General features: G+C 39.6%; 1 protein-coding gene and 1 long non-coding RNA gene across 3 annotated transcripts; one reads left to right on the top strand and one right to left on the bottom strand.

Annotated features, from left to right (window-relative positions):
* Positions 1 to 11349: 11349 nt before the first annotated feature.
* LOC146680493 (uncharacterized) lies at positions 11350 to 22187 on the bottom strand. The gene is made up of 4 exons (XR_014918084.1): positions 21826 to 22187; positions 21524 to 21739; positions 12612 to 12704; positions 11350 to 11567 (listed from the first exon to the last, which is right to left on the bottom strand). It is a non-coding gene; the product is annotated as an uncharacterized LOC146680493 (long non-coding RNA).
* znf644b (zinc finger protein 644b) lies at positions 21607 to 47947 on the top strand. Of its 2 annotated transcripts, XM_085448899.1 has the most exons (7): positions 21607 to 21657; positions 38887 to 41550; positions 42142 to 42270; positions 42370 to 42708; positions 44133 to 44255; positions 44402 to 44498; positions 45410 to 47947. In XM_085448899.1, the coding sequence occupies exons 2-7, from the start codon at positions 38901 to 38903 to the stop codon at positions 45585 to 45587; spliced, it is 3516 nt and encodes a 1171-aa protein (XP_085305025.1). In that variant the 5' UTR covers positions 21607 to 21657; positions 38887 to 38900; the 3' UTR covers positions 45588 to 47947. The 2 variants fall into 2 exon arrangements, with proteins under 2 accessions (XP_085305025.1, XP_085305024.1); XM_085448898.1 differs by having other exon boundaries at positions 42142 to 42708.
* The last annotated feature ends 22736 nt before the right edge of the window (positions 47948 to 70683 follow it).

Here is a 70683-nt window from a genome sequence, read left to right as displayed (position 1 = left end):
TTTAGATGAACTTTAGAATTATCTGTTGGCCACCGTACCCAAGGTTGTTCATTTTCAAGTTTTGAGGCAGTTAACTGAGAGTGGAAAATGCTTAGGTGCTGAAAAAAGATCAAACTTATGAAACTACTAAAAAAAATGTGAAGTCACAACAAAATGAGATAAAATTACTTCAACAAAACAACTCATGACCCAAAAAAAGACTCAAAATAAACACAAGAAGATGTTAAACCAGCCTCGGAGAGACCAAAATGACCGCAAGGAGAATCAAAATGACAACACAAACAACGCCCTGCTTTCAGTTTGGGTGTCTCACTAACATGAGTGAGTCAGTAGGGGGCTTTGACACATCTCTGCCCTGGGACCCATTGTCACACAGTTCTTCCATGAGGTTAACATTACTCACTAACATCAGCCAAAGGGTTCCCACTGCACTTCATGTACACACACGGTGATATTTTCAAAATCTCCTTGCAGGTCTCTGCTGAGATATCCCTCAAATCTGCGTTTCAACAAGTTCAACATATTGAGCAATAAAAGTGTTTATTTGGTCCAGTTAGCATACCATTCCTATTGGAGGTAATCTTTTCTCAGCCATGCTAAAACTATAGCCCCTGTCTGAGGTCCACTAACTTTAACCTCACATCACAGCTGGTTCTTATACTGCGCAAAAATATGACTAGGCTACATTTCATTTTGCTGCCAGAATCCATAAAACAGGACTCATTTTGCTGAATTGCAAGTTCTGCTTTGATTGTGGCACATGGGTACTGCATGTGCTTTTTTTTCTTTTTTTTTCTTTGTAGAGATTGGAGGCCCTCGTGCTTATTGCTGGAAAATGGAAAAGAGTGATTCCAGTTGGAAGACAAGTAAAAAGTTCTGTAGCTTGAAATTACACTCCTCCTCATAATGACAAACCTCAATTATAACTAGTTTTATACCACAAACATCTCCCAGTCAATTAATGTTAACATCTTTTCTTTTTTCTCTCTCTCTGCGCTCATTTCTTCATCTCCAAGCTGGACCTCTGCATGCATGTGTGCAATGTGTGTATTCATGCATGATACGCACGCACGAGCCAAACAGGGTCCTTCCTCCCTGCGTTTAATTTCACCAAGCGGTTTGCTGCCCAAGCCGCAATCCAAGCTGAAAACAAAAACAAACTGGAAAAACTGAGCCAGCACTCGTCGATTCTTCCAGTTCATAAGTCTGTACTGTTTGGACAAACTTTCCTGTTTGAAAAAGCTGTTCTCTCTATCCACATGCTTCTCTAATGAAGGAGTCTGGGGACCACAAAAAACCTGCTAGACTCATCATATTCGCCTCATCTAGTGTTCACTTCATCGTGATCTACATGTGTCTGCATTATACTCGCACCTGGCAGCACCTTCCCTTGCACAGGAGAAGTCAGATTGCATAAACCCAACAGTTTCCTGTGAAAATAACTCTATTTTCATTTGAGGCAGGCGGCAGTTTATGTTTCTGCTAGTGTGGTCGAAGTCGTAATTTCTTAGGAGGAGCCTAGGGGCGCACGTGGCTCGTGCAGACACATCATTCATTTACACTTGACCAAATTGTGGCCTCAGCCCCAAAGCAACTTTAACCGCTCTGGGAGGTGGTTTTGAGTGGATGACACATAAACAGATTAGAATCCCGAACCACAATCTGTTGGTTGTTTTATGCGTTACTTGTCGTTTTTGATAGATCCAAAAAGCGGCTCTCTAAATGAGCAAACAGATATGTTTATGTTTTTGTGACACTAAGTCATAGACTGAATTGGAGGTTTTTAACCTTTGCGAGTGACTGTTATTGCTCTAAAACTCACAGAGCGCAGGACCATCACTGATTATTTTCAACAGAAGGAACTTTTGTTGAGCTCGTTTGGATTTGTGCCACATCAATCATATCATCTGCGGTGCAGATGCCATTAATGCAACAGATGGTGCCTGCTTTTATGTTTGCAGATGTGTGTTTAGAATACCATTTTCTGCCTGTTGCTTTTTATTCAGTTTACCGAAAATACCTTGTTAAATAAATCTTTAACAAACTACCACAACGCCAATGTCACATGACTTGCACGGAGTAGAGAAAAGAATCACAAGTCGGTAAATATTTTTAACAATTTACTCTTATTTTGTCAAGTATGATCAATCATCTTTGGTTAGTCGAAGTCAAATTAAGGACGTAGGCATTTTTTTTCCCTCTTGTTTTCCTCTGGCCATAAAATTTGGTAAAACCAAAATCAAATCTAGATGAAGTGGAAAAGTAATGCTTTGTTATACTGAACATACTATAGTACATAAGACAGATTTTATATAAGATTTCATATCTTTACAAGAAAGCCAAATGTATCCTGATCCAAAAGAGAATATTGGCTTTGACTCATTGAGTCATTGGTGTTAAACTGATATTTGTTAGTTTGGGATTTACTGTGTTAGTTTTGGTTTTTACGTGTCATTGGTTCTAACCATTTTTTTTGTTGTTGTTGTTGTTGTTGTTGTTGTTGTTTTAACTGTAGCACTGACTTGAAAATTAATGTCTTGGGAGATGTAGATTTTGAACTTGGTATGCTAAAGCCGAATGTGACAGGAACAGATTCCGATGAGCGCCAGTTACCTTTTGAGACAATAATTAGCAGCTTTTCCTGTTCCTGTTAACACATTAAAGTTTTAACTCTCACACACAGTCTCACCTGCAGATGCCTTACTGTATGTGTGTTCATTGGTGTAAGACAACACTGCTTGTCTGCGAGTAGGGCAGAGTGTATTGTTGAGGAGAAAGGTGCCAGAAGGAATGGCACCTTGTTATATTAGTGTTTGTATATTAAAAGCTTTAAAAACAATCTTCTGAAACCCCTAGAACTGAATCACAAAACTTGGGACGTGTCAAACTTAGGAACTTACTAGGAACTTCATCACCTGGCCTTGATGCTTAATGCGAAGTTCCAGTTATCTCTGAAATAAAATAATTTGAGCTTAGTTAGGTTTATTAGGTTTATTTTTGACACACAAACACACACACAAAAAAAACCTGGCTTATGGGACATTAATCTTCTTTTCAGTTTAACTACACAGAATCTGATTCCTGAAAACACAGCTTTTACTTACTGCCCGGGCCCACAAGTGACACGCAGCAAAAGTTGCACGAGGAAAGGCCAGACTTCATTAAGATCTGTTTTTCCATCCAGGATCCGGCAAAATGCCTCGCCATCCCTCAAGAGTTCAAATCTATGCTGTAACCAAACCAAATACACCAGGTCCAAGTACCCTCTACTAAGCACAACCAGATGCCTGCCCCCTTCTGAAAGAGAAAGAGAAAATACACACCTTTCCTGTGATTGGTCCAGTGGAAGCCCCAGCTGATCAGTGAAATCTGTCATCCAGAAAACAGATGTGCAGAAATTATGTTTGCTGCCCGAGGCAGCACTGAAAGGTGAACGAGGCAGAGGTGTAATTTAAGAATAGTAAAATAGTGCATGGAAAGGGAAAGCTGCTGCAGCTGACACTGACACACCGAGAGGCCAATGCCAAATTTTCAGTGGGTTTAGTGGTGAAAACCGCTGGAATCAGAAAACTGATTGCCTTCATTTTAGGCATGAGTAACTACGTTCATGCATAATTTTATCATTTGATTAATTCAGTTTTTCTGGTCAATAACAAATGCTTTGTGGATAAGGGCTCCTACTATATTAAATTATAATATAATAACCAGAAATACAGTTTTCTGTTTACTGCAGAAACGAAAGTGAGATGAAATCCACCTGAAGATCACAAATAGCCTGAGGCACTGACCCAACCTTCAAACTCCCCAGATTCTTATTCAATTGAGCATCCATGGGATGCCCCAGAGCAAGTTTGATCCAAGGAGACCCTCCAATTCAACCCACGGGATCTAAGATAACCCACTCCCAATGTTCTGTGTCAATGCCTCTCTGGTCAGAGTTGTTTTACTTGTTTAGGTGGCTATAATGTGTTGTTGAACAGTGTATGCTGACTGTACTTTAAATGGCCTCAATAACATCATCAAATTCATTGATAACCGATCACATATCCGGCCAGCATGACAGAACAGAAAAACAATAGCAGTGTGGCTCAGGTGGGAGTCTGTTTCACAAACTAGTCCTCAAAGCCTGGAGCAGCCCTGAGGCTGAGAGACATGTTCTCAAATAAAGGCCATGATGCAGGCTCTCAATTTAGTTTCTGGCATTTGTCACTATAGATGATGAAGAAACGTCATACCACTCATCTTTTTTTTTTTTAATTGGACAAATCATTAAAAATCAGCCTTTGACCCCTTGCCTTTGAGTCATTTTCCATGAAAATAACAAAAAAGAACATATGACATGAAAAAATGAATGTGTACATATGTCAGAGTTAAATTGTGGTGATGACTGTGAGAACGGCAAAGGCGTTGATTCCAAAAGGTTTTAACTGAAAAAACAGAAAATGCAATTCGACCGTCATTATAAAACCAGTATGTCACGACATAACTATTGCCCATTAAGTTCATAGCACCCACACTAAACATTATAACTGCAAAAGTGTGCAGTAAATCATCTCCTGTCTTATCCTAACAGTGTGATCCAGTGCAGCAATAGCTAACCAGCAGAGCGGGCAGATAGGAAAGGTGTGTTTATATTAAAAACCAGCAGACAGATAACAACTGCTATTTTGGATTTTCATGTGCGGATTTAACACCTGCAACACGAAGGAACAATTATGACTCCGAAATAAATTAAATAATTAGAAACAATCGAATCATGACTGTTTAGTCTGATAACATCTTGAATCTGTTGGTCTTGGAATTAGGCTCGGCTCTTAACGTCATATCCAGACTTACTTGAAAACATGAGGTAATTGCTGATGGCTCTGTTTTGTAATATTTCACAAAAAAGGAGGAAAAAGGATCTCATGTATCTTGTTGGCATTAGAGTAAGCTAGGAGTCTAATAAGCTTGCAGCAAGTGGTACCGATCAGCCTTAAATTGTCATGGTTCTGGCAGGCACTGCTGCTTTTTTCACCCTGTTTTTCTCCTGCTTTCAGGTGGAGTGTGGGCAGTGCCCTGACTTGCTTGTTCCACCCATGGGCAGGTCCACATTAAGTTGTAATTCTGCCCTTGAAAGAGACCTAAGTAAGAATTTAATCAAAATACTGTGTGTACAATTCACTCCTCAAATTCCATTAAACACCACTAACCAGTTTTCTCCTCTCTGGTAAACTGAAAACCTGACTGCAATAAAAGCTGCATTGGGCTCTTTGGGTCTCCCTCCTCACTTCCACTCGTTCCTGTTAATATGACACAAAGAGGAAAACTGGCATCTGTTTTAAGGTACCTCAAGGACAAATATGGAATATTTTCTCCTAATTGTGGTCATGTTACTGGCAAAGAAAAACAGCAGAATACAATTACCAAGGTATCCTATAATGGGGCCCTCTATGTTGGCTGGACTGAGTTAAATTCCAGAGACACGTCACCAAAAAGACTCCCCGAGGAGTTCTCATCTCTTCTCCTTCTCACAATCTTAAAAACAGACACCGTGCAACCCAGTCAAGCTTAAGTTACACCTGGCTGTGGTTTGTCCTCTTCTTCTTTACTCCTGCTACTGCAAGAGAGTTTTTAAATTCTGTTTTTAAATGTGTTCTGCATTACTTTGGTTGTACAGAGCTCTCACAGAATGTGACGTTATTGCAAATCTGCTAATTTATACATTCTAAAAGCTTGGCTTGACATGCTCTTCAATTCATCTAAAGATCAAAAATGCCTGTAGACAGCAGTGATTAATTAAAGAGCTCACGTCATGAGGGCCCCACACAACAGTCTCACAACTTTGTAGATTTAGAGACCGTTCACACTGAGATATCTGCTCCTTATACTCTGCAGGCTGTCAGGAGCAGAAGGGCAGCAGGCTGTTAATTTATTAAAACTTGCTGATTCTTATAAAAGTCCTGCTGGCCTGATTGCTCTGATGTAAACAGTGCTCTCCCAACTCTGAAGATCCAGTCATGCAGTGCTACCACGAGAGTCTACTTTACACCCTATATGGTCAGCATAGTAAAACCACTCAGGGTTAGGTCCCAAAACAAATTATTCACATGGACCTCTGTTTATGGAAGTGTCACACATCTCCAGGATTCACATTTTTGTGAAGGTTCTTGTCCTGTTCTGGAGCCCAGCTGTGCAAAGATTCACCATGAAAAACATGGGGAAAATAAGCATTACGCCCTGCCGTAACGGTGCACTTTAACAACACGATGTTATAAATCTCTATGAACAATATTCTACAAACACACGATTAATACTGACATCCATGAAAACGCCACACATTGCTCTGCATCTGAGAGACCTCTGCAGGCCAGCAGATGCTGACTTCCATCGGTTTACATCAGCTGTTCAGCTTATTAGGTATGCACATGTGTTGCATTTGTTCAGCATTTTTTCTAATAATGAGGGGAATTTATTGGAGTGCTAACACCTCAGTACTGGGATAAATCACAAGTAGATATGATGCAGAGCAGAGTGCTCTGCCCTTGGTGAGCAGTGCTGAGAGTTTCTAGGCACACAGTATTTTGGTTGATCTACTAATGCATTACCCAGATGCATTTTTCCCCACTCTGTTATTATGGAGGTCCTGGGTGAGCGTCCCTGCAAGGCAGGTCTGGGGCTTATCACGAAACAAACAAACAAAAATTAAACAAATCAACAATATTTTCAAGCTGAGCTATATCCATCCATTGTTTTCTGCTTAACTGATTCAAGATTGTGGTTAGGGAGGAGCCTATCACAGCTGTGACCAGGCAACAGGTTGCCAGTGTATGCAAGGCTAACACATCAAAATGATTTTGACACAACAGAAATTCTTGCATGGATGGATGGATATATATATTTTGGGCATTAAAACTGCAATGCATGCATGCGATTGTGTAAATCCTGTTAGCAGTGGTGAATGGCATTTAATATTTTGAGCAACGACCGTATATAAAAGATGGTTGTATCCACTGTAACATCATTGGTTACTGCATCATTGGCTAGCAGGCCTTTTTAGCAAGGTATATTCATTATTCACTGGGATATTGTATAGGGTGCAAACTTTGTCTAGACTTGTAATAAATGTAAATGTAAAGCTTTAGAGTGTCTTAGTACCAGCAAACACTGTGAAAAATACAATACTAGCCATGCTCCCTAATGATGCATAACTTTAAGCTACTTCACTTTAAGTGACCAAGTTACAGAAAAAAACCCTTCATGAACACAAGGATACTGAAGGGGTGATCTAATTATAGCGACGATTTTTCACTAAAATGTTTATTTCTTCTTTATTTTATCATGAGAGTCTAGGATAATCCTTTTTTTTTTAACCAAACTCAATTGGCCATTTGAGAAACTAAATTTTTGAGAAATTCAACATAGGGTTTAATTTCTAGAATGAAGCGGTTACTTCATTGTTACCCCATATTCCCTGTGGCAGAAATGAACGACTAAAACAGGGCAATGAAGTACTAAAACCAAAGTGATACACAGAATAATATGGTAAGACTCCAGAGAGAAGCTTTGCTTATGCTTAATAAATCACTATTTATCACGTAAATGATCAAATATTTCAGAATTAAGTGAATATTTTATGTCATTAGTTATCAAAATTACACCTATAATCATAGCCTTTTAGCCAAAGAAGCCCAAGAGACATTAGTTAATTACCTTGCAAGGGCTAGTTAAGCTTTCATGGAAGCCTTCCTAGAAATTACAAAGCCCCATCAAAGGGCAGAGCTATTTTACATCAGATTCTTTACTGCAGAATGTAATATTTAAATGATAATATTCATTATTAAAAGTCATTCAGACCTGTACAAAAAATAGAGAATTGTGTAAAAAAATATAATAATTTTTTGATCTTGCATGAACACTGCTGTTTTAAAATAATCTGTTCTGCAGTCGTTGTTCCTTCCCTCTGATGATGAACCCACATGTAAACCTTTCTTGCTGCCGTGAAACAGATGGCTCACCTGGTTTTTAGTGTTTGAGACTCATGTTCTTTTTGCCCCATAACCAGGGATCCCTCCTTTCCTCCCAGTTTGGCTGGTGACCAAATAAATATCCTTCTTCATTCTGCAGTGCTAACAGAGCAACCTTGTTGTGTGAAAAACTGACTGTGCCTTATGTATCAGTGCTGATTGAATGGACTTCTTGAGTTCTTCGCCACTTATGGGTCTGTTGAACCTGTCAGCATCATCTCCAGCTGTGCTCTTCTATCTTCTATAAGTTTCCATACAAGATTTCAGCTCTTCCTTTTTATGTTTTTCCTTGTTTTCTTTGTTCTTTGGTGCTGCTTGAAGGGCGAGGATAAAACAGCCATCGGGGGTCTTAATTTAGACATTTAATGTGATCTTGGACTTGACTTCTTGAAAACCTTTATTTGTGCAAAACTCAACTGGATCTGATCATTTAGACTGTGCTTGTTTATTTAATAATTACCTCGTTTAGTACTGCCAAATAAAAACCACACTTCCTGCTACATTATGTCTCTACATGATGTTATTAAGCAGTAAAAATGGGATATTACTATTGACATAAAAAATATCCCACTTTGGCACTCCCTATTGGTAGCCATGGAAATAACTGGGCTTAAGTATAACAATGCCAGAAGAGTAATGTAAAATGATAATAGTATTTTATATTTTAATTGGTAATTTGCATGATGGTTTCCAGACACTAACAATTACATTTATGGTACGAATCGTTTTATTGTTTTAAAAAACATTGATATCTGATAGTCAAATAACCATAACCTAACCGTATGCAATCAAAAACTAAATAAGTTCAGCATTCACCAGTTTATGATTTAACATGTCAGTTTGTGGGCTTATTATTATTATTATTATTATTGTTATGAGTCTCAATGTATGCATGATGTGTACTTGAGAATTCAAAGCAGCCCTTTGAGGCAACACACTAAACCATGGGCTCTGTGGTCCCTGCCACTGGAGAGATAGCTGGTCCACTTTGATTTGATTTCACTGCTGAGTGTCTGGACTCCTTCAAGAGATCAACTGGTGCCCTCCAGGAGCTAAATGTATCACTGCTGCTCTTCATCTCTCTCAGTGCTGCTGATCCAGAGGCATTAGTGGTCACATACTCACAGAGGGAAAACCGCTTTCATGGAGAGCATCAAACATTCAATGAATAGTCCCTCAAATCTATGTGAACTTTAGACTTTTGCTGAACCTGTGGTCCCTTATTGTGCTTTTTTTTTTTTTTTTGCTGTCACTATGATTTCAGTTTGTGATTTTCTTAAATATTCTTTTTTTTCATTTCCCTTTTTCCTCTGTCTGTTTTCATGTTTGTGGTGTCCTATATTTAACCTGTATTCACTGTTCTCTGTATTCTTCAGTTGTTAACACATATGCTTTGACTAGGGAGCACTTTGATTGTTGTACTGTTGAGTGCTTAAAAAGAATGCAACTGGACTTCTTTGGGGTTTTTTTGAAGATGCTTCTTCAGCTCTAGAACAACTGGTGGAGATTCCCAGGTAAGAATGTCAGACATCAGCCATGGAGGAGCAGAATGACAGAAAAAACAACACTGTCATCCCTTATGCAGCAGGCTCTAAAAAACTCCAAAGACCCTTCTGGTGTATTTCAGCAGCACCCTCAGACAAAAACTGTTTAATTCCAAGGGAAAAAAACCACTCAAGTAGAAGCTAAACAAGGTAATGTGGTGCAGCTCAGTGAGGTGTGCTCAGACTTCTGGATAGAAGAAACCACTTTCTGAAGGTCTTTCAAAGTTTTTCTTTGGATATTGGTTGTTTTTTCCTTGTACTTGACCCTTTTCAAATTTCCTTTTTTGTTTGTTAACCCACTTAAAGGCTAATCTACAATCAGGTCTGCAGTGGAACAGAAAAAAACCAGCCCTTGCATTTTTGTAGTGGTTGGTTTATTTCTTAGTTGCTATTTAAAGAAATCACAAGAAGCTTCCTTAAGAGAGTTCAGGCTGTGCTGAAGAATAAAGGTGGTCATAAAAAATACTGACTGTTTTTGCTATTTCGATGTGTATTTGCATGTTTCAATAAATCTCTGCATGTGTTTTCTATTTTCGCAGCAAAATATAAAGAAATGAAGGATGGCTCAAGACTTTTGCCCAGTATTAAATATAAATAAATCACTTGGAGTCAACTTTTTACCTGACACTTCAATGTTAATCCTCACATTTCTTTAAGTAATCCAGTTATAGAAGGGTTTCGATGTGAATATTATGCATATTTAAAATTATTAATCTACTCAGTGGACATTAAAGAAATAGGCTGGGATGAATAGTGATTGTTTTTCTTCTGTTTGGGATAGCAATCATATCCCCAGTTTTCTGTGTTATTTGCATGCCTGCAGAGCACTGAGCCAAGAAAAGAAAATAGTGGAAAGATGCTATCTGCACAATGTGGTCACATTCAGAAATAAACAGTATTTAAGAGCAACTGATAAAACGTATTTTGTGACAATAACAGGATTTAGTGTAAAACCCTTACATTAAGCCAGTTTAGCTCAGGTCTGTCTCACAGATTGAACCCCGATAACAACATCTGATAAGCTGTGGTGCCAAGGAAATGTAGTGTGTTGTGTAAAAATGCAGACCACATGCTTGCGGTGGCCACAAAGCGGATAGGGACCTTCTTTGCTATAAACTGCACGGTTAATGGTGCCAGCGTATAGCTCGTGCGGTATCCGGGTTGCACCAAATCTCCGTTCCCAGGGGTAAACGTAATCACGTGGGCAATCATTAAAATTCAGGCTCTGTTGTGATCAAAACTGCAGCGTACACACAAAAAGCTCTCCCTGCACTTATAAAGCATATTTAGACCATTAGACTCGCCACAACTGACAATTAGGCTGTTGGCTGGCTCTACCACATAGATTTTCCCTGAGCCTTTGCTCGAATTTTAAACGCAATCTTTGCACGGAGCAAGGAAGGAGCTACCTTATCAAACACTGTTAAAAAAAAATGTTGATTTGTTGAGGGAAAATAGGCCTCTTCACACACTAAATGTTCTTTATTTTCTTTGTGGGCTGAGATTTGAATGTGCTTGTGAAGTACATCTTATCTGAGCCAGATGTTTCCAGGTTGAGGCCACTTTAGCGCATGTGAGTTAAGGGGTGTTAAATGTAGGAAATTACATCAGCTGTCTTGAGTTTCACAGACAGACTACTGTCACATGTATCCTCATTTTCCGCCTGTAAACAGGAAATGATAGGAGAGGAACGCTTAAAGTTGATCCACGAGCTGCCGAAAAGCACACGAAAGCGTGTTGTTTTTATGTATCAGTGTGCGTGTTTTTAATCAATCTACCAGTACTACGTTTTTAAAAATGAAGATCTTAAGAATACCCCTGCAAAAATGTTTTTGAGTATTAACACACTGCATTTTTGACTCTAGTGTTTGTTTTACCTTGCTTTGAAATAGTACAAAACCTCTTGCCAGAGCTCTCCTCTTCAGGAAGCTGTGGTCTACCTGCTGTCCGGCAGCCACCTGCTCTTTCGTGCAGAGCAGCAAAAAACATCTGCAGCTCGGAGAGAGTTGGCTGCCTCCTGTAAGCCCAGTGAGTAGACACCATATCATCGAGGGGAGAAGAAGAAAAAGTACGGGGGAATAAAGATCAGCTCACAGATGTTGAATTGCAGATGAATGCTAATAATCCTAGAGCACGAACAAATTAAAGAAAAAGATCAGGGATCCAGATGTGTAGAGGAAGTGACTCCCTAGAGTGAAAATCCTGGCAGCAGAGCAGCGTCTCCTCCAGACGGGACAGAAAGGAATAACTCATCCTGGCATAAGGGCTGCAGACTCCTGCTTGTGTTGTGTTTGGGCCAAAGGGTCGCTGTGGATGTTCGCTGACTAGCCTCAGATGAACCTAGCCGTGCTCTCCATCCTTCCACTATCACCTCATTTAATAAGAGTAAGAACAAATGAAAGGAAATGATCCGCATCACAACTTCCAATTTTGTGTTTTTTTTTTCTTTTCCAAATTGAAAATCAGAATAGTAAAACTGCAGAAATAGATTAAACAGTGTATTTATACTATCTAACACAAATATTAGCATTTATAACTAAAAAGCTAATTACCCAGCATATTGAAAATATGATACTTCAAATTAATTATTAAGCGTTAAAATGTTATACCCAAAAAACTCTTTTCATATCTAGCACATTAACTGTGTCTTATTTCCTTGATGTATCCAAGAGCCTAGAGGGTATCAGGCTATTTTTATTAGCTTTGGAGAGGTTTACTCTCCTGCAGCCCTAGTCAGCATTACCTTAGATACTTCTGCATTTGCCAAACACAACAGTTAGTTCTCAATCCCCAAACCTTTTATGCTGTAATAATAAAGACAATGTTTTTTGGTTATTCTTGCAACAGTTACTACACCGATTCTATCTGCACAATGCAAAACAGCCTGTTTATTAATGTTTTACACATGGATTCGCTGGTGAGGATTAACTTTTAGCCTCTGCCTTTCAGCATATTATATTCACAATTTGCTTAATTAAGCAGTAAACTTTTCAGTAAATAGTGACTTTAATTGGCAAAAAGAAAGAAAGAAAAAGATCTAGAAAGCATGAGTGCACTTTACCTAACAAAAGCACACTTGCATCCTAAGGCGTGCTGGGAGATGTAGTCCTGGCTTAGCAGTATCATTTCCATCCATCAAGTGTGCTTGGTTCACCTACAAAAAAGAAAATAAACATCAACAACAACAAAGGAGTGTCATCATTCAGCACCTCAAAAGGTCCAATATTTTTTAATAAAACTACAGTTGGCAGTCAGGATTCAGCAGCATACAAAGGGTTCAGGGAGGAGCATGGCTGGAGTGCCAGCAAAAACAAATGTAAGTTTCTTTTATTGATCATTTAAATCTGTTCATTAAAAGGCAGCAGTGAAGCCATTGCATGTTCTTGCTCTTGCTCAAAGAAACTTCCCTGCAGGATTACAGGGATGGCATAAATTGTAGTTTCTGCTGCTGCCCGAGATGTGTTCATTGGCACAGCAGAGGGCCGTGGTAACACTCTGGAGGCAGAAAACATTTGTGTTGGATAAGAACCAGGAGAGTGGATTGCGCAACGTTAATATGAGCTCTGTGCAGTATCTGCCATGGGGAGGGAAAGAGGCAAACCATCAGACTAAAGAAGCTGTCCCAAAGGACGACTGGCCTCTCTAATAAAAGGTGATGAGTGGAATTTTACTCAGACTTTGTCACAGAGGCTCAGCCAGGCTGCAGCTGTGTGACCACGTATCTTAGTGCGCAAGAAAAAGAGCGACTGCCAGGAGCTCACTTTTAGCTTTTCAGTCAATACAAGCTGTGAGATAACACACAAAACATCATATGTCAATTTGAGGTCGAAGTGCTGAGGTCATTGAAGGCACACTGTGCAGCAGTGTCCTCGCTACAAAATTCAGATGTCTGCACACCCACTGGCAGAAACTCAGTTCTTTGCAGACTGACACACATGCTTACCAGATGAATAAAGTGGACCATAAAGCATACATTTGCAGACGATATGAAAGGGCATGCAAGCACGCACATAAAATTCAGATGAATCCCTGCATGTTCTTAAATGCCTTTAAAAAAAAATAAAAAATAAAAAATCTACGTTTCAGTCTGTTTATTCATAGTTAACATATGAATCTTATGTTTTATGTCCAAGTTTATCTAATAAATTATGGGATGTCTTCCTTTTATAATCTAAAGACCACAGTCATACTTTTAGTTTAATAAATAAATACATCCATCAACAACATGCCACAATTTGTTTCTTCAGGCTACCTGGCTGTCTCATGTAAACATGAAATGGAAAGTTAGCAAAATGAAGCCACTAACATTTGCTCATCTGCAGCGCCCTCTGGTGGAAATAAAATGCCATGAGCTGGACAACAAAATGTTTCCTAGATCCTGGCAGGATCAGAAATATTTCTTTCTTTCTTTCTTTTAAAGTAGTATATTGTTAATACATTGACATAAAATTAAATATTAAGACATTGTTTGGGTGAGTATCAGTGTGAATGTGGGAGTGTGTGCATACAATGGTTAAAATAATCATTTTCACTGAATTAAAGTTTTTATAACTGGTTGAGGTCACCGCTTAGAACTTTGCTAATCTAAACCGAGTAACATAATTACATTTGTGCGTGCAGTTATCAAAGCTTCTTAGTGAGGCCCTCTGACCCTCTTCCTCTTTCTCTCTGTTGTGTTTTCAAAACCTCAAACACATCAGAAGATTGATCAACAGGCTGTAAGAACTTTTATGTATTTTTAGGCTGATTAATTTACCTAAAAGCCAAACTGCCACCGGACACACACAGAGATCCTGCACTGCTTTCATACAACCTTCTGCTGTGTTTACCAATAAATAGTTCAGTTGCATCTTTAGTTTTAAACACAATTCATAGATTTCACTTTCAAATCTGAAATTGAAATATGTGTATTAAAAAGAAATCTACCAAAACAGGATGGTAGCTATTATTATTTATTTATTTTTATTTAGGTAAAGACAAAGTGGGAAAAAAATCCGACAGAATTAAGCTTTAGTTTTGATTTCTGAGCAGATGGATTTTACTTGATATAATGCTTCAGCTCTGTAGTTAGCTGCCACTCTGAAACAGAGTGCAGTGAATGCGGCCTGGGGAAATCCCATATTTCCATGGTCTGTACTTACTTGTATAATAAAACAGAAGTTAGAAAGTAAGATATATGATCATATACTGTAGAACTATATGTTAAAAAGTATGTGACAACTCATTTATAAATGAGGGTTACTTTAAAACTCTCAACTATGCCAGTCATAATCACCATAAAGCTTTAATTTCAGGTATGTGGATGTACTAGACCCACTGTTGTTTTGTGCTATTTTGACCTAGCCATTTTTTTTTTGACTACATCATACTCAAAGGAGCTTGGAAAGAAAAGCGTCTGGACTTCTTTAAGTTGCTTGAAGACGTTTCACCTCTCATCCGAGAAGCTTTTTCAGTTCTAAGGTCAAATGGTGGAGAGTCCCAGATATAAACCTAGTGGGAGTGACCCCCCACAGAGGGACAAAAGGACCCCCTGATGATCCTCTAATCGCCTGAGCCAAGGTGTGAAACTGGGCGTGGGTCCCAATCAGCCAGAGAAACTCAGGAGAGTTTTCTCCAAGCATGACATCAAAGTGTATTTCAGACCCAGCAACACGCTAAGACAGAAACTGGTTCACCCGAAAGACAAAACGCCAAAACACAAATTTAACAATGTGGTGTATGCTGTACAGTGCAGCGAGGAATGCTCAGACCTCTACATTGGAGAGACCAAACAGCCACTTCACAAGCGCATGGCACAACACAGAAGAGCCACCTCCACAGGACAAGACTCAGCAGTCCATCTGCATCTTAAGGATAAAGGACACTCTTTCGAGGATGCCAATGTTCACATTTTGGACAGAGAGGACAGATGGTTTGAAAGAGGAGTGAAAGAAGCCATCTATGTCCACTGTGAGCGACCATCTTTGAACAGAGGCGGGGGTTTACGACACCAACTCTCTGCCATCTATAATCCAGTTTTGAGATCCCATCCCAGACGCCTTAACGCCCACTCACATCCTGGGCCATCTGACCTCAGGAATTCGCATGATAAGGTGGGGCCAGGTTTTACAATGAACACACCCGAAACTCTGGCTGATTGGGACCCACGCCCAGTTTCACACCTTGGCTCAGGCGATTAGAGGATCATCAGGGGGTCCTTTTGTCCCTCTGTGGGGTTTCACTCCCACTAGGTTTATATCTGGGACTCTCCACCATTTGACCTTAGAACTGAAGAAGCTTCTCGGATGAGAGGTGAAACGTCTTCAAGCAACTTAAAGAAGTCCAGACGCTTTTCTTTCCAAGCTCCTTTGACTACGATGACCTGGATGACTGAGAACCTTCACAGACAGACTACATCATACATTCAGAATAACATGGACCAATGTGAGAAGAAAAGATTGTTGGGTTAGAGAAAAGAACAAATCTATAAATTCATACATCCACTTTCTTACTTTTAGATGATTCATAAGAAAAAATAATAATTCTAGGTATGGCACATCTTAGGTAATTGTATTTTCTGGTGCAAATTTAAGCCGAAAATAATTAAAACGTCATCAAAAAGAGCCAGTAACATGCAGTATTTATTATTAAGGACAGACAGACTCATGACTGGAGCTAGTTCCTCCTGTATCCGTACCCAGTGGTAGTACTATCCTTCGAATTCATGCACAAAGTACACTTAGCCCTCTCTGACTGAAATGAAAAAATAGTGCAGTATACTTTGAGATGCATCTGAACCTGACTGAACCCCTCCAGCACAGACAGACACTTCTGCAGTGAGAGAGATGAGTATGTGGAGGAGTGCAGACTGCAACCCTGAGCCAAAGTCTGCATTCCACAGCAGTACAGTACAGACCAGCATACTGTAGCACATTTAATACAGCAGCCGGATGTGCAGGAAGCTGCTTGGCTCGTTGCGTGCGCTCATCGTGCCAAAGTTTGGGGGAATAACTGGCCGAGGCCTCAGAGCAGAAAAAGTACATGGTATGCTGCCACACTCCCACTAAAAACAAGCGAAACTCCTGCACCACTACTGTCTGGAAAACAAAAGAATTCATTTGTGATATTGAAACTGACACAGAGTTGCCAGCGTCACATGCTGAATACATTTCCAACTGGGATGGGACTTCACAGCATAGATGATCACTATCAACAATAAAAATCACTATAGTGTACAGTCATTGCGAGATCAGAGTGCAGAGAGACTCAGTTGACTGTGGATCTAACTTTTCTGGAGGGGGAATCATTAAAACAGTCCCATCGCTTGATACCCCCCATGGCAGCGTTGCCCTTATACCCAATTGTTTCTCAATTAAATTGAAAGAGTTTGCAGCATGCAAGTGCAACAGTAAATAATACAGCTGCATGAAAGCTCAAAGACTGTCAATCAATTATCCCATTAGTGGAAAACTTTACAGAAGAGTGCTGTTTGTCTTGTGTGATTAATAACTGAAGCATGTTCCAGAGGGCCACACTCTGCTGCGGACTCATCGAGTCCATTTGAGGCCGATAACAAGGCAGATGGGGAGGAGGGGGGGTCCTGCCGTAACCTCACTGTTATCCAAACCAGCATCTCTTATTCCTTTGTGCAAAAACATTAACTTAACAACAGAACCGAGGTCATCCACTATTCTCTTTATGGAGCAATCACAGGAGGCAAAATGGGCTTTATTGAAATAATGAGCATGCACATACAATATCTGACACAGACTCACAAGATTTCTCTGTGCTTTGAAGAGAACAAACACATCGGTGAAACTTTAAGCATTCTCTTTATTTCTCTTCCTCAGATATCTTGTGAAAAGAAAACAAATATCATCGCAGACTCCAAAGCACTTCTCGTCTCCCGTGTACAGAACTAATCAGCCTGTGTTACTCGCCCAAGGTCTTCCCATTTTTTATTAGCAACATTCAGCCCCCAGAGTGAGGCAACATGAAAGAGAAAGAAGAGCGCTCAAAAGATGGCTTCGTCTGTGCAATTTATGTCAATCTCACTTGCTTTAGCGTGTTTACAGAGAGATCAATTCCCAAACTCCGAGGGCCAACATTGTCAGAAATGAATAATTTACTAATGATAACCTTAAACTTTCTGTTTTTGCCATAATTGCCTCTGTAATACTCTTCCTGATTTTTTCTGCGCCAAACAGACATGACGAGAATCAAAGCAGCGCTGCTTGTTTTTTTCACAGCGGTGACAAAAAAAATAATCACTTTGACCTTCTGCTGTTAACAGACTTGGAAAAGTAGCTTTCAAAGCGCTAACTGTGAAGTTATGATGTCTTCTAATTTCTTCGAATGTCTACACATGTTCCAAATAACTTATCTGGATTTTTTAAAGCATTTTTGATAAATACAAAGCTCGCACTGATCAGTTTTCCTCGCCCTCTACTTAGCCCTTTAAACTAGTCTGAGGCCAACAGCTCAGTGCTCTGTTATATCCATTCCACAACTGAGAACTGTTTAAGATCTTGCATAAACATTAGGGCGTGAATATCTGTGCTCCACGCATGGCTCATCAATGAATTATGGCCCACTGCTTTCTAAAAGATACCGCTGTGTGAGATCTGCTTAGCAGATGAAAAATTACATCTACATCAAAGGGCTACTCTTAAAAGTCCAAGTTTAGAAAAATTAATATTTGATAATGCTCAAAGTCTGCATAAGCACACAGGCAACGAGCGCCTGATAATCTCTTAAGAATACTAAAAGCCCTAATATGCCATATTTACTGATATTACGGATTAAAACAGCATATAATATGCGTTTAAAAATCGTTTGGCATATCAAACTACAATTTGTGAGCAGTGATTTAATGGTAGTTAATAAGACTCATTTCAAAAGGCACCGTACAGATGGACACACTAAGTTTCTCTCTGCCACCTTGTGGTCATTTTCTCCAACTGCAGGGTTGAAGTGGAAATGAAAAGGGTGTGCAAAACATTTTTTTATTACTATCTTACAATATACCTGACATTTTAGAACCTGATACGGACACATGTGAGGTGCGCATAATATACAGCTGTTATTAAAGCCACAAATATCATGAATTCAGCTTTGAGCCACTTGGACTCTTCCACATTATGATGATAAAACCTGATTTATTGCTATCATTTAAAAATGATCAAATAATATAATGTATATTCATACACAGACAAAGCTAACATGCAACACAGACTGATTCAGTACAAAGCGATGCACAGGCTGCATTACTCAAAAGCTGAACTGCACCTTCAGAGTATGTCTGAGTGTGATAAGTGGTGCTCAGCCGACGGCTTAACAGCACTCCTTCTTTCTTTCTGCCCTACATTATGAGACTTCTGGTCTGTAATTTTCAAATGTCATTCAGAGAAACGAGGCTCAGCCATGACCTGGCCATCTTTGGGTGCTCCGAAGATACTTTTAAACTTTCATTTGATGTGCAGCTCTCAGCAGTGAGGTCTAAAAAGTTATTCTTCCTCCTTTTTCCCCAGTATATAAACAGCAAAATGTAAATTTCTTGAATTAATATATTGACATTTCTCCCATTGAAACAAGTAAATAAGACACTGAATAATGGTTACTGTTTATAATGTCAGGCTGCGGTGCTGTAGTTGCTGTTTGCTTTTCATTTTAAAATCTGTTTTATGATGCTCCTGCTCTTTCACCTGCAATATTTGCAGCTTGTGTGCAGAACTGGGAAAAGTTTCTATACTCTGGCTTTATCTGCGTCACCGTGTCCACTTTAAATCACTAATAAATCATAATTTTCTCGAAAATACTGCCTTTAACGATGTGTCGCAGCAATAACAGCGCAGGTGTAAATAACATATTAATAAATGTCTGGGAAAAAGGTCATCGCTGGTTCTGAGCTGACGCAGACGTGTGACTCACATTTCAACTCGAGCTTGATTTATAATTGAAAAAAATAGAATTTAAAATGCCGCAGAGTGGTCAGGTGCTGACCTTGAATTCAGACTGAGGTGTGAAGCAGTTGTCATTAGCGAGCCAGTTCACCTGCGCTGCTGGAGAGAGAATATATGAATTTGCTGCATCTGACGTGGTGAACTTGGTAATTCGCATACTGTCTTGTGCCCCGTGATTTAAACTGGTTGTCTGCCTCTCTTTGTTAACCAGCTTCAGCATAATGATGTAGTTTTCTGTGATGTTCCAACACCATGGCTGGAGGCAGGAGTTTAGTCAGCAGCGTGCAGGATCAAGAAAAAAAAAAAAAGAGCCACTGAAAATGGAGAAAAATGGCTCGCAGTACCCCAAGGTAGGAAATAAATTGCAGACGATAACTAGCGAAGCGAGGCACAAACAGCATAATAAATTGTTCGAGATTTTTGCTCTCATTTTGCAGAGCAAAATCAAACTTTGGAGTGCGCAGTTGGCAGGCCATTAAAAGAATTACTTCATGCTCTGAAAACAGAGGGATTGTGTCAATCCCTATATCTCACACAAAAAGACAACACGCTCCTCGGAATTGCTTTGTGTTTTCTGCCATCTAGGTGGGTGCAATGACGAGCTCAGATCACAGCGAGGCAAGCACAAATACAGTAAGTGACTTGGAAATATCTCTGAAAGAAACATATCTCTGTTGAATAAGGCGCTAAACCAAAAGTTAATACACACTGGCATGGAGTAGATAAATATTTATGCACAAATATTTATGTCTTACAGTTTCGCAATATATCAATATTAATGATTAATGATCTGCATTCCACACTTTTAATAATTTAGCAAAGATAAATAAGTCATATTTCGCCCACTCTATAAATATGCAACAGATCTGGAGAAATTTCTGTTGTCTGCAGACTATCTCTTGTTGATAATAGCAATCACTGGAGCAATGTACACTGAAAGATTTGTTAGTTGTTTGCTTAATCCAATTAATATTTCATAAGTTTGTGAACATGAGAATTACCACTCCAGCAGTGATGCAGGCACCACACGCAGGCTGGGTTTCCCCAAATGCAATGGTCAAAGACATTACTTCACACAATAAAAACAGTAAGTTTTAAAATCCACTATTAAGTCTGAGCTTTTGCTATGAAGCAAAATCACAATATTCAGACTGAGGTGTTTTTTAGACTCTAGAGTTAAGTTAAGTGAAATTTATGCAGTAAGATTGCACCAGTCTTTTGGATATGTTTGCTAAAATCTTCTGCACGCCATCCAGAGATCTTCTTCAGCGTCTGAGGTTCGTTAATCACACGCCCTGTCCCGGATTGTCTAAAAGGAACCATGTGGAGTAAGGCAACATTAACAAAAATGTTAATAAATACCACCACACTTCTCTGAAGCACGTGATGACACGCTTTTCTTCCCCCTGACTCATGAAGTTTGATAAGCTTCGTGGTTTTCCAGTGGAAACATGGAAATAACACTTGAGAAAACATGAGACGGTATTAATAATGCATTCTGCATCATTATGCTACAATTTAAATGAGGGTTAAAGCTCACTGCTTTACTTGTACAAGACCAATTGGACATTAAATATACAACAGAAGCATTTTTCCTCCACCATATTCACTCATTCATTGGATGCATTTTCAAATGCAGTTCAAGGTCACATACACTATGAGACATTTAACCCCTTCTGTCCTGTCCTGCTTGCACTTCAAGTTTTTATTTCAGCTTGGGGAAGCACAGTGTATCAAAGGATACGTGCATCTCGATTAAAAATGTAATGCAAAATCTAATCTAATGCGACTAAAACGTTTTGAGCTTATTACTATTATTATTATTATAAAGTGCGTGTTTCTGTAAGAGCAGGTAAGCTCAAAAATATTCATAATCAGGTCAAGGTCATTTATGCCATTCACTAATTGTTACAATGTCAAATTCGAGGACGTTTGATAATCTAACAGTGCAAATGCGCCGTTTTCTTTGGACTAAGGTGGACACAAGGTGTAGGTGTGCAGTTCGGATGACGCTCGTTTCTCTACCTCCTACCGTGAACACCCCTCTCCTGCAGTCCAGAGTGCAACCTGCGTGCTTTTACAGCAAAATGGCGACAGTCTAATAGAGGGAGAGAAGACGGTGTCAGGCGCAGTGACAAACTTGAAGACATGAGCGCTCGTCCTGAGGTAGGTGTTACAGATGCGCGCAGGGATACGTCGTAGCAGGTGCGGTCATTAGTCGGTGATGTGTCACTTATGTCGTAGGTCGCTGTGAAGGCAAAACACCGCAGTGAGTGATAACAGGCGGCAGCTTTGTAGTCTTACCTTAAGTTGCTTCACTATTGCGACACTCACTCTTTGTCCAAGATATCGCTGCTGGAGTTTCTCCGTCTGTGGGAAGAGCAGCAAGCTCGCTGTCGCATAGCCAGTCAAAGTAAAGTCACGGCTCTTAGCTAGGGAGCTTTTTGCTGAAAAGAACAAGACATATCAAACTGAGTGATGCAGGACACTAAGAAAGTTTTAAGCTGCCAGAATTGCCAGTGGCTAAAATAGAATTTAATTCAAAGAGCATGCAGGGTTTAGACCCTAAGTTGGGCTTTTAGTGGCTGAGCTGGCAATACAGTGGAAAAACACTAGGGGAGAGCGGGGTAAGTTGTCACACTGTTCATAACTCCAACACTAGAGGCTCTATCTCAAAAATGAAATAGCCACTTTGTGTGACTACTTCTTCTATAGTCAACCTCCTGTTCACATGTGGTCAAGACTGCTCTAATCTGAGGTGAGCACATCTTTTTTATTTTTTTGACCTAAAAGGAAAAATAAATCACTTTAAATTTTCTTCAGTACAACTTTGTTAGGTATAGATGTTACAAATTATTATTTTACACAAAATAGAGGAGACATTAACGTGTCTTTTGATACTTCAGCTGATGTGCTATGTTGAGCTAACCCTGACATTTAGCCAAAATTAGCATAAATGTCAGTTTGGGGCAAGTTGTCTCATTAACTTTGGGGCAAGTCGTCACATGTGACAACTTGCCCCAATACAAATAAATGCTCCAAAAAATTGTGATATTGTAATTCATTTGTATTTGCAATAAGGTTTTTGAAGAAAGGAAGGAGAGGCAGGAATTAAGGAAGGAAGGAAGAAAGTAAGATGGTTCGAAATTATCAACGAAAGACAGAGCGTGGCAGAACACCACCTGACATTATGTTAAAGGCAGTCAGGCAGGTAAAGATGCAGAACAAATCAATCAGAAGTACAGCAAAGGATTTTGACATAAATTACCGTACTCTAACTCGGTATTGTCAAAAGATTACCAGAGAAGAAATTGAAAGTCAGACAGCCATGCCAACAACAATGGTTGGTTATACAACGCCAAGGAAGATTTTTTTCCCCTGATTTGGAAAAGCAGCTTGTTGAGTATATTACTAGGTCAGCTGACATTTATTTTGGTCTGTCACCAAGTGAGGTCAGAAAGCTTGCCTACCAGTTTGCTGTGGCACACGAACTGAAGTTTGTGCCTTTGTGGGCAGAAAAAGAAAAGGCCAGCAAAGAGTGGTTTACAGGCTTTTTAAAGCGGCATACAACATTGTCACTGAGAAAGCCAGAAGCAACTAGCCTTGCCAGGGCAAGTAGCTTCAACAGAGAGAATGTCAATGCTTTCTTTGACAACTTGGAGAAAGTGTTATGCAAATATGAGTTTGGACCAGGAGACATTTGGAATGTTGATGAAACTGGGGTCACCACTGTACATAAACCAGACAAAGTGTTGGCCAGACGTGGATTCAAACAAGTAGGGTCATTGACCTCTGCTGAAAGGGGAACCCTTGTCACACTGGCCTGTGCTGTCTCAGCCATAGGGAATAGTTTACCTCCATACTTTATTTTCCCGCGTGTCCACTTCCGTAACCATTTCCTGATCAACGGGCCACCCGGCAGCAAAGGAGGGGCAAATTCCTCTGGATGGATGAAAGACACACACTTTGTTGACTTCCTGCAACATTTCAATGAACATACAAAGTGTTCAAAGGAGAAGCCCTGTTTACTCCTTTTGGACAACCACGAGTCTCATCTGTCCATTGATGGACTCAATTATGCCAAAGAAAATGGCATAATCATGCTGTCATTCCCACCCCACTGCTCACATCGGCTCTAACCATTAGACAGGTCTGTCTACGGGCCACTAAAGAGGCACATCAACAGCACGTGTGATGCCTGGATGAGGAACAACCCTGGGAAGACAATGTCTATTTATGACATTCCTGGGATTGTGGCAATTGCATATCCTCTGGCTGCAACCCCATTGAACATTCAGGCTGGTTTTAGGGTGGCTGGGATTCAACCTTACAACAGAAATGTATTTCTGGAAGCCGAGTTTGCACCATCCTACGTCACAGATCGCCCTATTCCGGACCCTGCCCTGCCAGGCCCCAGCACTACCTCTGCACTGCCAGGCCCCAGCACCAACTCTGCACTGCTAGGCCCCAGCACCAACTCTGAACTGCCAAGCTCCAGCATCATCTCTATCACGAGCTCACCCTTACCCAGCACTGCAATTACTGACAGCAGACTACCAACTCCAGAGGACATCTGGCCATATCCAAAAGCTGGCCGCCGAAAACCAAACAGCAAAGGAAGAAAACGACGCAAATCAGCAATTCTAACCGACACGCCAGTGAAGCAGCAACTAGAAAAAGAAAAGAATAAGGCTGAATCTAGCAAAAAGCTGTTTCAAAAGAGAGGGACGCGAGGGGGGAAAACATCTGGACCTATGAAGAACAACGCAGCTAAAAGAAGAAAAATAATTCAAGAGTCATCATCAGATGATGAAGAGTGCTTCTGCCTTGTCTGTGTGGAGCCATTTTCAAACAGTCGTCCAAAAGAGACCTGGGTAAAATGCAACAAATGGGCCCATGATGCTTGCACCTCAGGCCAGGCAATTTATGTGTGCCAGAATTGTGACTCTGAAGTTGAGTCTGATTAATCAGAAATAGGGCATCTGTTTTGTTCAGAGGATTAACATGTTAAGTAAAGCAAGTTATTTGCAGCATTCCATTCAGTTATGATGGATTTATGTGCAAGCCAGAGAACATTTGAGTTTAAAGTTCAAACTAAAGTTTTCTTTCTACTTAATGTTTTGATTAAAATGTGTATTGGATTGAAATAATTGTTTTTTTCCAAATTCTCTTGGCATAATTGTTCAAATTTCCAGTTTTGGTTTGAATTTAACAATTAAAATCAATAATCACAATTAAGTATTTGTGTTCTTATTTTAAGATAATCTAGTGTGACAACTTACCTGCCGATGGGGCAAATTGTCACAAGTGCACATTCTCCATTCAACAGTCTACAACTCCGTAATGAGATAAGATATGAAAATGTAATGAATACATCATATGTGCCCGAGACTTCCTTCTTTCATTTGGTGAAACATTTATTACGTTGTGATGTATGGTGCTCAGTAAAAGTTAGTCAGTGTGAAAAGTGTGACAACTTACCCCGCTCTCCCCTACTGGAGAAGCATTCGTTAAGGGAATGGATGCATGAGTGAGGTTGCATTTGACCTTGAGTCATAGCAGTGGCTATGAACTAAATGCATGTAGTGTACTGGGAACGATACAGCATCCTGTAGCAGAAGCCTGTACTAGCTGTCACTGGGTGAGAGGTGAGGAAGTTCTGTTAATCAGTTAACCCACAACACCCAGTCAAGATGAGCATACAGTAAGAAAACTCTTTCCTGAAAAGCAACAATGAACTTATCAAGAGGGCGCCTCATGTGGCGTTTGGAGAAACATTGCTTTATTATAATTTTGTTTAGTTATGAGCTCAGATTTATATTTATAATGAGTGTTTCCTGTGATTTTAGGGTTTTACAATTTTTTGCTGTGAGTGTGCATCACATTCCTGTTATCACCTTTATGCTGGAGGTTTAGTCAAATCAAAGTGTAGACCTACATAAGTGAGTCCATCACTCCCTGCAGGTGTCTAAGGAGGAGCTTAAACAGCTATAGAAAGAAGGCAGCTGCAGCTTAACAGCCTAGTGTTGGTTTTACCGCATTAGTATACCGCAGAGAGTAAAGGAGTCAACTGCTCGACTAAATAAATCAGATGGTTGAGGCATGTTATCCACGAATTGATTATATGTCACTTGACAAGGTCAAATATTTTAACCAAGATGCCTGAAGTCCCTGAATGCACAGCATAGCAAACAGTTACGTGTTCTCTGTTGGCCTGGCTGGCTGCTTACACAGCTATAAATGAAGACACGTGGGACTTCTTAAATGGGAGTACACTGGCCTGAATTAGCAACTCAGCTGAGGAACAGCTGCAGAGATGAGATATTTTAGTAATCAGATGCTCCGACCAAGAATTTGCAGGAATATATCAGACGGGAGGTTTTCATAGAACCACATTGACTGGACCACTGTAGTGTTTTTCTTGGTGGTGAACATTTCAAGCCCAGTTCAGTTTCCACTGGGCCTGAAACCAGATATTGTTTCATTATTCTAAACCACATAAAATGGTGAAAATGTCCAACCCAGTTTTTCAGAGTCCAAGATGACGTCAGTGAGGGCTTGTTTTAGCCACTCAGCAGTGCAAATGCTCAACTACTGCATAAAACAGTGAAAAGCAGGAAATCATTACATTTAAAGCTTGAGACAAAATATTTTTTTTTTTAGCATTTTTGTCCAATATTTTATGTAATGTGGTGCAAAACATTTTGTTAAACTAGTAACTGCTTAACTGACTAAAGACATTTTAGCTCCAGTTGACATATTTCTTAAATTTTAATCCTCTTTGACAAAGCTTTTCCTGATTTTTGGTAAATGGTGAAAGGACTGATTCTTATATAGCACTTTTCTACTCTCCCGGAGTACTCAAAGCACTCTATACAACATGCCTCATTCACCCATTCATACAAGCACTTCTAAACACAAGTGCAAAGTAATCTACATTCACACGCATTCACACTCCGATGAAGGGCAGCTTGGGGTTAGTATCTTGCCCAAGGATATTTGACATGTAGACTGGGGAAGCCAAGGATCGAACCACCGACCTTCCAATCAGTAGCTGATCTGCTCTACCATTTTTGTGTTCAATTTAAAAATAATGAGGGAATGCGTGGATATCGCCTGTTCCTGATAACTGTGGTGATGCTTAAGTGTGATTTCTACCCGCAAGGAAGTCTAGCGAATTATACCAAAGCTATACAGCCATGCCTTGACAATATATCGGGGTTGTGACTAATTATTTTCATCACTGATTAGTGTAAAAATTATGTTTTTTTTCTTGCCTACAAATTTTCCGAAACCAGTAAATAATGAACTTGATTTGTGCTTGATATTGTAAATATTGCTCTATCATTTTCTGTTGGGGCCCCAGAGAGTCAAAACCCTCTTTAACAGGTTAAAACAAATACTTGATTTTTTACTTACTATTGATGTATTACCTCGATAGTCATGCCTTGTCACATTTTTATAATGAGGATTACGAATCTGATTTTAAACTGATGCTCTGTTTTGAGAGTCACATAAAATGACACGTGATCTGTTTGTCAACAAGAAAATCAGCTCTAAAATATGCTGACAATACTTTTTAGCTTCAGAAAATAATAATTAGCTTCTTTAATATATTTCATAAAACAAGTTTCATAGACTATTTTTTATAGTCTAAAAGGGCGGACAACCCTAATATGGAACATGGGTAGGGCTTTAGCCAAACAGAAGCTCCACCCACCTGCTTTTTAAATCTTTTTGTTTGGGAGAGAGAGCCAATCAGAAAAAGGTGGTTCAATGAGAGGAAGCTGAAACAGCTTGTTTCTCACAATCTGCAGGATTATTTCAAACAAAAAGGCTCCTGTGATATTCATCAAATATGCAATGTCAGTTTATGACAAAGTGAGGTGATCAGACCACTTCACTCAGTTAAATTGCAAAAATAAATTTTTATGCTTGCGTTCTCATTACTCTCCCAGTGATTTGATTTTAATATAAATAAATAAGTTAGCTAACCTGGTCTTATTGGTGGATCCCAGGTTAAGAAAAGTGCTGCTTGTACAGTGTGTGTTAGCAGAAAGAGATGGAATTAGATGATATTTCATTCTGCGTGGTCATTTTTTTCCCTTACATCTGTGTGGATTGCATTTACTGATGACCGAGTGTGGTCAAGTTGGCCCAGTGACATTTGCAGCCTTAATCATTTTTGGTTGCTTGGCTATTGCATTTTTCCAGTAATACTCGATCATAGCAAGTAAAACAGGCAAAAGAGCTGAAACACCAAAGGCAAAAAAATTCTTACAGAAATAAAGTTGGTTAACTTGAAAATTATTATTGCTTAAGTTCGCACAAACAGTGAAGATTTTAACGGCTCCAAAACAATAAGAAAGCTGCTGAGAATGGAGACATATCCCCTCCGGCAGTGTGTGTCAGATGGACTCACAAAATCTTACCAAGGCTTCTCCCCTCATGTGATCCGTTTAGTGTGCAGCTTGTCAGCATAATAATTCTAAAGATTCTGAACATTTACCTGCTTTTGGCTCTGTTAGAGGTGTTTTATGAGAACAGTGTGGAGTAATTATTGCTTCAACATACACTGATAAGTTAGGGCGTTCTGATTTGTTCTTTTGTTTTATTTACTGCATGATTATCCATATCAAGCTTTTTTCCATATGACAAAAGACAGGAGCATTAATAGGATATTGTCTCTCTTTAGAAGTCATAATGATCCATTCATGGTTTAGTATTCAGACAAGAATCACAACAAGGTGACATGCAGTGAAGCATACATGTCCATAATTCGTTTCAAAGAGCCGCTGAACTGAAATAAATGTATTTGAGCAGTAAAGGCGAGCTTAAAATGTGTGTTGATTGTTGATTGTGTGTGTCTAACTTTCTTCTGCTATCATTATTCTAATCATAATCTCAGAGCATAAACCTAAAATGTGACCCTCTCTGAGAAGGTGTTATCATGCAGAGGCACAGTCGCGTGTCTCCTTACCAGCTTAACACCTGAAACTGTAGCTCAGATGTGTGAAATGCTCTGAAACTATAGCTGGGTGTGATTACCAGTCAAATTAAATCTGAGATGTCAGTTACATGTGTCAGTGCTTCCACTCCTACTCTTGGCAGGTTGCGGGGAGTGACAAGCTGGCTGTTGATTATTTTCCAGTGTGAAACAGAATCACTGACACACAGTTAGTGTTTACAATCCCCGAGTCTTTGTTTAATTTCCTTAAAATATAAGTGACTTTTGTGATTTCTGATGTTGGAATTGCCATGACACTGGCATCGTACCGTCAGTAAATACTCAGCTGACTGCTGGATGCTATGTGCTTCTTCTCTGTTTGTATTAGCGAAATGTCAGTAACCGAGAGTAGGATTTGTAACAAATCGATTTTATTTTTTCTGTGGTTTTGCATTTGTTTCTGCAATTTAAACTCTTGTTTTTTGTTTGTCTTTGTCCGGCTTCATTCACTGCTGCCACTTCTGCTGCAAACAGTATGAAGATAATGTGAGAGCTTTTCATTTCCTTGATTTGTGACGGCAGCTCTACTGTGAAGGATTCTTAGAAATGTATTGTAGATGAATACCTGGGGTTAAAGGTGCATGCTCGCATTCTGATTCTTTGACACGTGATACGTTCGGATTATATAAAATGCCTCAAATAAGTCGCTTTTGAACACAGTTAATGTTGACAACTTCCAAACTACTAATTTACTTTCTTTTTTAGCTTCAAGTTTGTAATACTTTTGGTCTTCCTAAATCTAAATTTACATATAAATTGAGTGGTACCCCCCTTTTAAATAGTCATGGGAGTGACTTCTTCTTGGAGAGGAATTTCTTTTAAAGAAGAGAAGGACTTGAGCTACTTGAATCTTAATTCACTGGCAGGTGAGATTATTGCAGTCCATCAAAGGCTGATTGAAGCACTGAGCTGTCCACAATCCAGTCTGCTGTTCAGCCTTTGCAGATCAAGCCCTTTCTTATCCTGTTTCACTCGGGCTGTGGACCATTTCCTCCACTAAGGGGCAGAATATGATTACTGATACTCTCAGCCCTCACTCTAAGAAATGAGACACTGAAGAGCATCATCAGTTAACGGGGGTCTATGTAGTCAGTGATTAATATAAATAGGAAAACTATAACGAGTTGATGTTGGTACATGTTTTTTTTTCTTCTTTTTTTTTGTATGAAACCTTAAGATAAATAACCTAAAGGAAAATCCTTATAAAATTCTAATTATATACAGTTATGACTTACATGTAAGAACATGTACAGAAATTAAATCAGCACAGATCATTAAGTGCACAATCATTCTGTCTTAGTAGGTTGGTTTTAGTATATTTGCATGACTACATCCGAACTACCACAACCTAAAATATACTTATCGCTTATATTCCAAGTTTGATCCAATGCATACAAGTCTGCAAAAATGTCAAATCAGTATGGTCTTGCATTTATCCCTCTGAACATTTCACAAGTCCAAACAACCTCTATCTTTGAGGGTTGGGATTAGCGAGCTTCCATTGTACATGAGCTGCGAGGCAGCTAACCCTTTCTGTGATACCTATCTGAGGTTGAGCTCAGCACTTCCCTCATTAATTTCCCATTTATTCTCTGAGTTGGATGTGATATTTTACAGATTTGAGCATGCGGGGCACAGGTTAGGTGCAATTATGCTGACGGAGGGCTTTTACAGACATGCTCAATGAAATCTGGAGTGTAGGATAATACATGTAGGAAGTTATATAGTGATTAACCTTCATTTCAGTCTCCTCGGCGATCTCTAGGAGGCAAATCCTCCTCCAATCAGCTGTTGCCAGGTATATTATCCAGCCTTTTAAATGACCTTCAAAATAAAAGATAGTGGCAGGCCTGCTTCTTCTAGAGCTTTTGAAGCATTTATTTGCCCTTTTATGTTGTTCAGCAGCATCTTTAAACTACAGCTCACTCCCAAAATCTTTATTGGTAAGGCTATACGACTTTACTGGACAATTTCATGTGGAATCTTTGACCAGTAGCAGTGCAGTGGAGAAATGTTCTGTTTCAGTGTTTGTAGCAGAAATACTGAAATAAGCATAGCAACTCCTCAGGTTGTCATTAGAAGCTTTAACATTGTAGCATCACAATCAATATTTGACAGAAGTAAAATGTTGTATATTAGTTTATGCTTGTTTTTTTTTATGTTTTCAGCAAGTTTCAGTAGCTGCAGGTGCAATGGTGATGTTGTTAGAGTGGTTTTGGTAATAACTCAAGTAGACCTAAACATGTATATAGTATTGATTTTTGAGTTTTATACCAGATTCAGAGAAAACTATAACCAACCTCTAAAAGTGACCTTACTCCAGTTGTTATCTTTAATCTATTTATTTTTAGTATGGTGTCAGCAGCTACAGTAAAACGCCACCTTTCTAACAACGCACAGAAAAAATCCTGTTAATCTGCTAATGATATAGAAAATTATGAAAGCTCCAAAGTCACAGTTATTAAGCACCATTAAACTGATTAAATACATGAATGTCATAATTTTCGAGTTATTATGCAAAGATATTTAACACAATTAAGATTTAAACTTCTTATCTGATATCATGACATTATAATAACGTGTAATCGTTTTTCACAAAAGCAGCATGATTGATGAAGACACTTTTAGCTAGCTTGTATTTTTCTGCAATTTTTTTTAACACTGATGTCGCAGAAAGCCGCCTTTCACAACAATGGCTGTTACCTCCCTCGCCCCTCAAAGAAAGGACATTTTTGAGCCCCTTTGATTTGGTCCGATTTGTTTTGATGTGAGGAGTGAGTGGTTTTTAAAATCTCTTTAACTCCCCAGGCCTGGCCCAGCCTCCCACAGGGCTAATGACCGTAGCTTGGCCTGTGTTGAATAATACAGATGCTTGTGAGGTGCGAGCGGGGAGGAGGGCAAGGGGTTAGACATGGGCCCTCCTCCTACAGTACACTTCCATTGATAAGATTGTATTAATTGGTATGAATAGAGAGGGTTTTCTCCCTCTCCATGTATACATTTACTATTATACTCATTAGCTTCCTGTTGCCTCCCAGCGAGTTTCTCCTTCACATCCCCCGGGGTCTCCTGGGAGGCAATTTGCATCTCTCCATGGTGTCTCTCTGGGGTTATTGAGGAAATATTAGCCTCTTTTCTTCTGTGGCCGACCCTTTGATTTATTTGGAGCTGGGGCTGATAGAGTGGCACTCACATGTTAATGACCGGCGTTGATATAGGGCAAGACGACTCATTGATCCGAGTTGAAAAGGTACAATTGACAAGCAGTACTGAATAATCATCTTACACGCATCTGTGCGTGTGTGTCTGTGTATGTGTGTGTGTGGACCTTGAGAAATGACAAGGGATTCCCTCTGCTGTCAAGGCTACTGTGCTCTAGCTGTCCACTTTCCCTGATAGTTAGATAAACAGGCTTCTGTGGGCTTCTGAATTTCTTGCGACTTTTCGACAGGCACAGTTTTGGCTTCTTTGCAGCTCGTGTCATCTCTTTGACCTCACGTGATCACAGTGGCACTTATCTTAGCCGCTTCTAGGACTCTACAACCAATCAAAGGCTGCACGACGCACTTGATCCAGTTTCTGTTTGGAGTCTTGGTCTAATAATAGAATTCAAGGTGACTACTGAGGGATCACTTTGGCTGCCATTAATGAGTGCTGAGCCCCTGCTACCTGCCCCACCCACTCACCCCCTCAGTTTCTGCCATGGAACGCTCATATTATGTGTTAAAGAAAGATAATGAGAGATTTCGTCCTAATACCTGCGATGCTTGACATGCCTCCGAATTTAAGCTCACTGATGTCTGCTCGGCAATGTGGAGCCCGTCCTCAATTGGGAGAGCAGTTTGACACTGACTCGCTTTCATCTGGATGGTCACATGTCTACAGTGAAGCAGCAGCAACAAAGTTTGATATATATGTATATTTCATGTTTTTTTTCTCGTCTCAGCCAGAGTGGAACGCATCGGCCTAATCATAGCAACATCTTCTGTCTTGCTTAGTATTTATATACTTTCAGTCATATGGTAATAATAACATTTAATAAAAGCCAACATCCTAACTGCCACTAAATAAAAATACACACCACCGCCATCGCTGCATCTTCTCTGCATACTTATAACAGATTAGAGGTTATGTATATCAATTGTGCAGCTCATGCATATTGTTATGAAGGAGAAATGCAGGAAATGGAAATGTGCCATTTCAACGCGCCAGCACAGCTTGCCAAAAGCAGGCAAGTGGGTTGTGCTTGCGGTGATGGTCGGGTTTGTTTTCCTCTCAGTGTTGGGAGATGAGAAGTCATGTATCTAAACAGAGCAGATATGATGTTTATGAGAGCCATCTGCTTGGCAGCCCTCCTGTGCCCACTGCCCTCTTCAACGTGAGAGGAGCCTCATTAAAAAAGTCACATGCCTGAGAAATTTCTAAGCGCTGTGTTTTTTTTCCCCCCCTTTTAAAAGGAGTGGAGTTTAAAACTAACAAAGCCTTGGGAAATCCCCATCAGACATCCCTCCCTTAATCCATTTAATTTTGAAAGGTATTGTTTAAAGCTTTAAAGTTTATATCGTTTAATCCCTCTCCAACACTACGGGCACCAAATGAGGCCGTGTCAGCAGCTTGAACAGATATAATCTACTCCACACAACAGAAAATCCTCCTTCAAGACAAGGTTGCATGGGTTTCCTGTGAACTCACTGTTTGATGTTTCTACCTGCTATTGAACATGACTTCTGTCTTAACCCAACTGTCACTCGCTCCCTGTCCCCTTTTATCACTCCGAATGTTCTCGCTTCACCTTTCTTCATCAGTAAATCTACCATCACAACCATTTCACTCATTCCCGTTTTTCAGGAGAGGGGGCCGAGGAGAAGTTTGTTGTGGACAGGTTCAAGAGGGTTTTCTGCCTTCTGTTGTTCATATTTTTTTCAGACAGACTCTCGGTTTCTTTTCTTTGAGTCCCATTGTCTCAAAATGAAAACTTTAAATTCTCCACTTATTATTTCTTTGTTTAGGCCTCCCACAAATTTATTTCATTCTATTTAATTACAATAATTTACACAAGAAGAGTGATGCATTTCCGTTTGCTAAGCATAGAGTTCCTGCCGGCTAGTTGAAAAGGTTAGCATAGCACAAAGTAAACATTGCTAAAAAACTGTAAGAAATTACACCTGATGTTGCTTTTACAGTGAACTTTTCTGAGCATTAAACAAATTAGATTTATGATGTGTATTAGTGAGCTGTAAACCTGCTGATCGATATTATTAAAAGGCTAGAGCTAGGCTAGCAGTCATGCTTCTAGCCCTTATGCTAAGCTACATGTTAACTTTTGTCATTATCATATATGGCCACATCACATGTCACATGATCTAGCTGTAAGTACAATCACAATTACAAACATAAAGGTTGGCACTAAATTGAATCTGCTGGGAAGACATCAAGGATGCTCTAGACTTTCAATAAAACGTGAACATATTAGTCTAAACTGGAAATACTGGGAGCCAGTTAGAGTTTTAGTTGGTGCACAGTGCACTCAGAAGGTTTTGTCTTATTACACTGAAACTTACATGGGCTGAGAATATAAAATTGTGCATGTAGAGGGGAAGACATTGCTCTCAAGTCTTGTCTTCGGGTCTGGCTTTAAAAGTCAGATACAGTTAATAAATCCTACCAATTAATTGTTCATTTTTATAGTGTCATTATGTCATCATAGTGCTGTACTGACTAGAGAGGATGCAATAAAATAATCGATTTAAGTTTAGTAAACCAAACTTTTATTTTAAATTAATTTGAAAATAAAAAGGAAAAACAGTGGGGACCAGTGATTACTTATTTAGGCACAACCACAGCTTACGTGCCCATCTGTCTGGCTGCTTATTGGTTGACGTAACAGGCTGCTGTCTTCTGTCAAATACTGAACACAGGCAGGCCAAAGAGCCATAGTCACTGTAGATGGCTGCCGCTTAACTAAAATGTTGTTTTTAGATCTTAAAAACCATAATCCTTATTTTTTATCAACTCTTCATAGTGAAGTTGTGTTCCAAGACTGGATGTATCCCATATATGCTAACAGTTTTTTTTGTTTATACTTTGCGGGACTAAGAGACAAGCCTCATCTTTAGTTCATAGATGTTAGAGTCCCATCTAACGCCTTGAAAAGAATAAAACTCATTCCTTTGAGTGACGTCTTGCTGTAATACTTACCTGTGAGCTTTTATTCTTGTTTTCAAAGCATGCATTACCATTTAATGTGTTCATACTATAAAGAACGTGATATTCTTTGGAACATACCTTCTGTGGTACTCGTATAACATGTTTTCCTTTAGTTTATAATTTGAGTCGTATAACTCCAATATATATTTTCACTCAAGCAGTAAATTACATTGTTTAGTTATCAAAGGCTTTGTGTAATTACATTTGTGCAATTCAGGATGACAGAGCTGATAGTGTCTGCACAAGACGCTGGCATACATAATCACAGGCGAAATCCCATTAGGGAGGATGGAGACCATTATTATGGAAATGACCTTTGGGTGACAAGAATTCAGGGGGATAAAAGAATACTATGTAATCCTGACAAAGAGGCTGTGTGAAGCCACTTGCTCTTTATTTTCTCTTGTGCAAATTTAAGAAATTTATGGTGTTTTATGAATGTGCAATTGTGTTTTGTAGTGTCACATTCCTTTTTTTGTGTGCAAGAAGCCAGTTAGTCTGCTTGAGAAGTGAGATTTGGCAGTGCATTGCTAATTTCATCCTGCCTTTCTGGTGTGTGGTACTGTGGGTAACTGCAGGGCCAAGATAGCAGAAGAAAAACTTTACGATGTGTTTGTTTCTCCCTTTTTTTTCCCCACCGTGGCACCTTCATTGAGAACTTGCTCACCTTGGGATTACTGGATTGTCAAGCTGAATCTCCGTCTGTTTGTTTTGAGCCACGCTTTGATACTCTCACACTAAAGAGGCAGCTTCATAAATTCACATTGTGTCAAATAAATCAATAGATCCTATTAACTGAGGAAGTTGTGTAGTGCAGTACTTGAGGGACTGTGCCCCCCCTCGTTCAGGCATTTCTCCAGCAAAGGCAATGGCAGAGGAATGTAAGGTTGGCTCTTGATCCATACAGACAGCTCCAGCAACAGAAATGGTTTGGCTGACTGGTCTCAGTTGGTCTTTAGTGTTGTCTCCACTGTGCTGCCAGCCTGGGTCTTCAGCTGAACAAGAGGAATGAATTTGCTTGGACATTTCCAGCCTTACAGTGCCAACCTCCTGGTCAATCAGTTTGTAGTCCTCATGTGACTTAAAGTTTAGTGTTGCAGTATTTTTATTTTATATTTTATTTAATAAATGTCTGCTTTCACAAAAATGGTACAACAAATATTCTACACCTATAGCCAGAATTTAATTCTTTACTTCACTGGCATGAGATGAATAACATGGCAATGTCAATTCTAGATGTAGTTTCAGGCAAAAATATGTTAGAACACCAAAACAAATGTCCAAAAATGCACAATGGAAAATACACCAATATTTTTACTGATATTTTCACCACACAGAATCGATCTTCCTGAATACAACTTTAAAAAGAAATAACATGAAAGCTTGCCTGAGAGAGTTCAGGCTGTGCTGAAGAATAAAAGTAGTCAAATATTGACTTCCAAGCTCATTAGAATTGTACAAATGCTGTTTGTGCCTTAAACTGTATATTATATTTCTGTTTGTTTGCACATTTCAATAAATTACTGCACCCACTGTATTTCCCACTGTATTGTACCTGTCTCATCTCAAAGTACAGTCCCTTACTTAAACCATATCTGTTGTGTTATATATTATTAGACAGCATAAACAAATACATCAACCGTATATAAAAGGCTGCATTCACATGTAGGATAAAGATAAAACTCCCCAATTACTCGTATTGATTTTAGCACGGCTTTTTCCATCACAGCCGGGATAAGTGCACTCTCCTACACTTCCAACACCTACTGTCATCAGCTAGGCACATTCTTTTTGATTTCGCTGGTGTAAAATAAACTCTGTGAAAGACATTATGTAACATACTTTTGCACATAGCCTCTCTCCTGTATTTACCATTTTTAGAAATGATATAAGCTCGGGTTTCTTCATCCGTTGTATGTCTTCCTCCATATTTTCTGTCTTATTAGCCTTTGATTTTCACACTTCACTTGACCTTTTGTTCTAATGATTGTCCAAAACAGCAGAAATGACTGGAAACCTAGACCGTCATCGCACTGCTCCAAGTTCCAGCCTTATAACATAGATGGCTCATGAGATCTAGAGAAAATAATGACAGAATTTAGCTAACAACGTGTGACCTTTGCACTCTGTCATTATAATAGAGGCAGGTTTTTGACTCTAGGAATATCTGTCTGCTCTCACAGGAATATTGGAACATGTCTAAAAGAACATGTAAAATTACTCCTTACCTTGTGTACTAGAACAAGTAATTTACAGTCGAATGTTATGCTATTTTCACGAATTCGGATTGTTCACAGTAGAGAATGACAGGAGGATGAAAGGGAATAGAGCATGACACGTGCTGTAGTTGAGAGCCAGACTCAAAGCTATACCAACGTGAGTACATGGCATGCTTCCCAGCCCACCAAATATCAGAGCGTGCTTCAGGAGATCAAATTAACCGCATAGCTTGAGTTAGCTTGAGTCATTTTTACTGTTAGTGAAGTGAAAATCAGTACTTTTATTTTCTAAATGTGTAGTTTCTGGATGAATGCAATGCAACAGTTTTGTAAATAGCAATCATTAATCAATCAGCAATAAAAATAGTTGAATATGGTGCATATAGTATATGAAGTGTTAGTACCAATAATGCTGCATTTATTGTAGTTCTTGGAGGTTTAGCTGTAGTATATAGAGAATTGCATTTGCTAGACATCATTTTGTTCACGAGATGAGATGCACGATCGAAGCTGTAGGTGCTGGAAGAACAAAAAAAATGTTAAAGACTTCACAATAAAAGAGAGGTGTTATATTGTTTTCTATTGTGTAACAGAACACAATGATGAACACAAAAGGGATCATGATATTGCTTCTAAATCTCATTTACCAAACTGAAAATACAAAGTGAGAGTCTTGGGGAAAATAGCAGACAGGGTTAGTAAAAGCTCACAGCAGACTGATCTGTGCATACAGCTTAACTGTATTAAAGCTCATAATCCCTGTAAATATCTTCAGGCAAGGCAAAGTCAGCCTTTTAACATTGACTAAATGAAGTAAATAGAAGCAAATACATTTTTAAAATTTGCTTTTCTGTTGAGCCCCTGTTCTTTATATATAGAAGCGAGTTGTGTGAGTTGGCTGCTAATGAGGCTTGCACATTTTCAACCAAGATATTTTGATGGTTTTGCCACCCTGCCGTTTGGAGGTAACAGTGAAGCTCGCTTTAAATGTAGAGCGTCTGTTCCCCTTTCGAACCTTTAACACCACAACAGATGGGGAGAATATGGAGCTCGGAAGGTTTTACCTCTGAGGTGGTAACAGTGAAGCCACTCATTAACACTGAATTTACCACTTCGTTAGCAATGCAGCTTCCTGTAGAGAGCGACCAGCCCTGGATGTCAAATCCACTGAGCATATGTTTCAGACTAAATCTGCTCTGGACAGCAAAATATAATCTGTTATAAGATCCAAAATGCACATTTTTAGTTGTAGTTATTTTTAATAGCTCAGAGCTATTTGGTTTCATACTGTCCAAATAAATATGGAGTAACTGTGCTTTCAAATCAGCCACTCTTAAACGAATTTGTATGCCTGTCCACGTGTATGCGCCAAAGTGTATGTTTTCTTTGTGTGAGTCTGTGTTTGTATTTCAGACAGATTGTGTGCCTGCCAATTTGTCAGGATTCAAGTAACAACAGTCTCATGCTGGGATCTGTGTTGGCACCATCACAGAGTGATAAGACGCAATATGATCTCATTGGAGGTGTACTTTGTTCCCATGGAAATTGGTCAATTTTAGCAGGCGACTGAGAACTTTAGGTGGAGAAGCAGGAAGGTTGTATCCCAGAGGTACGCTCACATAATTAAGCATCCTCACCAGGGTATTCAAGGCTAACAGCAGGGTTTGTTGTGAATAGAGGTGGCGAAAGAGGGTGTTGGAAAATCATAATGCGGCACAGAATAATACCACTCTCATTTTACAGAGCAGTGGGAATAGCCCAAAAGGAAAAAAAAAAAGATTTTTTCAACAACACCACATTGTCAGTGAGAATGAGAGAAAAAGAATTAAATTTTACTATATTATGTGCAAGAGTTATCTTTTTCTATTTATACTGTGTATACGTGTAGATATGTATAAGACGTTGCACGCTTTATTTGACTTGCTCAAAGTTTGCAGAATAATTTTCTTCTTCATATTTCAGAAAGTATCGCTGCTATGTCTGATCTGAAGCTGAATGCGCAAGAGGACAAAGACGTGGAATCGGTGTCTGACAGCCCAGGTCGTACTCGGGAGCCATTACAGACTCACACATTCTCCCCGAAGAACAATGCTGCAGGTCTGTCCTCAGATGAACACGAAAACCCTTTAAATGGAACCCAGCCGAATCCATTTGTATACAGCAGTGTCCCTGCTGTTCCCCATGCAGACAATTCATTGCCTTCAGGAGCACTTGTTAATGGACCTGGTTCACACCCCAACTCAGAGGTACACTGTGTCCTGAACAAAGGCACTGTTTTATCCAACAGTGTCCTGGATGCCGTGTGGCAAGCGGAGAAGGACACGAGCCCCGAGGTGTTACCACCACCTAGTGAGCTTCAATCAGACGCTTGGAAGAACACAGTGGGACCCGACGTAAAAACACCGGCCACACAGCCAGGTGTCAACACGCCACTGTCTCACTTGGAGGAGAATGAGTCTAAACTGGCCTATTCCACGCTGTCAGGTGACAGTGCAGAGCAAATGCACATTAGCCAACCTTTGACAAAACAGACAATAAAAACAAGATCTCCACGGGACATGGAACGGTCTGGAGTCTCCTTGGATGATTATGATAATACTGAAGTAATCAGGTGGGATTCAACAAGAAAATGCTTTTTGCACAACGACAGAAGGCTGGAGACCAAAGTGATGCCCCAAAGAGACAAGAAGCACAATACACACACGAAAAGCATGTTAGGCTGTCTTGAAAAGGTTAACAACAGCTACAGACATTTCTGCAGTGGTAATGATGTTGAAAGTGTTGACACTGGCAACAAAGATGAATTTTTGGGTACACAATCTGACATTGAATATTCAGTTATGCCATTCAAAGACCTTTCTCGGAACATAGCTTTAGACTCTGAGAGCCATATTTATAGCACAGCGCAGGGAGGCAGTAATGAGGAAAATGACCCTGAAGATGAAAACTGTGTTAGTCCAAAAGTGGAACAGTTGAAGGCAGAGCAACTTGAACGAGATTCACTTTTCTTTTCATGCACAACATGCAATGTTAATTTCAAGGAAAAAAGACATTTCCATAGACATATGATGTATCATTTAGGCAAGCATAATCAGGTGAACAGTGAGAATGATTCACAGCCCTTTATATGCGGAGAGTGTGGGCTTTTGTTCTGTGATAGCAACTCCCTCATGAGGCACATCATTATTCACCAAGATAGGCTGGAAAAACTTATGGAGGAAATTGAAGGTCTCAAAAAGACTGAATTTGAAGATGGGGCCACCACAGTGCCGTGCTCTCGGTGCACGTTTGGTTGTAACTGCCAAAAAGTCTTTGTCCAGGGTACCAAAACACATGATAATTTGAAGCACTACTACTTTTGTGAGGAGTGTAATTACATTTCCTTGACACGGCAGACACTTGTAGCACACTTACATGTTGCACACCTCAACACACACCAGCCTCAAAACAGGAAAATGAGTCATACTAATGATGCAGAGGGAGCACAACATGTTCCGTTTCAGTGTAAAATGAGTTTTTTCCCAAGGAGAGACAAAGTAGTGTTAGGAAAACATTCTGAAATGCCATATGTTGGCAAATATAAAACAATGGCCCGATGTAAACCAAATCTATTTAAATCTACTTTAAAGGAAAAACTCGACCGTTCCACTGAAAAGGGGGATATTCACATTCAAAAAACTGTTGACAACACTGTAAATTGTCATCAGTTTAAACCCAATGCCAGCTGCACTAAAAGCATGCTGTCGCCATATTTGTGGAGAATCGACAAGCATGGAAAGTTACTCTTACAACCAGCAGAAAAATTGGATGTGGAAACCGATCTCACCTGTGTACAAGAAGATGCTGAAAACAATGACCGCAGGGCTTTTGGCAGCTTAAAGCTGGCAAACCGTCCTACAGCCGCTGCTTTTACAGCCAGGAAGCTTAAATTGGACCAGATGTTCTGTCAGGGAAGCAAAAATGACCCCGTAAACGGGAGTTTACAAGTACAAGTAAGCCAAAATTCTCCATCAATGGGAAAAATGACTACACCTTTGCATAACACTACTGAAAGAATGAATGGTAATATATTGCCTGGGCTTAGCCAGAGGCTTAAGAAACAGTGTGCAGTTAGGGAGTTAAAGAAAGGCTGTGAGGGTGATGATAACTTCAGTGATGACACCAGCGAAGCTACAGGCAGCTTCTTGGAAAGCAGCGAGAATGAAAGGAACTCATATGCTCGGAGGTATTTGAAAAAGAGGCAGAGCTTTACAGCCAAACACCAAAGCCCCCACGCACTCAAGGTTGAAGATGATGGAGATGAAGACTGCAGTGACATAGAACAGCTCATAATCAAAGAGGAGCACATTGAAACGACAGTGAGTGATGATTCCACAGAATTGCCTAATACATCTCCAAGTGATAGTTTTGATATGTCCCCCACACCATCAGTAAAACATAAGCCCTGTCCTTACTGTCCCGCCACGTTTGAGTCCGGAGTGGGTCTGTCCAATCACGTGCGAGGACATCTTCACAGAGCTGGGGTGAGCTACAATGCCCGGCACATGGTTTCACCGGAGCAAGTGGCGTTGTGGGACTATCAGCCAAGAATCCGCAGAAAGATTTCTACTGGCATGAGAAAAAAAGGTACGATTATTTTAACAAATAATAAATACAAACCGAGTCTGAATGGACTGTGTGCCAAAACTAATATCCCTAACACCGATTGGCTCATTATAGCCTAGCTTGTGCAATATTAGGTGCCTGCACATACTGTAGAATTTTAGTGTAAGCGTGCCACCTATCAGATGTGTTCTGTATGTCCTTAAATGCTATCAAAAGATGAATAACATTATATTTTGTAATTTAGTAAGAAAATCATTTTGCATTTTTGATAGGAGAAAGAAATGGAGCCAGGGATGTGTTGGAGCAAGCATCTATAATCTTAATCAGTGGGATTGCATATTGCGCACCTCTCTATAGAAGCTTTGGTTAATTACTCCATGACAGAAGTCAAAGTTCTTCAAAGCTCCACAACCATTTCAAAGTGGCACTTCAGGATATGGTATAGGGTTTATGATTTAGTATTTCTGTGATCGGCAGTAGGGTCTATTATATGACTTACATATAAAAGCAGCTATAGAAAATCTATATCTATAAAGTTTCACATTCCAAAATGTACACTAAAAATAGCTTTTTTCTTTCCTTAAATTGTGACACACTGTTCTTATATTACAGCTGTTAAGCCAGAAACTCGAGGACAACACACGTGTCCTGTGTGTTTGGAATGTTTTGATAGCAAAACTGGCATCTCTAACCATGTGAGGGGACACCTGAAACGAATAGGTACAAAGGTTACCAGCAGCAGTAAGTCTCCGCTGTGCGCACTAAATGAATTGCTACAGAACAAAACGGAACATTGGAACAACCTTCTGACTAAGAGTCAGTTCTCCTCTCAACCTTTAGCCCCTCAGAAGTTCATCTGCAGCAATGGCCTCTTTCTGATGCAGACAAGCATCCCAGGGAAACTCCAACATGTCAAAAGGAGTCTGCATCCCATAAAGAAAAGCCTTGTGTGTAAACACATGGTAGATAACCTCTCAGAAAGGAAGAAGCTACATGGGGAAGCAGAAAGAGGCACTACAGCCACATCAAGCACTTTAGTTGAACTCCTCAAAGCCAAACAGGAAAGTGTGGAGCTTGCAGTGAGCCAAGAAGCCTATGCAACCAGGGTGATCTGTGAGATGACCAACGATTATATGGCCAAAACAGAGATGACCAGTCGGGAACCAAACTGGTCTGCTGGTATGGAATCTTTAAGTCTAGATTTGGACAGCCATCATACTGTATGTAAAATACATCATTTTTAAATGTTATGCAAAACCAGCCAAAGCAGAAAAACAAAAGTTGAGGTATCATTATCATGCATTTAATAGATCATATGTAAGACAAGCTACTGTATGTCAGTTATTATATCATTAAGTGTAGTTTATTGTTGCGTTTTAATAGTTTTTTATTTAATTGTCTTTTTATTTCTCATTTAATTGTTAGTAGAGGAATAGCATGTTGACCCAGGCAAACGCTAGGCTTGCATAAAACATAACCGCATCCATATCAACAACAACTTTATATCTTTTAAATTCAGAGTGTGTCCTGTTTTTGAGCTGCCTTCACTTGCGTCAAAGCCAACTAATTCTCAGATTTTAATTCATATTTTATTACAAATTTACCATGTCTCATCCCAGATAACGTGTTTATTGTCGACAGAATACAGTTAAACAGTGTGAGAATTGTTCACAGTCATTTGATTTGTGGGAAAAACACATTCTCTGCATAGAATGCCACCAAAGTGCTTTTGAAGTTCATATTAAAAAAACATGAAATCCTCTTGATGTTGTGTCACAAGCCCATCATCCACGAATCCACAATTTTGTTTAATGTCTGTCCAAATCAAATTTTCAGTGAGGTACTAAGGAGGACAAAGCTGCAGTGTACTTCCCAAAGACGTTTTATCCCATGTCTTCTGTCCTAAAGACTGATTTAATGGCAATTTGTAGAATAACATTTGGGTATTAACGTAAATGCACCACCGAGTTCATTTCTTCTCACCTCAAGGTCAAGATGACTCTCAAATCATGTGTTACTCACATTTTTGGGATATTTTTCTTTGACATACAAATACACTGAAAAGTAAAATCAGGTTCTTTAATTTTTGAAAGATCGTTTGGGATATCTACTGAACTATGCCAGATATCATTAATCATTAACATGCAGTCTAGTGTACAGCATCATTGTTGCCAGTTTTCCTGGAAAATGAATATATCTGTGATTTTGTGTGTGTGTCTCTGCGTGTGTAGTTTAGGAATCCTTTGTGACTCCCTCGAGGTGGTGAATTGTATGTGAAAAAAGTCCCCCTGAAGACACAAGATTGTGTTAAACTTTACCAGTAACACTTTCCAAACAGGAGAGTGCAAATAAGATGCTTAGAATGCAGCCAGGTGGAAGAAGACTTTAGCGCACACTGGGACTAACAGTTTATCTGATAATAAAATTACTGCATGAACTCAAATATATTCTATATTTCTTCGTAAATATTCAACTTCTAATGTTTGTAAACTTGGATTTGTCACATATGGTATCATGCGCAGGCTAAACTGTATAAAATGAATATATAACCTAAATATTAGGGAAATGTAAAATACACTCACATCATTTATTTTATTTTTCAGGGGAATGTGACTCAAAAAAGATTTATATTCAGTGTGACAGCACCTTCCCCACTGTTTCCCAGCTTCCTGGCCATATTCAAGCAAATGCACACAGGAAGAGGATTGCAATTTTTGAAGAAGAAGGTAATTTCTGTTGAAGTAAAATGAAAAGCAGATGATATTTGCTGTATTTAGAGACAAAATGTTGCAAAATGTGCATTTAGAAGTTCATGTCAAGGTTAAACGGATGTATTTCTTGAGATAAAGAATTCTGGTGCTTTTTTTTCTAGACTATGATTTTAGGAAGAAGAAACCAAGACAAAGGCCGGAGCTTAAAAATAATAATTTACCTTCACTGAATACTGAGATGTGCACACTGACCTGCAGGTAAAAGGAATGAAAGGCTACATACACAGTATTTCAACAAAACAACGCTTAAACTGGCACATGTATAAAGGACAAGCTGGAATATTGACATTTGCATGTTTGATGGTTGCAAGCAATTTGTCTGCACCCAGTTTTATGACTGTATATTTGCACACCATGATGTCACCCAGTGGTTTGTAAAGTCCTGGACAGCTCAACTTTTCTTAATAGTAATTACCACATTGCTCTTTTGGGCCAGAAGGAGCCACTCAGAGAAGCTGTTTGGCTTTGAGAATGCATTTAGCTCAAACTTGCTGCATATACCTGGTAGTTCAGCTAGATCTAACTTAGATTCTAACTATAAACAAATCACTGAGGAGTTTTTTTGGAACCGAACTACCACCTGCTGCAAAGGGTTAAAAGTCCAGAAACTATCAACGAATACTCTAGGAACTTAAATTACGGTTTGAATATCTATGGAGAAAGGACTGAATGTAATAGTTAAGATATCTGTGGAGCTTGGGGGAAAGCAAATAAAATAACGTCCGTTTTGCTTTAGGAAATGTATTGCTGTCCAGGAACGTGAGATCATCCAGTCAAAGAGGTTCTTAAAATATAGTGACTATCAAGTGTAACAGGTAGATAAGACTGAGTGTCATCAGCATAACAGTGATAGTGAACTTATGCTCCAAAAGTCAAGTTACAAACACAGCCATGGTTTAGTAACTTCTATTAGTTAAAGTGCCCATGTCTCTAACAATGCCATTTTGAAGCCTCAATGAATTTTATATAGTTATGGAAAAGACTGGAAAACTTGAGAATCTTTGATTACAATGTATAGAATGAATAAAACTACATCTTAGTTAGAAGGCGTTAGAAGAAATGCATGAAGTCCAGAAACACTGACAGTTTCTTTTGGTGTATCTCTGCAGATTCTGCGACCTAGTTTTTCATGGTCCCTTTTCCATTCAGGAGGACTGGATCAGGCATTTACAGAGGCACCTTCTACACACCAGCGTACCCCACTCAGGGAGAGGGATGGTAGAGGTTTTAGCCCTTCATCAGAAAATACAACTAAGCATGTCTCACGAGGACCCAGAAACTGGGTAGTTTTACTTCCAGATCCCTCCAGATCTATGTATTTCTCTCTCTCGCTCTTATTCTCCCTCTAGATATATAGATATATCTATATATATCTATACCAGCATGTTTCTGGAAAGAAGTATTTTAGTTATCCAGGCTACTATATAGTATAAATTTTCTGTATATTTGCAAAAACTTAATTATAGCATATTTTAATGCAACACTTTGCCTCAGCTAATACGACTAATAGGATTCCTGTTTTTTGACTGCAGTATAAATTATGCGCAACAATATGTATGATCCAAAAAATGTTTTTGTCATTATATAAGTGCCTTGTTAATTCAACAAAACAACTGCTCAAAAATCAGATTTTTGTAAGGAGGTTTTCATTATAATACAAAAACTTAGAAGGAGCATTAGTTAGAAGGAGAACTGCACTTTAAAAATAGACAAGAATTTGAATGTGTTTCATGTTTCATTTTCTTTTAGAGATAATATTCAGTGAAACTGTTGCTCTACTTGTACGCACAGTACAGAGTGTCATTAGTTTGTGGATGCTTTGTACAATTTCACCTCTGTGTACCTGCATCAGAGACAGAATTCTTCTTAATCCAAATGACATTCAAGACGTTGGGACAGCTTGTTCTGTCATCATTTGTTCTTTGCTTTAACCTTCAACATTCAGCTTAATTTCTGAAAACTGATTCTCATTGTTAGGCACAACAATAGCTTTTTATGAAAAACCCTCTTTAGTTGTAACAAAAGTTATATTATTTTCTATGATTAGCTCTGTGTTTCCAAAGGTGCTGTCTTTGGTTCAGTGGAAATGTGTTGTAATTAGAGACATCACGCTTAAAATTCATACTTAACAGTTTAAAGACGGAAATACTATGAACATTACCTATTATCCAAATTCACTTGCACTTAAATTTGTCACAAATTTTGCATGACAGGACTTCTGGCTATGCGCTAAGATAAATTTAGGTATTTCAGCATGTGAATAAGTACTTTTGCCAGGTCCTTTCAGTAAAATGTAGTAGTGTACCTTTTTCTTAGTACATTTTCATAATTGTATTCTCTACATTGTATATTTTAAGAACAGCTAAGGCTTTGACGTGTGTGATCTAGTCTGGCTGAACCTATTGCCAAAGCACTTACCTCAATTGTAACACTTTTGATTTATACTATATTAAAAGCCAACAAATAGTATATTTAAAATTCAGAAATTTAGATTTAGCTAAATCAAACAAATGCTTGCTCTGGTTTTACAACCAAATGCCATGAAAGGATAACTATTTTATGCATTTACTTGCCTATTTTGAATATGGAAAACTGCAGATATAGCATCTCCTAACATGTTGTACAGTTGAGCTTTGTATTAATACATGTTGTTGAATCAATTTAAGAATTCCAATTTGATTTGGATTATATCTTCTGCAATCAAATATTCATACAATTCTGATGAAACTTGCATGCAAATATTTGTATAGAAATCAGCTCCATTGATATTCAGCATGTGTGATATGAAAGAAGTGTTGTAAATTTAAGGAATTAAACACGTGTTTATTTGTTGATGCTGTGCCAAATTACATTAGTGACGTTTTTCAAGATGTTTTTAATCTGATAAAAAGATCTTATATGATGTGATACCATGCTTAGAGGAGCATCTGACTCCTCTTGGCTGCACTGGCATTATTTACAGCAGCAGTTATGAGGGACTGAGCAAAAGGTTTAACGAACATGCGGATAATTGAGCAAGGTGAGATTAGGTTAAACAAGAGACTTCATTTACAATAAAATGGTGTTTATCACACAATATGCTGTTGAAAAGACATGTTAATTACTAAACCTTAGCTGAATCACAGATCAACAGGCAGGTGCACATTTGCACACTGAAACAAACATTGCTGGCTGGAAGAAGTCCTAAGGCAATTTGAGTGTGGGTGATTGAAATCCATACTCGACTTCCAATGTAAAAATATATTCCAAAGTTTTTCTGAAAATAACACGATGTCTGTTTTGTGTTTCTTTTCCTCTGCTGTGCCTCAGCAGGGAAACATAATCCAGGGCAAAGAGAGAGAGAAAGGAAATTTCTTGGTGTAAAACTGTAAACTTGAAGGATAACCACTTGGGTTGTTGAAAACAGACTCCAGAAAGAAGGTTCATAACATAGCAGGCCTTGGTGACAGCATTCTGTCACTCAGTCATTGGTCACTGTTCCTTTAATATTTTTCACCTTTGTTCAGCTGCAATTTTTCACTATACATGGAGAAGTCTTTTTTTGTACTTGTGCCAATGAGTATTGTCAGCATTGGCTCTAGTGAAGTGCAAACACACCTTTGAACGTTTACTTCTCTCTGCCATTGTCAATAAAAGCAATGTCTTCCTATGTGTCACCTCTTGCAGCAGCTGCTCCACCCTCCAACCCCTTAGAAATCTCTCTCTCCTGTACTGGGAATAGTAAAAGATGCATGTTAAATGAATATCGCCATCTTATTGTAAATCAGAAACGGAGTTGATTAGACACAAGAGACGTGTGCAGCATAAAAAAGTGAGATCAAGCCAACATGTTCAGATTCATATTTTAAACAGACTTTTGCACATGGCTGAAGACGTCTTTATTTGCCTTTATTTAAATGTATTATGTTAAATCAAGCCACAACCTTGGCAAATGCCAGTTGAAATAACTTGACAAATGAGAATTCACAAACGGTTAAATTGATTGGCCAGTTTGTTTGTAACCAAAAAGCAGAACCAGTGCCTGTAAGACCCAAACATTGGTGTCATTAGCCTATTAAATGGCAGTTTTCAGATATTATCACTCCAGTAGATTTGGCTAGTGTCTCCTAGCTCACTAGCAGGCTGTTTCAACCTCGTTAAATTACGATGTTGGCACAGATAACAAATAAAAGCAAGGTAGAAGTGACAAAGTTGGTATTCAGTGGTAGTGGAGTCAGTGGTGGCATGAGACATTTGTTGCACTGGGGTTTGTGTCGCAGCTGCAACTGGTTTTTAGACTTTATTTTACAACTAATATGTGCTGCTTAATGGGCCACAAACATCCAAAGTTAGTGAGTAAACGTTAAAGCTCTTCATAGAAACTCAAAAAAACACAGTTGTCCTGCTGTTTATCCCCATTTTCCCCATTAATGTTCTGCTACATCTATTTTAAAGTCAATTATATATTTGTGGAAGTAAATGAATATTTTGCTAGCTTCAACCATGCATGAATATAACAACAGTGAAGCCAGATGTGAGTTTAAATGACTTTCTCTTGCTGCTTCAAACCTGCAGTGCCTTTGAAATCTGTGAGTGGAAATATTTCACAGTATATAGTAAGTGATGTCTTTTACATTCAGACAGCAGAAAATTCATTGTTTGTGTTAGTGCAGGATGGCCATTGCCTTACAGATCTTCAGCTGCAACAAGATTCACATTCAGACAAAAGAAAATCTGAGTGCTGGTGTCACTTTGTTTGGAAGATGTGGAGGAAAAATAATAAAGATATGATCTAAATAAAGGCAAAATATGAATTTGTAGTGGATTTAATGGAGTAGAGTTTAAGGTTGATTGGTGTTTATCATGTATTAATCTGTTTAATCTGCCCTGAAAGTGGTGGCGTAAACAACCTCAAACACCACAGCAATTTTTTTTTGACAAAAACGTCATCATTCTAATTTCAAAGAAACGTCTCTTTGATTACAGAGCACAGATGCAACTTTTAGCAGCAGCAGCTGGAGTTGCCGCTTTCAGCTGTCTAAAGGTGTCTTATGTGATAATGAATCAGCCCCTTCCCCACAACACACAACCTGATTTTATTTGTTATGTTTAACAAAATTTGTTGCAATTCAGTTGGGTGAAAGATGCACATTTCAGTGTCATTTTGCACCATTATTCCCAACAGAAAGTAATATTAGGGCTATGTGCTATTTTAAACTCCAGTGTTTTGCAGCAGAACTGGCTGGGTATTTGATGTTTCTAATGCTTGAGAGCCACTTCTGGGTTTTCTACTTACCAGTGGCAAAGGGGGCTAACCCTGCAGTTTATCTTGGGCAGTATTTAAAGCAGCGATCAAAGCTGTACAAACCAATTGTCATCATGCTTCTCTGGAGGGAATTTTGAAGTACATTAATACTCCTTCTTTGGGAAATAATTGTGCCACTCTGTGACTTCATTAGGTCTCCTGGCTGTTTCAAAAGATGTTCTCTCTGGAGGTTGAAAGCCACATCGCTGGCAGACAGCATCCCAAGGGGCTGAATGAATAAAAAAAAAGGAGAGATTATAATGAGATTGAGTTAGCCATGACCAGAATTGGGCTTTTCATTATCCCACTGGCTGGAGAGAGAAAGAGAGAGAGAGCAAGAGAGGGGGACAAGGCTGACAAAAAGAAATGTGTTGTTGCAGGACCTGCTCGCCATCTGCCAACTGGGTCCAATGGTAGGCAGCCAATGCATGCTTATCATTTCCATGGGTATCAAAGGGGCCTCCTCTCTGGAGATTTCACCATTAAAACCGCAAGCGCTAACCCCGTACAAAGAGCGAAACACGCATTTAATTCAGAGGTAACAGTTTCTGTCAATTTAGCAAATCAAAATCAGGGGCAGCATAAAAAAAACCTTCAATTACTTCAATTTTTATGATGCGTACGGCAGTATCCCAAAAGAGTATGCATCAACCAGAAGGACTTTTTTATTAGCTATGCTTTTATAAATAAATATATATATTTTTTCAGTGTCTGTGGCAGCAGTGAATCAAAGGTCAGGAGCATTGATCGTGACCTGTTCCTTTGGCCAGTTATTTAGAAGTGCCACATATTGTCTGTGTAAAAAAAAGAAAAAAGGAAAAAAAGGAGAAGAAAAATCAATAGGTTTCCATTATCTGGTTGGGCAGTGTCACTGGCCTGTCAATGATCCTGTTACAGCGGCGGTACAAGGGTGACACGGGCCCACACTCAATCGCTGCTGACAAGAGGAAAACATGCTGACAGGCACCGGGAACAAGTTGGAACACAGATTTGCACTTCAAGCAGCCGTCCGAGGAGGTATCGTGCAAGGCCACCACGTGGCAGAGGGGGTGAGCTGGGTTTGGGTGGATGTGTAGGGGTTGATATGTGGGGGTGGGGGTGCTGGGGAGGAAGGCGGGTGATTCCCAGCCAGCCTCCTTCTACTGTCTGACTGTCTAGCTCTCAACCACAAATGCTTTTATCCTCCTATAAATTATTCACCCCTGGATACACCAAAGGAAACTCGCTTGCACTGATTGTGGCTGAGGGGAGATTCATCAAACCTATGCCCCAGTCTGCATCCACTGCAGCTGCCTGGACACTCCTGCAAACTTCTCCAAATCTCACCTACTCTATGCAATATAAATATGGGTTATGTTAAGCATGAGCATTGGAATACCCATGTTTTTTGGGCTTTGTGAATGGCCTCAAAAGGAAATTTGCCAAATCTTTGTATTTACAGGTATTAATCATTTTCCATAGTTATTGACTTTCTGACACATTAGCTCTTCACCTACAAAGAAAACAAGAGTCAGCTTTCATCAGTCAGTCCAGATGGCCAGTCAGAAATTAAGGAAGACATCAACTGTCTCTTGAAAGAACATGAATCAATATATTTTGACAAGGATCAAATGTGCTTCAGATGAACCTTTTTGCCCTCCCAAAGCAGTCTTTCTCCTCTTGTCAAACCTCTTTATTTTTGTTTGTCTACATATAATGATCACATTTCCAATGACTCTTGATTTTAGCGACTACTTTTACCAGCATAATGAAACTGAATGCAATTCACCGGATAATCATCTGCGGTCTAAAGTCGACATATAGCTAACAAAATACTATACGATATACTTTGATTCTGTGTGCCCAAGTCGTAGCCAGCGTGCGCTACTTTTCATTCTTTTTATTTTCATAAAACAGGCCTTGGGACACTCGTGACGTCACGTCCCTGGTTAGAGAAAAATACCGCCCTTCTTTTGTTTTCTTTTTCAATTACACATACATATGTGTACATTTTTTTCTTCATATGTAGCCAATTCTGTTCATAATGACTGGGGAATTCAGGTTAATATGTTGACAAGGTTTAACAACAGCGGGTCATGTTGCACAACACGCATGGCTGGCTCCGTTCACTCCAGCAGCTGACAGGTCCTAATCATGCGCTGCCCTAAAGGCACTGAAGCAAAAGAGGGTTTTAATCACTGAATTATAGACCAGCAGCGAGGCTTCAAATTGAGACGTAATTAAAGTCAAAGTTGCAGTAATTGTTTCAGCTAATTGGGCAGACAAGTGCATTATGGCGCGATTACAATATCTGCAGTAGTTCCCAGGGTTTGAGTTTTTTTGTTTTGTTTTTTTTAAATATTATTATGGAGAAATGAGGCATAACCTTGGTTTCTGATATGAAACATGTCAATAATAGGTTACGATTTATACTTTATAATTTAACATTTTAAAACAGAGGAAAAAACTCACAATTAAAATAAAAAGCTTACAAGCAAGAGCTCACCCCTTTTGTGGTATTTTAATTAATTAAGTTGTGTAATTTTTCTTCTATGGCTTCACCTATTAGTTCAGTTGAGCACCTCTCTCACATGAATTTAAATAAGTATCAGCATCAATGTGTCATTTACAGTAAGGAGATTAATAATGCAGTCAACACGTCGTCCTCGGAGGTGATGCGGCACCTAAGGCAACATCATTATTTCCTATTAATTACTCCGCCAACCAAATGCCTTTAGAACTGGAGCTGCAGTAGGTGTGATGGGGGGAAACTGGTCTGGGAGCAGCTGCCCTGTATCCCGCCGGGCTCAGCCTGACCTCCTTTTTTTTCTCCCCCTCTTCTTCTTCTCCTTTTACATCACTAAACTGGAGGCTTGACAAGCCCTATAGGAGCGCAGAGATTTTGATTTGGATGAGGGGAGAAATGTAGAATATGAGCCAGAAATGACGATTCAGACAGCAGTTCGGGTGAAGCCAAAGAATCAATTGTCGAAAAAAAAAAAAATCAGATCTTTAGCGTGTCTGTTTTGGGGCGGAAGTGTCTGTAGTGATCCATCATATTACACCCGGGCTGCTGGAACCGCTTTCCTCTTAAACATGCACTTTCACCCACGCTGATTCAATCTTTTTTATTTCATTATTTATTTTTAAATTATATTTTATTTCTGAGACTTTTACCACAAAAATAGTAATAATAATAAAATAATAGCAGCTAATAAACGTTTGGCAACCATTAACACAGGAAGTAAATCTATTTACGGGTGTGACTGTATCCTTGTAATCACGTAGAGGGGTGTGAAACGGCTCTATGGGATTAAAAACTGTTTACTAACCACTGGGCCTATGAGCTTTTATGTGTTGACTCCAATGTGTACCTTCACCATTGAACAGTAGGGGGCGCTGTTCGTTTCGTCCTGAAAGCCAGGAGGAGAAACACATCAGCCGTTTTGCACAAAGTGGCTCCACTGAAACCGATAATCAACAATAATAAGCAGCCAGATAAAAATAAAATAATAGTAGGGAATTGAGAAAAATCACAAACTCGGTATAGTCTCCTTTTTTAAAATTTCTGCATCAATTCAAGCTGTCAGAAGCGCTACTGTTCAATGTATTGTGATATCTTTAGATATACATATCGCAGGATTATCTGTCAGGTCTAGGTACACGGGCCTTTTACAGTTTGACGGACTCTTTTTTTCTTTCCTCTGAAAGATAAAGAACAGTAGCAAAAGCCAACTTGACTTCCAGACCCCCTTATAAGGCCTTCTTTTTTGGTTGATTCATTTAATTATTTTTCGATACTATTTTATGTGTTATTTATGAATCTATTGTGGCTACTGAAAGATCACATCCCCACCTTGCTCTCAGGACGCACACGTCTCCAAAAGCTACACAGACTGTCTCATCATCACGCCAGTAATCAAACGTATCTCAGAACAAAAAAAGAAAAGAAGAAAAAGAAAAAAATCCTTCTTTTTTTCTTTTGTCGCACTGAGGGAGAAATTTAATTACAACCTCGGGTGTATGCTGGCATTGAGGAGAAAAAAAATCCAGGCGACAAATGAATATACAGAGCAAATGACAAAACATGAGGGGGAATAACTGACAGATGAAAAGACAGAGGATGTGCAGCTAACAGGCAAAACGCGCCGGTACAAAGCCGCGCACACCTTTGAGAGCAAGAGTTTGTTTTATTGCACTTCTCCCGGGTTGCATCTCCTGTCGATTTGCAGAAAAAGAAGGGGGGATAAGCGAACATGCCCTGTTTAAGAAACAAACATGCAGATTAGATGGGATTCTGACAACACACAGCTCAGACTTCGTGTCCCACAGCTCATCTCTCAACAATGAGAAAAAAAAGAGAGAGAGGTTTGAAAAATCCACTCAGCGCGCGCTTGACAACACTTACCGTCATTCTGCAAACAGTAAATGTAAATAATGAGGTGGCATCTGGAAATAAATAGGGGAAGTCAAGACAGACTGATAACAAGTCTCGTCCGCTTAAGACCCAATGGGTGTCACTGAAAAGCTTTATATAGATGCCTCTGAATAATAATATTAATAAAAAAAAACAATAATATGATAAACGTGAATTTGATGGATTTGGCAACCAAATATATATATATATATTATTTCTAAAAAAAATCTAAATTTAAATCACATTCAGTATAAGTGGATCAGGGCGTAGCCAGCAGGAAGCCTTTCTTACAAAGAAAGAGAGAGAGAGGGAGAAAAAGAAAGACCTCACAAGGCGTGTGTAACATTTACTTCAAGTGCGGGGAGTTGTCACCTGTGATGTGGTACCAGGCTACATGTCAGCAGAAGCAGCACTCACTCACCTTCAGGGATGCTCCACTGTGGACTGCCACGACCAACAGCTGCACCACTGACTGAACACAGCTACACAAACGCGCACGCACCTTCTGCACACCTTCTTATTCCAGCTGGACGGGTGTGACTCACACGTGACCACGAACATCTCCTAGAAGTAAGCGGTGTCTCAGCAGCAATGAAGGAAGTTCCAAGAATATTTACTTGAGCACTTCGTCTGCGTGCTATAGGCTGTGTTTCTGCTCTTGTGTATTTCAGAGAGAAAAGTTGCGCTTCGGCTGCTTCAGTTTGAATAACTTACAGAAGCGAAAAAAAACAAGCAAAATACACTTAAGTGCACCACTAACAATCCCCAATGCTGGCTGAAGATGCGTTTACATTTCTAAATAAATAAATTATGTATACTTTGTTGTTTTTGTGGTTTACTTTTTATATTTTTGGATTTTGTATTGCTGTTTTAAATGTTGTTTATGGTTATGGTTTATGGTGTTTTAAACCACCAAACAGCAATCTATGAAATAATACTAATCAATAATAAGAATTAAACAAACTTCACTTTCATACTTTTGACTTCGCGATGGGTTATTTGCTAATTTTAATTTTTTTTCCCCTTTCAAAAAGCGATAAATACAGCCTAGTGCCGTTTTAAAATCTGAGTGATGTTTCTGTAATCTTGTTTAATGTATTTAGTTTTCAGCTGACACACAACAGGTTATTTAATGTGGCACTATCAACTTGCATTCATTCAACTAAAATCTAACGTACATCAATTTTTTATATGCAGACAATTTCTGCGTGGATATGTGATCTTGAGATTCAAATTTCAAATTTGCAGTAAATCTCACCGCAAAGTTTATTTTATTGTGAGAAATGAGAGTCAAAAAACGTAAAATATAAATGGTTCATTAAATAAACACATAAGCAAAAATAAAATTATTGTTATTCATTTTTCCTCAACATCCTTCCTCAACCGCCAGGCAGGTTTGAATAACGGTCACGTGACACACTATTTGGTCACGAGGTCATTCCGGAAATTTGGGTTAATTACGCGGTGTTCTAATTTTACTCTAATTCTTCACCATGAAAGCTCTGTTTTAAATGAATATTTAAAATAGAGAAATATAGATTTTTTTTTTTTTTTTTTTTTTTTTTGCGGATTTATTCCTGCATGCAGTATACGAGCTTCAGTCTGAAGGATGCCATCAGATCATCGCGAGGTACAGAAAGTTTATGCTGTTGGTGCCAGATACAAGCTGTTTTCTGAATGCCATTAGCTCATTCCAAGGTTTGGTAGAAGTATCACAGTAACTCAGCAGTGGGCTGTACCTGACATTGCATAGCCCTCTGGCCAAGTCGAGGGGTTTTCAACCTGCAGGTGGACGTCACCAACATGGTCTCTAACAAAGTCAGATGCGTCACAAACAGGAAAGAAAGAAATGAACAAGATCTGCTTCTTAACTTGAATTTCCATTTGAATGTCCATAAATTAGCTTATTGGTGCGAAGAGTGATTTCTGAACTTTAATGTAGCAAGGACAAGAAAATGATAGTCACTACAATAATAATGCGTTTTTGTTTGTTTGTTTGTTTTAGACATATAGCAATTATTTCTGGGGATTGTGAAAACCTACAAATATTTAGAAAGTGCATTTGCAGCTGTATGGACATGAAAGCATGACTGATAAATACAGAGTGGTGTCAGATTAAAATAAAAACTAAGATAAACCGGCTCACAACCTGCTGGAAAGGTTTCAGTGCATCTTAGTGATAAATCTTCAAGTGTCTGGAATTTTACTGGACGAATGAACACCAAAAGATCTCTCAGTTGGTGTTTTGATCATCATGTCAGTCCACAAACTGAAAAAGATGATCGGCTTGGTTGAGAGCTGTTGACTGCAAAGGCCGTAGTGCATCATTTTCACACTCTATTCAATGATCCTCACCCATGGGGACCTTGTTTACCATGAATGGACCAAAAGTGGACTCTAGCCATGCCAATCAAGCACTAAGAATGGCCTAAAAAAGATCCACAATACCACAGATTCAAATATTTTAGTGGGACAGGACAAAGATCACTGGCATAACTCAATAAAAAAGTATACAGTAAAATCACTGAAGGCTACACTGATGTTCTCTATAAGGAGTTTGGGATGTTGCCTTCAAGAGTGCTCTTTAAAGCCCAAGCTTGCAGAGTATCCAAAGAAAACTAGACTTTATTTCAAAGGCAATCTGATGATTTTATAATGTCCATAGGCGTGACTGGACATGCTTTGAACACTTTATACATGCAGGGTTTTGTCCAGTTTAATATACAGTAATTGTTGTAATTAATTACTTAACTCATTTTTGTGGACTAAACATAGCAGACAAAATAATCCTAATTCCTCAGTTCATGTGGGTGTATGTAAGGTCGCAAGCCAAAAAAACAAAACAAGGTAATGAACCCCTGATTTTTACTGTGTGACACTGAATTAAAAACACACGTGACCTTCTCTAAATTTAGAATTTTTCTGCACCCCGCTAATTTGAGTATTCATTATTTCCTCATAACTCGTAGGCTAGTGTGAACAAATCATTATTCTGCTTTTTAAATGTCTTTCATTTTTCTTGGCCAATTTCCCGCTCTGTGAAGTGTAACAGTATGTAGTGACAGCAGCCCCACAGGTCTGAACATTACAGGCAGCTGTGCATCGAATCTCCCCAGCAGCCTCATTATTCTATTCTCCTCCAATATCCAAGGTTGATCTAATCACCAGATCAACAACGGGAAGTGCAAGAGAACAAATAATGGAGACAAAATGAACAAATGATTAGTATGCTGTGAAAAGTACTATACATTACTTATTTAGCATTTAGATAACTATCTATCCTGAGGAGCAAGCTTCAAAGTTGAACTCAGTTTAGGCGAGGGGGATTAATTCTCTCTGCTGCATGCTTCATTGAATCTCTCATTACCAAACTTTGTCTGTATTGATGTTAGATTTGATTGAAGATTAGAGCATTTAGCAAATCTTGCTTTTCCGCATGTATCAGGCTTTTTCAAGCGCGGCACACCGCTCGCTGGTCAATACCCTCACTTTTATCCAGTGTCTGCTTCATTTAAACTTAATCAACTCCATCAATGAACTGGAACAGCGAAATGTCCCCTGGAACAATAGCTTTTGTTGGATAATGCTTTGGTCTTATTCCCAACCGGGTGGCGATAAACCTAAAATTACACTATGATGAACTATTTCAATCAATATGATAATGGAAATTGGCTTGGGTGACTCTTTGCAGGGCTTAAGGAGGCAAGCTAAAGCCTATGTGACATTAATACATCTCCATGCTCTCTCCCTGCTGTTGCAACCCCCCTATCTCACTTTATTGTCCCATCTTTTCAGTGACATTGACTACACCATATTGCAAAGCGCCTGGTTGTTTAATGATCTATCTGCACAAGGGAATGCTTGTGCTGAAATGGATGCGCAAGCCGACGGTCTCACGCATTGTTTTCCAACTAAATTATAGGCTCTATACTTTGTTTCCTGTAGTGGCTCAGCGGGGTGTAGATCAATCATTGATGGCACCGTTGTAAAGCAGCTACAACGTGACTTTTGCTGCTCATTTGGACGTTTTGTCCTTGTGCGGCATCCAGTGCCTGTTATAGGCTACAGTTCATCATATTTATACTGCCACCAAAAGACCAATTTCACGAGCCTAAGCAAGGAAAACGCATGCCCCACATCTGTTGCATACTAATAAATATGCCACCTTCTGGGACAATCCAGGAGTGATCATAATGATCGACTGCCAAGTGATATGACTTACTATAAACCTGTTTATTTGAAAAGTTTCCTCTAAGCCAATAATAGTCAAATTTATTTTGGCATCTATTATTATTTTTGAAAAAAATGATTTACCCAATGTGCACAGCTGTTTTTCCTCTCATCGTTTCAGATACCAGCGTTGGCACATGGAAAGAGATGGATGCCTTTGTTGTTTTGCTAGAAGAGCGCAGTTATTACTGGAGCTTAAAGTCACAGCTGTCCTTTTGCAGGGAGTCACTGATCTGCTCCATCTCCCATTAATTACATGTACTGATTAAGTTATGGTTCGGTTTTTGAATTAGAGGCATGTATTTGTCATTTAATTTGGATTTTGAGAGAAGTTATATAGTTCTGCCGCAGAGCCAAACACCATATTTATACAGACAGGTGACAAATCAAAAGTGGTGGGTTTGGAGTCTCTGTTGTGCTGCACAAGCTTTTTGCTCCCATTATTTGGGAAAATTTATTCCCTGAAAAACTGTCTCTTATTAATCCAAATATCAACCAAACTGAAGACCTATAGTAGGTGATGGACTGACGTGTCAGATAACACTCTTGACCACCATCATCAAAACAACAAACAGTATATATAGGGATATTTTTTGAGAAAAATGGTTTTCCCATCCATCCATAGACTCGTAGAAGGTGAATCTGTTATGGTGGCATGTGACGGATCAACACTTTAATAAACACTTACTTTACCTACATAACTGTTTGTAGATAGACAGCATGACAGCGCTCCAGAAGCGAATCTCCCTCTGTTTACTCATACCAGTATAAACCTCCCTATTAACCTCAGTTAATGTTAATAGTATTGCAAATAAGCTAAACGCATCAGTTTGACCCACAGAAAACACAGCCAACTAAGACAGACCAATGATATTGTCCGTATTGATATTCATCAGTATTGTGAGTCTTGATGTCTGTGCAAAATATATTCTTTCAAAAAACAAACAAACTCCTTTTTATTTATAATTTTAACGAGATTTACTCGTTGTAATATGCAAGGAGTTGCACATAACCACTGTGGTGTTATTGTAACAGTATTATCCAATAGGAGGCAAGGTGCGGGAGTGAGGGGCATCTTGGGATACGTGAGTTGTGCTGTGTTTAGATTTTCACTGGAAGGTCATAAAAGAAAGTTCTACACAAGAGTGCAGTTAGTCTCACGCTTGTTTTCTGATAGAAAACGCAACAACCACAACACTACGATTGTTGCTCACAGTCGCAGTCGTCTACCTGTGCAATTCTCCTCGTTAAGGGGTGTTTATGCACCTTTCATCGTATTGTTTTGTCTTATACGGTCCGCAAATCTTTGTCTCTCTGCTCTCATAACCTTACTTACATGTATCCAGTGCAGCTGACAAGACAAATAAAAATACAGTATACCACGCGCTCACTGCTGAGCATCATAAAAATGTCCGTAACAGAGAAAACAGGAGAACTCTGTAGCTCCTACTGATCAACAGATAAATTAATAACGTCCAAAAAATAATGCAGGTGTAACAATATTTTAATCTGATTTCTAATCTTGATGGAAGAGTACTGATTGGCTGAAAACAAACTGCCGGTCAGAGAGGTTGTAGTCAGGCTGCGTAAGGCTGGTTATCAGTGTTAAAATTGATGCTAAGTTTGCTGAAACTTGTTAAGATATGAATTGGTTATCACATATATACAAGAAAAAAGCCAAAAAGAGTTTATCAGATTAGTAGTAGTTTCTCTGCAGACTACCTTTAAAAGGTTTAAAACTTGAATCTGACGATAAAGATGTCACATACCAGAATGTGTTTTATTCTCCATTTTAGTGCATTTAAAGCCTAAATGCTTATCTGCATTGTAATGGATAAACATGGATCAAGTTGAAGCACGGTTCGTGAAAGAGTTGGCCATTCCCCTGCCTCGCTAACCTTCTGCCTTCTTCAGCAGCCAGTGTCAATTAGCCTGTCCTGTATCTTAACCGTGTGAAGTTGCTGCCATGTCACCATCATCCAGCAAACATGAAACACCAGATGTGTCGTTTGACACTTTTGAATATGTTGTTTGCCTTTGTTTCCGTGTTTTACTCCCGGTGCTGAAAATGATTTGAGAGGACAGACATGCACAACAGATACAGCACCTTGAACATCAAAGACCGGCGCTGCAGTATTAGTAACGGTGTGTCTGTGTTTCTGCTGTAACTCTGCACGCGCTCACATACACACACACACACACACGGATAAAGGCTTGTGTGAGTCTGCGTGCACGTCTGCTTGCCTTCCAAAGGAAAGCATCCGAGACAGCCCAGAATATAAAAATGTACAGGCCTCTTTCCTGCTTTGTCTGTCTCCTTTCCCATTCTGTTAGGTGAATGGGGGCCTGAGTGATAGACCGAGAACCTTTCATCTCACCCAGTGAGTGTAAATAGCTGTCATGTTTGATTGGCGGTTTGACGTGCACGTGATGCCCTGGAAGAGGGGAAGAAATTCAGTGAGGACGCGGTGCATGACGGTTTCTCTGTCTGCAAACTAAAGAGGTAATGAATGAGTAATTGCACAAAAATCTGTGTTCTACATTTTGTCAAATGTGATTTCTCAGAGTTCATGTGGAAGAATCTGCAGCTTGTACTGTACAAGATTGAGTCTGGGCTGACTCACAATGGCTTTTAATCTCGTCATATTTCAGAGTTACTAAACAGAATTTTAAAAAATGAAATACTTTTATTTGAATCTGCTCAGCATATTACAGCCTGTAGAGCCCCTGGAGCACAATTATACTTAAAGTTACTTATCATAATTGCCAACTTTGTTATGTACCCAGGAATATTAAGCATGTTTACATCGCTAAATTGTGTTTTACTTGTTTAAAGTGAAAGCGGTGATCTTTCAGTATATAATTCAATCTACTGGTTCTAGCAATAGAGAGGAAAGGTTTACAATAATGCTGAATTATGTGCTGTGTTTCATGCTACAATCAGTGATGTTACTGATTGACTGCTTCACATTGGGGAGGTATGAGAGGTGGGGGGGTTTAGCTGAGTAGATCTGACGTAGAACTGGATCCAAAGTAATCTGCCAGTGCCTTTTGTTTTAAATGTTTTGTTATTATGTTCAATGGGAATAAAATTTTTTTAAAATGCAAGTTATGTTAAAGTGAATCCTTAGTGTTAATTCAAATGTGTTTAAGTATGCAAACAGATTATTTTGAAAGGGCTTGGGTTAGTTGGTTTTCCATTTGGTTCACACAGAAAATATCTTCTCGCTGGCTGACATTTTAATGCAGACGTTCATGGTCCTCAGAGGATGCACGTCACCCGACTTTAGGAGACAAATATAGCAACACCAGCACAGTGGTGCAGGTGGCAGCACTGTCACGTCACAATAACAAGCTTTTTGTTGTGGAGTGGGAATGGTTGTTTGTCTGCATGTGTTGACCCTTGACAGACTGGCAGCCTATGCAGGCGGTACTCTTTCACCCACTGAGGGTGGGATAGGCTCTAGCCCACCCATAACTATGGCTGGATAAAAAGTTATGAAAGGGGATGTGTTTAATCTTAATATTTGTGCATTTGGTATATTTATGGTCCATATCTTTTAAACTAGAATACATATATTTTATCTCCATAAACTATTCCATGAACTGCCTTTAAAATCTCTTGCTGTTGGTGTTTTTATGTCGATGTACATGAAAAAAAAAATAGAAAATTCAATTCCAGGAATAAAAAGCAATGCATTAAATTCCATGACTGTGCTGTGTGAACAGTCCTCTGTATATTGCAGTTACCCTAGTTTTGATCAAAAAGAGTTAATGTATCACTTTAGCATACACTGCCCACCGAGAAGCATGATGGCTCTGTGGTTTGACATATATTTCATTGTTTGGCCTCAGAATGATAACGCTGATGTATTTTACAATGGACTTTTACTTTGATTTAAAACACCAAAAAAGCATACCACTCTCATCTGCACTCCAATGGCCTGGAATTGGCAAGAAAAAAGCTATTTAACTAAAGAGAATATATGCATCAAATGAAAAGCAGATGAAAAAATATGCAATTATGTTCCTGATTGGGTTAAGTATTTCTCTGCCAGCACATGCCAGCTACCACTAGAACCTTTCCCAAATGGTCTGCTTCCAGGCTTGGGCGAAGCCCCAGAAAACATCACATCAGAATGGTGCCATCTCGCTGTTTCCTCTGATCCATGGCCAGTGTGTCTCCCCATTCCTCTCTCCTCTTTGCTACGCTCAGCCCCTCTCTGCGTCCCAGATAATGGAGCTCAGCTTCTGTCTGCCAAAGGGTCCGTAGCTGCCCGGGAGTAATGACCTGAGGGGGTACTTTGTGACAACCAGGGTATAATAATGCCTGCAGCTACGGACAAAGCAGACCCCGGGGGTCAATTTTTAAATACTTTTATGTTTTTCATCGAGGATAAGAGTCATCTATTTTTATTGCAGGCTATATACAATATGTACACAGCAGAAACAACACATTTATTCCAACCAAGGGAAGCACAGTGTGTTTAATGTTGTTCATTTCAACAAAATGTAGTTAAGTTTTGATAGAACGACATAGTTGTGAGCTAGCTTTATTGACAAAACATCATCCACTATTCAAGAGTTTATCTGGCACATGTCTGTAGGCCACAGTGCTTCAGATTAAAATAGTGTTATTGAGGTGCGCAAGGGAATATGGAATCACCTGCGAATGAAAGGCTTCTCCTAATGGGTTGTAAGGAAGAGGACTCCCTTACTGCATTTATTTATATTGTATTGTCTGTATAGCACTTTAGAGCACACCTTTCACTTTATTAAAAGCACCTTATCAAGCACTTTATGAGCATTGCACTTTAAGCATGGATTTGCACACAAGAAGTTTAAATATTTATTGACTATTTATTGGGAATTTTAAAATCAGTTGGTGGCCTTGTTTCAGATCCTGCACAGCTGCTCCTCATCAAGGAATGTGGTGGTTGTCTGTCAGGAGAGAAGAATGGTGATTGAGATTGTGATTAAGGTTTACCAATAAGGAAAACTAATGCAAATGTGTGTGTGAAATCTAGGGAAAAGTGTTGCAAATAAGTGTTTGTAAGTTAATGATTACTCACCTTTCTTGCCTGTGTCCTCTTCAAGGTGTTTGGGCAAATGTTTCCCCGGGGGTCCAGACACCATTTAAAGGTTCCGGGAGAGACCATTGGTAAAGAGAGTGTGGTGAATCTTTTTGTGCTTGGGTTTCTGGGTTTTTATAATATTGGGTTTGGTGTAACATTAAAGTGTGAAATATTTATTAATATGTAAATGTGAAGATGTATTTATGTATTTATTTATTCTTATTGATATATTGTATACTGTGGTGGAAGGTTGGGATTTAAGAATTTACCTGAGAGTGGAATAATGGTTAAGTCTGTGACAGCTGAACATATTTAAGGCTGCCAGTTGTCATTAGAGGATGGATTTTTGTGCTGTGAAGAAGCTCGACAAGTTAATTGTTGTAAGGAGAGCCATATAGCAAATAAATACTTTGTTCCACTACACTTGCCTTGGTCTGTCTCACTGTGTTTCCAGCCGCTAAGGGCTGCCCTGTTACAAGTGGTGTCAGGAGTGTGTCACTCATGCCACAGTGAGAAGATGATGACAAGAGGTGGAAGAAAGCCAGGCCAAGAGGAGCAGCCTGATGAAGGAGTTGGAGCTTCATCTGAGCTAGAGGCCATGGCAGCAACAAGCCCTGAGGACAAATTGGAGGAGTTAACAGGGTTGGTGAAATCTCTTATGCGGTCTCAAGCAGCCAGAGACCAAAAGTGGGAGAAGGATTTGTCACGTCAGGAGCAAAGGTGGAAAGGCATGCAGCATCAATTTCAGCAAATCCAGCTACAAGTTAACGCTGTAACTGATAAGCCTGACCCACCAGAGGCGCCAGCGCCCCCTACAACATCTGAAGAACAAGAACTTGGATTCAATGGTGAAGACATTCCAGTGGCCAGTGGGTCCAGGTCTTTAATTGAACCAAAACTTTTTCCTCTGTCAGCAGAAGATGACATTGAACATTTTCTGACTACGTTTGAAAGAATGGCAAACGTGTGTTGATGGCCCAGAGATGAGTGGGCTATTCGTCTGGTTCCCCTGTTGACAGGTAGAGCCTGCACAGCCTACATTCTTATGGATTTAACAGACTCTGAGAATTATGATAAGGTGAAAGAGGTAATTCTGGCAAAATATGAGATCACTGCTGACACCTACAGACGCCGCTTCAGATCTCTGAAAGTTGAGCCAGGTGAGACGCCACGTGAACTTTATGTAAGATTGAAAGACCTGTTTTCAAGATGGATTAAACCTGAAAAATCAACTGTAGAAGAAATATCTGAGCAGATAATTCTGGAGCAGTTTTTGAGAATGGTTAATCCAGAGCTGGAGATTTGGATACGTGAGCATGACCCGAAGACTGCAAAGGAAGCAGCTAGCCTCGCAGAGGTTTTCACTTCAGCCAGAAAAGGAAGCAAGAGCACCTACTTCAGCCGGGAGACCCACTACGCCCAACCAAGTAAGTCCACTGGGGGTGAACAGGGTTCTGGTCAAGTTCAGGCTAGAAATCTTTCTAGTTCTAGGCAGCTCCCTTCCCATAGACCTCACAATGTGAAGAAATCCTTTAAGTCTTCAGTTCAGGATATTAAATGTTATCACTGTCATAACTTTGGCCATACACAACAATTTTGCCCTGCACTTAAGTCAAAACCATCTCTTTTGTGTGCAGTTCCAAGACCAGCCACAGAGCCAGTAGGAAAGAAAGCTTGTACTGTCCCTGTTTTAATTAATGGGCGTAAAGACGAAGCTTTGCTTGACTCTGGGTGCTTCCAAACTCTTGTACACTCTAGCATAATTTCAGGAGAAAAGCTAAGTGGGGTTGGGGCTACAATAAGTTGTGTGCATGGAGACGAACACAGGTACCCCACTGCTGAGGTTTACCTGACAGTAGGAGGTCAAACCTACTTGTTAGTGGTAGCTGTTGTTCCCAGTTTGCCATATTCAGTGATACTTGGTAATGACATCCCCACTCTTTTTGATCTAATACACCAGTCAGATTATGACCCTCAAGTGAGTGCTGAGAAAGACATTCAAGGCTTAGGTGATGAATCTGGAAGCTCACTTCCTCTAGATATGACAGTTGAACCATTTAAACCCTGTCATGTAGTCACAAGAGCACAAAGTGCAAAGGAAATGATGCAAGAACTACCCTTTTTTGAGGAGTCTCTCGAAACGGAGCCAGGGAAGATTAGGAAGTCTAGGGCTCAGAAAAGAAGAGAAAAGTTCAAAGGCTCAGGGGGAAAAGGTACAGCATTGTTCCCTAAGCCAAATAACCAACTTGAGTTTGATGTTCCCTCAGATTTAGGTGCACTCCAAAGAAGCGACCCTACTCTAAAACCCTGGTTTGAGAAGGTAACCGAGGTAGAGGGGGCTAGTCAAGGTCAGGTAAGCTGTCTTGCAGACACTGTTTACTTGATTAAAGGAGGCATCTTGTACCAGAGAAAGGGGAAGTGCGAAGCTGTGGCACTCCCACAACAGTTCAGAGACAAAGTTACGGATTTGGGTCATTCAATTCCATGGGCAGGTCATATGGCTTTTCACAAAACACTGAATAGGATCAGCAGCCGTTTTGTTTGGCCAGGGATGTATGTCCAGGTTTCTGAGTTTTGCCGTTCCTGTGAAAAATGTCAGTTGACCTCAGGCAAAGGAGTAGCGCGAGCCCAGTTGCAACCACTGCCAATTATTGAAACACCATTTGAGAGGCCAGGCATGGATATTGTGGGCCCTTTAGAGAGGAGCTCCACAGGTCATCACTACATATTAGTCATATGTGACTATGCAACACGGTTTCCTGAGGCCTTCCCACTCAGATCAATTAAAGCTCGTCACATTGCTAATTGTCTTCTGCAGCTTTTCTCTAGGGTAGGCATACCAAGAGAAATTCTGACGGACTGTGGAACGAACTTTCTATCCAAGTTGTTGCAGCAGGTTTATAAGCTGTTAGGGATAAAGGGACTTAAGACCACCCCGTATCACCCCCAAACGGACGGGCTAGTGGAGAGATACAACCAGACTCTCAAAAGTATGCTGCGCAAGTTTGTCTCTGACACAGGTGCTGACTGGGATCAATGGCTGCCCTACCTTCTGTTCGCCTACCGGGAGGTCCCGCAGGTTTCCACTGGCTTCTCGCCTTTTGAACTTTTATACGGTCGCCAAGTGAGAGGCCCCCTGGATCTGCTTAAGGACTGCTGGGAGGAATCCAAAGCAGAGGGCGAAAACATCGCAGCCTACGTCATCACCATGAGAGAGAGGTTGGAGAAAATGGCATCATTGATGCAAGACAACATGAAAGCTGCACAAAAACATCAAAAGACTTGGTATGATCAGAAGGCCAGGGATAGGGTCTTCCTTCCAGGTCAGAAAGTACTGTTATTGCTTCCCACTAGCGATAACAAGTTGCTGACAAAATGGCATGGACCATACGAGATCATCAGACAAGTGAGTAAAGTCACTTATGAGCTGAATATGCCAGAAAGAGTTAAAAAGTATCAGACATTTCACGTGAACTTGTTGAAGGCATTCCACAGCCGACAAGAGCCGGTCTATCAGTTACTGGTGCGTTCAGTTAAGGATGAGGAGGTGACTGAGAAGTTCTTTCCAACTAACATTCAAGTTTGTGCTTCAGTTGACCTTTCTCATTTGTCTCCTACTGAGCAGGCTGATATAAAACCACTCGTGGACCCACAGCTCTTTCGAGAGACACCAGGTTTCACATCACTGGTTCAGCATAAGATACGGGTGAAGGAGGATGCACCCGTTCGACAAAAGCGCTACAGAATTCCAGAACGGTTGGTGCCAGTGCTGCAGAAAGAAATAAAACTGATGTTGGACCTGGGAATCATTGAGGTGTCAAGTAGTGAGTGGTGCAGCCCGATTGTTTTGGTACCAAAGAAAGATGACACCCTGAGATTCTGTATTGATTTCAGATATTTGAATGCAGTATCCAAGTTTGATCCCTACCCAATGCCCAGGGTGGATGACCTGCTGGAGAGAGTTGGATCAGCAAGGTACATTACAACACTTGATCTGTGTAAAGGATACTGGCAAGTGGCTTTGGCGCCAGAAGCGAGAGAGCTGACAGCCTTCAAAACTCCTTTTGGTATATACCAATTTAAAGTCATGCCATTTGGGCTTCAAGGTGCACCAGCGACATTCCAACGATTAATGGACCATGTACTGAGAGATGTGTCAGCATTCTCTGCAGCATATCTGGATGACGTGGTGGTGTACAGCCAGTCCTGGGAAGAGCATGTCATTCACCTACAGAAGGTGCTACACTCCATCAGAATGGCTGGACTGACTATCAATCCCAAGAAGTGCTCCATAGCCAAGAGAGAAGTGGAGTACTTGGGCTTTGTAGTTGGCTCTGGGAAGATAAAGCCGCAGGTTGGAAAGATTGAAGCAATTCAGTCCTTCCCAGTTCCGACAACAAAAAGGAAGGTGAGAGGTTTTCTGGGTCTAGTAGGCTGGTACCGGAAATTCATACCTTCTTTTGCAGAGCGATCCACTGTACTTAATAACCTCACAAAAGGCTCAGCCCCTAACAAAGTGCGTTGGACGGAAGACTGTGAGCAAGCATTCAGAGACCTCAAGGAAGCAGTTTGCACACATCCAGTTCTACACAGTCCAGACTTCAACAAGCCATTCATCTTGCAAACTGATGCTTCGGGAGTTGGCCTTGGTGCTGTCCTTCAGCAAGAGGTGGATGGTGAAAGAAGGCCTGTGGTGTTTCTGAGTCGGAAACTACTCGACAGGGAGACGAGGTATTCGACGGTGGAGAAAGAGTGTTTGGCCATGAAATGGGCTATTGAGGCCTTGAGGTATTATCTTCTGGGACGTCACTTCACTCTGGAGACTGATCATCGTGCCCTCCAGTAGTTGAACCGCATGAGGGATGCGAATGCCCGCATTGCAGGATGGTACCTGTTCTCTGCAGCCTTATGACTTTACGGTCCAGTATAGGCCGGGGAAGTCAAATGTGGTTGCTGATTGTTTATCTAGGATGACAGAGGACTGAAGCACTTCGTGCTTAAGAGAGGGAGGAGGAAATGTAAGGAAGAGGACTCCCTTACTGCATTTATTTATATTGTATTGTCTGTATAGCACTTTAGAGCACACCTTTCACTTTATTAAAAGCACCTTATCAAGCACTTTATGAGCATTGCACTTTAAGCATGGATTTGCACACAAGAAGTTTAAATATTTATTGTCTATTTATTGGGAATTTTAAAATCAGTTGGTGGCCTTGTTTCAGATCCTGCACAGCTGCTCCTCATCAAGGAATGTGGTGGTTGTCTGTCAGGAGAGAAGAATGGTGATTGAGATTGTGATTAAGGTTTACCAATAAGGAAAACTAATGCAAATGTGTGTGTGAAATCTAGGGAAAAGTGTTGCAAATAAGTGTTTGTAAGTTAATGATTACTCACCTTTCTTGCCTGTGTCCTCTTCAAGGTGTTTGGGCAAATGTTTCCCCGGGGGTCCAGACACCATTTAAAGGTTCCGGGAGAGACCATTGGTAAAGAGAGTGTGGTGAATCTTTTTGTGCTTGGGTTTCTGGGTTTTTATAATATTGGGTTTGGTGTAACATTAAAGTGTGAAGTATTTATTAATATGTAAATGTGAAAATGTATTTATGTATTTATTTATTCTTATTGATATATTGTATACTGTGGTGGAAGGTTGGGATTTAAGAATTTACCTGAGAGTGGAATAATGGTTAAGTCTGTGACAGCTGAACATATTTAAGGCTGCCAGTTGTCATTAGGGATTTTTGTGCTGTGAAGAAGCTCGACAAGTTAATTGTTTTAAGGAGAGCCATATAGCAAATAAATACTTTGTTCCACTACACTTGCCTTGGTCTGTCTCACTGTGTTTCCAGCCGCTAAGGGCTGCCCTGTTAAATGGGTTAATTGTAACAAAAGCTCGGGGTCTTGCCCCATTGAACAGAAGAGGATTGTGGAGCACAGACCTGTGGAAATGATGTCAAGCAATGTGTTGCCTGCTTTGCCCTGAAGGGCCAGAGTTTGTCTGTCAGCAGTTAAATGCTTACCTCCTACCCCTCCCCTAACACTCAACAATCAATTTACCTCCTCGGGGTCTATGAACCCAAAGATTTGACCTTGCAGACTCAAGCTTTGTTTCCTCCCTCATCTCTCACACCTCAAAGAGTTCTTATTATAAAATAAAGAAAGGGGAGTTTGAAGTTAGGCCTCATTCAGTAGGCTAGTAGGTGAATTTTCTGTTGCCAAAACCACAGGAGGAAACTTGATAAAGGTAATTTTCAATTGATCTCTAGTTTCATGCCAGCCTTTATTCCTAGAATTGAACTCTGAGTTGTTTTATTTCAGTTATTAAAATTAAGTGCTTAAAGGAAAGCCAGGTAGGGTGGGAAATACTGTTTTTGTATTCTATAAATATTTAACTTGTTTGCTTACAAAGGAGAGCCACACTACATGTTTCCAGCTAGAAGCAGGTAGAAACCTATAATGTGGCTCTCTTAATGTGGAATTATCTGGTGTTAATGTAGTGTAGCAGCTCTAAAAGTAACTAGTTTTTAAAATGTATAAATCTACAACTTGCAATTAAAAACGGGTAAATCATTATTACTTGAACTTTGAGATGCTTTTACACTGTCTCTGTTTCCAGTCTTTATGCTAAGCCAAGCTAACTGGATGATAGCTGTGTGTTCATTGACTGTGTGAAAAAGATGGACAAAGTTTTTGGTCAAGCGCCTTAAACACGCATTCTCTCTAATGGCCAGCAGGAGGCGACACCTCAGATGGCAAAGATGTCCAGCTGTATAGAAATCTATTGGAAGGTGTCCATGGGCTCCCTTCATCTGTGGCCACAGCAGACACTTTCCTGATCAGTTTATAATCTAAAACAGTAGTTTCTCATTTTACTGAATACAAAATGATCTGCATTTTGTTAATTATGATCCCAATTTGAGTCCAAAACAACGTTAAAGGAACCTTTACTTTTAGGGCTGACCTGAAGCTATGCTAAGCCAAGCTGCATACCTCACGGAAAAGATTGGAAACCATATCAATTCTTAAACCTCAGCAATAAAATTCAAACGTGTATTCTCCAAATGTCAAAGTATTTATGACTGTTACATAAAAAAGTTAATTCAGTAGAATTTGATTAAGAGTCAGCAGTGGCATTGTTGGTTTTGTTAATTTGTTTACTTTTAATCATCAGCAGAACATGCGCGCCAATGCCTCTGCATGCTTCTGCAGTAACAGATTATACGTCTTCATTTTGGATAGTTTTCCATGTGTCTTACGGCCAGTATTCATTTCAGTAAAGTAAACCGTAGTTTTAGTTTTAAGTTTAGTTTATAGTTAATTATAACAACTTTGATTCACACTTTTGTTTTGGCAGGTTGTGCGTGCCAGCAGAAACCATTCATGAAAGATGCACCCCTGAGG

Source organism: Copadichromis virginalis, linkage group LG23 (genome assembly GCF_057382275.1).
Source record: "Copadichromis virginalis isolate Kocher_CV1m ecotype Utaka linkage group LG23, C_Virginalis_male_GT1.1, whole genome shotgun sequence".
Taxonomy (NCBI): Eukaryota; Metazoa; Chordata; class Actinopteri; order Cichliformes; family Cichlidae; genus Copadichromis; species Copadichromis virginalis.
Note: the sequence above shows the minus strand (reverse complement) of the source record. Positions and strands in the feature narration are given on the sequence as shown.

Bases quoted from the DNA above. Each gene is read 5' to 3' on its own strand.
- znf644b (XM_085448898.1), top strand. From the start codon at position 38,901: ATGTCTGATCTGAAGCTGAATGCGCAAGAGGACAAAGACGTGGAATCG. The intron at 42,709-44,132 runs GTATGGAATCTT...TTTATTTTTCAG, and splicing joins GGAACCAAACTGGTCTGCTG to GGGAATGTGACTCAAAAAAG. The intron at 44,256-44,401 runs GTAATTTCTGTT...TTTTTTTTCTAG, and splicing joins TGCAATTTTTGAAGAAGAAG to ACTATGATTTTAGGAAGAAG.